This window comes from Eptatretus burgeri, chromosome 7 (genome assembly GCF_056783735.1).
Source record: "Eptatretus burgeri isolate ZD-2024b chromosome 7, Ebu_testis_v1, whole genome shotgun sequence".
Taxonomy (NCBI): domain Eukaryota; kingdom Metazoa; phylum Chordata; class Myxini; order Myxiniformes; family Myxinidae; genus Eptatretus; species Eptatretus burgeri.
Window position 1 is genome coordinate 35043669 of NC_140967.1, and position 71464 is coordinate 35115132.

At 38.9% G+C, this 71464-nt stretch overlaps 2 protein-coding genes, 1 long non-coding RNA gene and 12 other non-coding genes across 15 annotated transcripts; 13 read left to right on the forward strand and 2 right to left on the reverse strand.

Annotated features, from left to right (window-relative positions):
* Positions 1-1988: 1988 nt before the first annotated feature.
* Positions 1989-4594, forward strand: LOC147023015 (uncharacterized). The gene is made up of 3 exons (XM_085888032.1): positions 1989-2187; positions 2285-2479; positions 2577-4594. Exons 1-3 carry the CDS (start codon positions 2095-2097, stop codon positions 2991-2993), a joined length of 705 nt encoding a protein of 234 aa, XP_085744158.1. The 5' UTR covers positions 1989-2094; the 3' UTR covers positions 2994-4594.
* LOC147023016 (uncharacterized) lies at positions 4550-6138 on the reverse strand. The gene is made up of 2 exons (XR_015059994.1): positions 5655-6138; positions 4550-5484 (listed from the first exon to the last, which is right to left on the reverse strand). It is a non-coding gene; the product is annotated as an uncharacterized LOC147023016 (long non-coding RNA).
* A 7069-nt stretch (positions 6139-13207) lies between these two features.
* Positions 13208-15754, reverse strand: LOC147023017 (uncharacterized). The gene is made up of 3 exons (XM_085890316.1): positions 14986-15754; positions 14694-14888; positions 13208-14596 (listed from the first exon to the last, which is right to left on the reverse strand). The coding sequence occupies exons 1-3, from the start codon at positions 15076-15078 to the stop codon at positions 13208-13210; spliced, it is 1677 nt and encodes a 558-aa protein (XP_085746442.1). The 5' UTR covers positions 15079-15754.
* A 6394-nt stretch (positions 15755-22148) lies between these two features.
* TRNAP-UGG (transfer RNA proline (anticodon UGG)) lies at positions 22149-22220 on the forward strand. The gene has a single exon. It is a non-coding gene; the product is annotated as a tRNA-Pro (tRNA).
* Positions 22221-23838: 1618 nt separating this feature from the next.
* TRNAP-CGG (transfer RNA proline (anticodon CGG)) lies at positions 23839-23910 on the forward strand. Its single transcript has one exon. It is a non-coding gene; the product is annotated as a tRNA-Pro (tRNA).
* A 2456-nt stretch (positions 23911-26366) lies between these two features.
* TRNAP-CGG (transfer RNA proline (anticodon CGG)) lies at positions 26367-26438 on the forward strand. Its single transcript has one exon. It is a non-coding gene; the product is annotated as a tRNA-Pro (tRNA).
* A 1667-nt stretch (positions 26439-28105) lies between these two features.
* Positions 28106-28177, forward strand: TRNAP-CGG (transfer RNA proline (anticodon CGG)). Its single transcript has one exon. It is a non-coding gene; the product is annotated as a tRNA-Pro (tRNA).
* A 10844-nt stretch (positions 28178-39021) lies between these two features.
* Positions 39022-39093, forward strand: TRNAP-UGG (transfer RNA proline (anticodon UGG)). Its single transcript has one exon. It is a non-coding gene; the product is annotated as a tRNA-Pro (tRNA).
* A 1617-nt stretch (positions 39094-40710) lies between these two features.
* On the forward strand, positions 40711-40782 carry TRNAP-CGG (transfer RNA proline (anticodon CGG)). Its single transcript has one exon. It is a non-coding gene; the product is annotated as a tRNA-Pro (tRNA).
* Positions 40783-50642: 9860 nt separating this feature from the next.
* On the forward strand, positions 50643-50714 carry TRNAP-UGG (transfer RNA proline (anticodon UGG)). Its single transcript has one exon. It is a non-coding gene; the product is annotated as a tRNA-Pro (tRNA).
* A 780-nt stretch (positions 50715-51494) lies between these two features.
* TRNAP-UGG (transfer RNA proline (anticodon UGG)) lies at positions 51495-51566 on the forward strand. The gene has a single exon. It is a non-coding gene; the product is annotated as a tRNA-Pro (tRNA).
* A 2466-nt stretch (positions 51567-54032) lies between these two features.
* Positions 54033-54104, forward strand: TRNAP-CGG (transfer RNA proline (anticodon CGG)). Its single transcript has one exon. It is a non-coding gene; the product is annotated as a tRNA-Pro (tRNA).
* Positions 54105-61035: 6931 nt separating this feature from the next.
* TRNAP-CGG (transfer RNA proline (anticodon CGG)) lies at positions 61036-61107 on the forward strand. The gene has a single exon. It is a non-coding gene; the product is annotated as a tRNA-Pro (tRNA).
* Positions 61108-67493: 6386 nt separating this feature from the next.
* TRNAP-UGG (transfer RNA proline (anticodon UGG)) lies at positions 67494-67565 on the forward strand. The gene has a single exon. It is a non-coding gene; the product is annotated as a tRNA-Pro (tRNA).
* Positions 67566-70034: 2469 nt separating this feature from the next.
* TRNAP-UGG (transfer RNA proline (anticodon UGG)) lies at positions 70035-70106 on the forward strand. The gene has a single exon. It is a non-coding gene; the product is annotated as a tRNA-Pro (tRNA).
* The last annotated feature ends 1358 nt before the right edge of the window (positions 70107-71464 follow it).

Here is a 71464-nt window from a genome sequence, read left to right on the forward strand (position 1 = left end):
TTTGCAACTTTCCCTTTTACTTTTAACTTTTACATACTCAATTCATTCGTCATAACTATATTCCTTGAGACAGAAATTGATTTTACGTGGGTATATCCACCTGAAGTTCCAAAATCAGCCGCAATTATAATTTTTTTTGTTTTTTGTTGTTGTTTTTTTTTTGTTTTTTTGTTTTGTAAGAAAACAAAAACCAAATGTTTTTTGTTGGAAATCACTTATAACATGTAGAAATACAAAAAAATCGAAATTTTGTTGAAAACAAAGTTGCAAAATTTTTTTTTTCTCTAACAATTTTTTTTTGGGTGGGGGGGGGGGTTGGAAATCACTTAAAACATGTAGAAATGCAAAAAAAGAAATTCTAATTTTTTTCAAAATGCCCACGATAGCGGCCATATTGGATTTTGGACCAAGTCCAAAATCTAATGGCATGGTCCTTGGACCATACCTAATCCCCCCACCAAGTTTCGTCGAAATCTGTTAAGGAGTTTTTCCGTAATACTGTTCACAAACAAACAAACAAACAAACAGAAAGGGGTGAAAACAGTAACCTGCGATCTTTGATGGCGGAGGTTAATGAATGTAAATTTACACAAGAAAAAATTATCAGCTATATTCAAGTAAGTTTGTAGATTATTTATTTCAAAACTTTTTTGTTCCATTTGCATTCCAGTCTGTTCCAGTTATAGCATTTACCTCAGAATAGTCTTCCTTTTTCGTTGAGTTTGAAATGATAATGGTGTAATCCAAATCAAAGCTACTATCAATTGATTACATACTTGTATTTATTTAGTAAAAAAATAAAACTTTTGAAACCCCAACCCCAATATTTGGATTATTTTATTTCCTTCTTAGGGAGACAATTGAGTTTTACCCTTGTTAATTTCTTTGATTGCTTGGAATTTATGGGATTCCTTTTGAACATCTTTGATACTTTTTATAGCACCCACAATGTTTCTCATGGCAGAAGCAGTTGAACCTATTTGGTCTTTATGTTTAAGAATAGTTGAACCTATACCCATTGGAGTATCAATTATTCCATCTCCTTTATTTCTAAATTGATGTCCTACATCCCATTGTCTCTTAGGTTTATAATATCCTCTACCAAGATATATACCTTCACCCTTATAGTATAGTGAAAGGAACATCCCATCCCCATCTTTATTAATTATTTTATATTTTCCCAAGTAAGTTACCTCACAATAACCATTGGATTTATTTATTGGAAAACTTCATGTAGATGAATTCTGATAGATATAATTTCTCCATTGAATGAAATGTGATTATCTCCATGTGATTATCTTGATCAGTTATCCTAAAATTTACGTTGTATGTGGTTTTTCCTGACACAGGAAGAGATACAAGATTTTTTGGTTCCATATTGAATTTATAACCAATTGGAGTTGACTTTGCACTGAATGAAAATATTGTATTTGCTCTTATTCCATTGGTATAAGCTCCATCAATCAAATCACAGTGAATTAATACTGAATATCTATCTGAGGATATTTGAATGACATCACTGTAAAACATTCGATTAGTTTAAATCTTTTAATGAGGAGAAACCCAATAGTAGGGTAAGAATACTGATTCTGGCTCACTTTTCCCCATGTAAATGAATGGGGGATTTTCAGCGATTTATATTTTTTTCCCTAAAAATAAATCCCCTTTTTATCCCAAGGTATATTTATTTGTCTCCCCTTTTAACTTGGAGGTTGAACCTCATTGAATTGAACACCTGGGGGTTGAACAGCTCACTCATTGAACCTATAAAGATTTGTTCATTCTCAAATTCCTTCAATAGTTTAATTTTCTTTGCACAATAATCCCCATCTAAAATATTGACAAACAAAACATTTGAATCTTTATATTTTTTAAGATACCCCATTTGTGCCATTACGAAATGATAAACTTCTCTTAATGCTCTTGTTTGACCACCTCCTGAGCCACAGGTTATTTTTGTTAAGCCCCGCCCACTTTTCTTTAAGCCCCGCCCACTTTTGTTAAGCCCCGCCCACTTCCCACAAGGTATTCAATAAGCCCCGCCCACTTTTCTTTAAGCCCCGCCCACTTTTGCTAAGCTAACTTTTGCTAACAATGGTGTTCTGTGTGCTTGTCTCGAACTGTCTGTCTTCTATGGAACTAAACCTTCAAGTTGATGAACTGGATTCAAACCTCTTATCTATTGAGGTAAGATTTTTTATTTTCCTATTTTCAAACTTTGATTGAAGCATACTCATTTAATAATTAAATAACTTAATTAATACATTATTATTTTCTCTCACAGGAAATTGTGTCTGAAATACGAAATGAAAATACTGCTTTTGCTACAACTTTGGGGGAAATTGTTGGCTTGGTTGAAGACCTTATGAGCGACCAAGACCTTGAGTGGGATGACTTTGGTGTTCCTTGGAACTCTCTGTCTTGTATGGAACTAAACCTTCAAGTTGATGAACTGGATTCAAACCTCTTATCTATTGAGGTAAGATTTTTTATTTTCCTATTTTCAAACTTTGATTGAAGCATACTCATTTAATAATTAAATAACTTAATTAATACATTATTATTTTCTCTCACAGGAAATTGTGTCTGAAATACGAAATGAAAATACTGCTTTTGCTACAACTTGGGGCGAAATTGTTGGCTTGGTTGAAGACCTTATGAGCGACCAAGACCCACAGAACGAGTTCGTCCTTGATGACCCAACCAAAGAGTTATACCTTGGAGACCAGCAAAATCCTGAAAAAGAGTTTTACAGCAATAGTACTCATTGTGAGTTATCAAGACAATACCCACTGAACAAGTTATACCTTGATGAGCCAGAATACAAGTTTTACCTTGGAGACTCACAAATTTTGAAAAAATCAGTAAATGAGTTCTGCCTTGATGGTTTAAATAACTACCTTGGAGACTCAGGAAAAGGGTTCTGCCAAGATGGTTCTAAATATGGGGCCTACCTTGGAGACTCACAAATTTTAAAAAAAATCAGTAAATGAGTTCTGCCTTGATGGTTTAAATAACTACCTTGGAGACTCAGGAAAAGGGTTCTGCCAAGATGGTTCTAAATATGGGGCCTACCTTGGAGACTCACAAATTTTGAAAAAATCAGTAAATGAGTTCTGCCTTGATGGTTTAAATAACTACCTTGGAGACTCAGGAAAAGGGTTCTGCCAAGATGGTTCTAAATATGGGGCCTACCTTGGAGACTCACAAATTTTGAAAAAATCAGTAAATGAGTTCTGCCTTGATGGTTTAAATAACTACCTTGGAGACTCAGGAAAAGGGTTCTGCCAAGATGGTTCTAAATATGGGGCCTACCTTGGAGACTCACAAATTTTGAAAAAATCAGTAAATGAGTTCTGCCTTGATGGTTTAAATAACTACCTTGGAGACTCAGGAAAAGGGTTCTGCCAAGATGGTTCTAAATATGGGGCCTACCTTGGAGACTCACAAATTTTGAAAAAATCAGTAAATGAGTTCTGCCTTGATGGTTTAAATAACTACCTTGGAGACTCAGGAAAAGGGTTCTGCCAAGATGGTTCTAAATATGGGGCCTACCTTGGAGACTCACAAATTTTGAAAAAATCAGTAAATGAGTTATCCTTAAGAGACTTTGTAAGTTGGTTTTACTTTGAATACTTGAAATGTGGGTTCTGGATTGATAACTCACAATGTGATACATATCTTGGAAACTCAACGGGAATGTGGTTATACCTTGAAGACTTGGAAAGTTGGGTTTATGTTGGACACTTGAAACTTTTTTGGGGGCTTTTATTTATTTATTTATTTATTTATTATTATTATTATTTTATTTATTTATATTTTGGAGACTTTTGGAGTTGCTATCACTCTTTGGGATCTAAACCTATCGATGTAGTTCTTTGTCGGATGGTGCTTGATGGGAGCAAGATCAAGAAAGTTCTGGGAAGAAAGTGCAGGCTTACTCCCCCTTTTTACGTCATCAAACCTGAAAGCCTTAAAAGACAGAATTGGAAGAAGAGAAAAAAAAACGTAAAATATATATATATATATATATATATATATATATATATATATATATATATATATATATATATATATATATATATATGTGGAAATCTCATTTTGAAAAAGACTGTGTTGGGTGAGGATTGAGTTGGGGTTGAGATTTTGAATGTGAGGGTTGGGGTTGAGATTTTGAATGTGAGGGTTGGGACACACACACATACACACCAACAAACAAAGTTAAGCCTTGACTATTCAGTTGAGGATTCTGTGTTTGGGGTTCACAGATCTAAGAACGTCCCCCTTGACACACATTATATACTGTTATACACCTCGGACTTGGCCCTCGAGTGTCCACAACGGTGTATAGTAGGAGGGAGTGAAGCGCCAACCTATTGCTCCCATTGCACACACACACACAAACAAAAGTTAAGCCTTGACTATTCAGTTGAGGATTCTGTGTTTGGGGTTCACAGATCTAAGAACGTCCCCCTTGACACACATTATATACTGTTATACACCTCGGACTTGTCCCTCTAGTGTCCACAAAGGTGTATTATCTGCTTAGTTTTGTCTTTTGTAATTCCTGTGAATAAAATGAACCTAAAATCTCTTCCCCTTCCAAATCATATATTTTATAAGTCCAAGGAACTGTATCTATTACATCAACAATTTTAAAAAGTTCTTTCGTCCATCGTTCAGTAAAACCCTTTTCAAAAAGAAATATTCTAATTGAACACCTAGTCAATGAACAGCTAAAAATCAAGTCAATGAAAAGAAAGAAAGAATCACAATTGAACATCCACTCAATGAACTGTTAATATTCTAATTGAACACCTACTCAATGAACTGTTAATATTCTAATTGAACACCTACTCAATGAACTGTTAATATTCTAATTGAACACCTACTCAATGAACTGTTAATATTCTAATCAATGAAAAGAAAGAAAGAATCCTAATTGAACACCTACTCAATGAACTGTTAATATTCTAATTGAACACCTACCCATCAAGTCAATGAAAAAGAAAGAAAAGAATCAAGATGAACACCTAGTTAATGAACAGAAAGAAAGAATCCATATGAACACCTACCCAATGAAAAAGAAATAATCTAATCAATAAACTGTTAATATTCCAATTGAACACCTAGTTAATGAACTGTTAATATATTCTAATTAAACACCTAGTTAATGTACAGAAAGAATCCATATGAACACCTACTCAATGAAAAAGAAATATTCTAATCAATGTACAGAAAGAAAGAATCCTAATTGAACATCTACTCATCTAATCAATGAAAAGAAAGAAAGAATCACAATTGAACATCTACTCAATAAACTGTTAATATATTCTAATTGAACACCTAATCAATAAACTGTTAATATATTCCAATTGAACACCTAGTTAATGTACAGAAAGAAAGAATCCATATGAACACCTACTCAATGAACAGCTAAAAATCAAGTCAATGAAAAAGAAAGAAAAGAATCAAGATGAACACCTAGTCAATGAAAAGAAAAAAAGAATCAAGATGAACACCTACTAATCAAGTCAATGAAAAGAAAAAAAAAAGAATCAAGATGAACACCTACTAATCAAGTCAATGAAAAAGAAAGAAAAGAATCAAGATGAACACCTAGTTAATGAACAGCTAAAAATCAAGATGAACACCTAGTTAATGAACAGAAAGAAAGAATCCATATGAACACCTAGTTAATGTACAGAAAGAAAAGAATCAAGATGAACACCTAGTTAATGTACAGAAAGAAAGAATCAAGATGAACACCTAGTTAATGAACAGCTAAAAATCAAGTCAATGAAAAAAGAAAGAAAAGAATCAAGATGAACACCTACTAATCAAGTCAATGAAAAAGAAAGAAAAGAATCAAGATGAACACCTAGTTAATGAACAGAAAGAAAGAATCCATATGAACACCTACTCAATGAAAAAGAAAGAAAGAATCCATATGAACACCTAGTTAATGAACTGTTAATATTCTAATTGAACACCTACTCAATGAAAAGAAAGAAAGAATCCTAATTGAACATCTACTCATCTAATCAATGAAAAGAAAGAAAGAATCCTAATTGAACACCAAGTCAATGAAAAAGAAAGAAAGAATCCTAATTGAACACCTACTCAATGAACTGTTAATATTCTAATTGAACACCTACTCATCTAATCAATGAACTGTTAATATATTCTAATTGAACACCTACTCAATGAACTGTTAATATATTCTAATTGAACACCTACTCAATGAACAGAAAGAAAAGAATCAAGATGAACACCTAGTTAATGTACAGAAAGAAATATTCTAATCAATGAACTGTTAATATATTCTAATTGAACACCTACTCATCTAATCAATGAACTGTTCATATATTCTAATTGAACACCTACTCAATGAACTGTTAATATATTCTAATTGAACACCGACTCATCTAATCAATGAACTGTTAATATATTCTAATTGAACACCTACTCATCTACTCGATGAAAAAAAGAAATAATCTAATCAATGAACTGTTAATATATTCTAATTGAACACCTAGTTAATGAACAGAAAGAAAAGAATCAAGATGAACACCTAGTTAATGAACAGCTAAAAATCTAGATGAACACCTACTCAATGAACTGATAATATTCTAATTGAACACCTACTTATCTACTCAATGAAAAAGATATATTCTAATCAATGAACTGTTAATATATTCTAATTGAACACCTACTCAATGAACAGAAAGAAAGAATCACAATTGAACATCTACTTATCTAATCAATGAACTGTTAATATATTCTAATTGAACACCTACTCAATGAACTGTTAATATATTCTAATTGAACACCTACCCATCAAGTCAATGAAAAAGAAAGAAAAGAATCAAGATGAACACCAAGTTAATGTACAGAAAGAAAGAATCCATATGAACACCTAATCAATAAACTGTTAATATATTCTAATTGAACACCTACTCATCTAATCAATGAAAAGAAAGAAAGAATCCTAATTGAACACCTACTTATCTAATCAATGAACTGTTAATATTCTAATTGAACACCTACTCATCAAGTCAATGAAAAAGAAAGAAAAGAATCAAGATGAACACCAAGTTAATGTACAGAAAGAAAAGAATCAAGATGAACACCTACTCAATGAACAGCTAAAAATCAAGATGAACACCTAGTTAATGAACAGCTAAAAATCAAGATGAACACCTAGTTAATGTACAGAAAGAAATATTCTAATCAATGAACTGTTAATATATTCTAATTGAACACCTAGTTAATGAACAGAAAGAAAAGAATCAAGATGAACACCTAGTTAATGTACAGAAAGAAATATTCTAATCAATGAACTGTTAATATATTCTAATTGAACACCTACTCATTTAATCAATGAACTGTTAATATATTCTAATTGAACACCTACTCAATGAAAAAGAAAGAAAAGAATCAAGATGAACACCAAGTCAATGAAAAAGAAAGAAAAGAATCAAGATGAACACCTACTTATCTAATCAATGAAAAGAAAGAAAGAATCCTAATTGAACACCTAATCAATGAACTGTTAATATATTCCAATTGAACACCCACTCAATGAACAGAAAGAAAAGAATCAAGATGAACACCTACTAATCAAGTCAATGAAAAAGAAAGAAAAGAATCAAGATGAACACCTACTCAATGAACAGTTAATATATTCTAATTGAACACCTACTCAATGAACTGTTAATATTCTAATTGAACACCTACTCAATGAACTGTTAATATTCTAATTGAACACCTACTCAATGAAAAGAAAGAAAGAATCCCAATTGAACACCTAGTTAATGAACTGTTAATATATTCTAATTGAACACCTACTCATCTAATCAATGAAAAGAAAGAAAGAATCCTAATTGAACATCTACTCATCTAATCAATAAAAAAGAAAGAAAAGAATCAAGATGAACACCTAGTTAATGAACAGCTAAAAATCAAGATGAACACCTACTCAATGAACAGTTAAAAATCAAGTCAATGAAAAAGAAAGAAAAGAATCAAGATGAACACCTACTCAATAAACAGAAAGAAAGAATCCTAATTGAACACCTAGTTAATGAACAGCTAAAAATCAAGATGAACACCTAATCAATGAACTGTTAATATATTCCAATTGAACACCTACTCAATGAACAGCTAAAAATCTAGATGAACACCTACTCAATGAACAGCTAAAAATCAAGTCAATGAAAAAGAAAGAAAAGAATCAAGATGAACACCTAGTTAATGAACAGCTAAAAATCAAGTCAATGAAAAAGAAAGAAAAGAATCAAGATGAACACCTACTCAATGAAAAAGAAAGAAAGAATCCTAATTGAACACCTAGTTAATGAACAGCTAAAAATCAAGATGAACACCTACTCAATGAACAGCTAAAAATCAAGTCAATGAAAAAGAAAGAAAAGAATCAAGATGAACACCTAGTTAATGAACAGCTAAAAATCAAGATGAACACCTACTCAATGAAAAGAAAGAACCCAATGAATACCTTTCTTTTCCCTCATATCTATTTACTTTTTCTTGTTAAAAAAGCTTTTTTTCCTAAATAATTCACGTTTTTATCAAGAAAATATAAGCTAAAAATAAAAAGTGAATTCACCAATTTTTTGGTTTTAATTAAAAAATTGGTGAATTCACTTTTTATTTTTAGCTTATATTTTCTTGATAAAAACGTGAATTATTTAGGAAAAAACACTTTCTTACCAACAAAAAGTAAATAGATATGAGGGAAAAGAAAGGTATTCATTGGGTTCTTTCTTTTCATTGAGTAGGTGTTCATCTTGATTTTTAGCTGTTCATTAACTAGGTGTTCATCTTGATTCTTTTCTTTCTTTTTCATTGACTTGATTTTTAGCTGTTCATTGAGTAGGTGTTCATCTTGATTTTTAGCTGTTCATTAACTAGGTGTTCAATTAGGATTCTTTCTTTCTTTTTCATTGAGTAGGTGTTCATCTTGATTCTTTTCTTTCTTTTTCATTGACTTGATTTTTAGCTGTTCATTAACTAGGTGTTCATCTTGATTCTTTTCTTTCTTTTTCATTGACTTGATTTTTAGCTGTTCATTGAGTAGGTGTTCATCTAGATTTTTAGCTGTTCATTGAGTAGGTGTTCAATTGGAATATATTAACAGTTCATTGATTAGGTGTTCATCTTGATTTTTAGCTGTTCATTAACAAGGTGTTCAATTAGGATTCTTTCTTTCTGTTTATTGAGTAGGTGTTCATCTTGATTCTTTTCTTTCTTTTTCATTGACTTGATTTTTAACTGTTCATTGAGTAGGTGTTCATCTTGATTTTTAGCTGTTCATTAACTAGGTGTTCATCTTGATTCTTTTCTTTCTTTTTTATTGATTAGATGAGTAGATGTTCAATTAGGATTCTTTCTTTCTTTTCATTGATTAGATGAGTAGGTGTTCAATTAGAATATATTAACAGTTCATTAACTAGGTGTTCAATTGGGATTCTTTCTTTCTTTTCATTGAGTAGGTGTTCAATTAGAATATTAACAGTTCATTGAGTAGGTGTTCAATTAGAATATTAACAGTTCATTGAGTAGGTGTTCAATTAGAATATATTAACTGTTCATTGAGTAGGTGTTCATCTTGATTCTTTTCTTTCTTTTTCATTGACTTGATTAGTAGGTGTTCATCTTGATTCTTTTCTTTCTGTTCATTGAGTGGGTGTTCAATTGGAATATATTAACAGTTCATTGATTAGGTGTTCAATTAGGATTCTTTCTTTCTTTTCATTGATTAGATAAGTAGGTGTTCATCTTGATTCTTTTCTTTCTTTTTCATTGACTTGGTGTTCATCTTGATTCTTTTCTTTCTTTTTCATTGAGTAGGTGTTCAATTAGAATATATTAACAGTTCATTGATTAAATGAGTAGGTGTTCAATTAGAATATATTAACAGTTCATTGATTAGAATATTTCTTTCTGTACATTAACTAGGTGTTCATCTTGATTCTTTTCTTTCTGTTCATTAACTAGGTGTTCAATTAGAATATATTAACAGTTCATTGATTAGAATATTTCTTTCTGTACATTAACTAGGTGTTCATCTTGATTTTTAGCTGTTCATTAACTAGGTGTTCATCTTGATTTTTAGCTGTTCATTGAGTAGGTGTTCATCTTGATTCTTTTCTTTCTGTACATTAACTTGGTGTTCATCTTGATTCTTTTCTTTCTTTTTCATTGACTTGATGAGTAGGTGTTCAATTAGAATATTAACAGTTCATTGATTAGATAAGTAGGTGTTCAATTAGGATTCTTTCTTTCTTTTCATTGATTAGATGAGTAGGTGTTCAATTAGAATATATTAACAGTTTATTGATTAGGTGTTCATATGGATTCTTTCTTTCTGTACATTAACTTGGTGTTCATCTTGATTCTTTTCTTTCTTTTTCATTGACTTGATGGGTAGGTGTTCAATTAGAATATATTAACAGTTCATTGAGTAGGTGTTCAATTAGAATATATTAACAGTTCATTGATTAGATAAGTAGATGTTCAATTGTGATTCTTTCTTTCTGTTCATTGAGTAGGTGTTCAATTAGAATATATTAACAGTTCATTGATTAGAATATATATTTTTCATTGAGTAGATAAGTAGGTGTTCAATTAGAATATTATCAGTTCATTGAGTAGGTGTTCATCTAGATTTTTAGCTGTTCATTAACTAGGTGTTCATCTTGATTCTTTTCTTTCTGTTCATTAACTAGGTGTTCAATTAGAATATATTAACAGTTCATTGATTAGATTATTTCTTTTTTCATCGAGTAGATGAGTAGGTGTTCAATTAGAATATATTAACAGTTCATTGATTAGATGAGTAGGTGTTCAATTAGAATATATTAACAGTTCATTGAGTAGGTGTTCAATTAGAATATATTAACAGTTCATTGATTAGATGAGTAGGTGTTCAATTAGAATATATTAACAGTTCATTGATTAGAATATTTCTTTCTGTACATTAACTAGGTGTTCATCTTGATTCTTTTCTTTCTGTTCATTGAGTAGGTGTTCAATTAGAATATATTAACAGTTCATTGAGTAGGTGTTCAATTAGAATATATTAACAGTTCATTGATTAGATGAGTAGGTGTTCAATTAGAATATTAACAGTTCATTGAGTAGGTGTTCAATTAGGATTCTTTCTTTCTTTTTCATTGACTTGGTGTTCAATTAGGATTCTTTCTTTCTTTTCATTGATTAGATGAGTAGATGTTCAATTAGGATTCTTTCTTTCTTTTCATTGATTAGATGAGTAGATGTTCAATTAGGATTCTTTCTTTCTTTTCATTGAGTAGGTGTTCAATTAGAATATTAACAGTTCATTAACTAGGTGTTCATATGGATTCTTTCTTTCTTTTTCATTGAGTAGGTGTTCATATGGATTCTTTCTTTCTGTTCATTAACTAGGTGTTCATCTTGATTCTTTTCTTTCTTTTTCATTGACTTGATTAGTAGGTGTTCATCTTGATTCTTTTCTTTCTTTTTTCATTGACTTGATTTTTAGCTGTTCATTAACTAGGTGTTCATCTTGATTCTTTCTTTCTGTACATTAACTAGGTGTTCATCTTGATTCTTTTCTTTCTGTACATTAACTAGGTGTTCATATGGATTCTTTCTTTCTGTTCATTAACTAGGTGTTCATCTTGATTTTTAGCTGTTCATTAACTAGGTGTTCATCTTGATTATTTTCTTTCTTTTTCATTGACTTGATTAGTCGGTGTTCATCTTGATTCTTTTTTTTTCTTTTCATTGACTTGATTAGTAGGTGTTCATCTTGATTCTTTTTTTCTTTTCATTGACTAGGTGTTCATCTTGATTCTTTTCTTTCTTTTTCATTGACTTGATTTTTAGCTGTTCATTGAGTAGGTGTTCATATGGATTCTTTCTTTCTGTACATTAACTAGGTGTTCAATTGGAATATATTAACAGTTTATTGATTAGGTGTTCAATTAGAATATATTAACAGTTTATTGAGTAGATGTTCAATTGTGATTCTTTCTTTCTTTTCATTGATTAGATGAGTAGATGTTCAATTAGGATTCTTTCTTTCTGTACATTGATTAGAATATTTCTTTTTCATTGAGTTGGTGTTCATATGGATTCTTTCTGTACATTAACTAGGTGTTTAATTAGAATATATTAACAGTTCATTAACTAGGTGTTCAATTGGAATATTAACAGTTTATTGATTAGATTATTTCTTTTTCATTGGGTAGGTGTTCATATGGATTCTTTCTTTCTGTTCATTAACTAGGTGTTCATCTTGATTCTTTTCTTTCTTTTTCATTGACTTGATGGGTAGGTGTTCAATTAGAATATTAACAGTTCATTGAGTAGGTGTTCAATTAGGATTCTTTCTTTCTTTTCATTGATTAGAATATTAACAGTTCATTGAGTAGGTGTTCAATTAGAATATTAACAGTTCATTGAGTAGGTGTTCAATTAGAATATTAACAGTTCATTGAGTAGGTGTTCAATTAGAATATTAACAGTTCATTGAGTGGATGTTCAATTGTGATTCTTTCTTTCTTTTCATTGACTTGATTTTTAGCTGTTCATTGACTAGGTGTTCAATTAGAATATTTCTTTTTGAAAAGGGTTTTACTGAACGATGGACGAAAGAACTTTTTAAAATTGTTGATGTAATAGATACAGTTCCTTGGACTTATAAAATATATGATTTGGAAGGGGAAGAGATTTTAGGTTCATTTTATTCACAGGAATTACAAAAGACAAAACTAAGCAGATAATACACCTTTGTGGACACTAGAGGGACAAGTCCGAGGTGTATAACAGTATATAATGTGTGTCAAGGGGGACGTTCTTAGATCTGTGAACCCCAAACACAGAATCCTCAACTGAATAGTCAAGGCTTAACTTTGTTTGTTGGTGTGTATGTGTGTGTGTCCCAACCCTCACATTCAAAATCTCAACCCCAACCCTCACATTCAAAATCTCAACCCCAACTCAATCCTCACCCAACACAGTCTTTTTCAAAATGAGATTTCCACCTATATATATATATATATATATATATATATATATATATATATATATATATATATATATATATATATATATATATATATATATATATATATATATATATATATATATATTTTACGTTTTTTTTCTCTTCTTCCAATTCTGTCTTTTAAGGCTTTCAGGTTTGATGACGTAAAAGGGGAGTAAGCCTGCACTTTCTTCCCAGAACTTTCTTGATCTTGCTCCCATCAAGCACCATCCGACAAAGAACTACATCGATAGGTTTAGATCCCAAAGAGTGATAGCAACTCCAAAAGTCTCCAAAATATAAATAAATAAAATAATAATAATAATAAATAAATAAATAAATAAATAAAAGCCCCCAAAAAAGTTTCAAGTGTCCAACATAAACCCAACTTTCCAAGTCTTCAAGGTATAACCACATTCCCGTTGAGTTTCCAAGATATGTATCACATTGTGAGTTATCAATCCAGAACCCACATTTCAAGTATTCAAAGTAAAACCAACTTACAAAGTCTCTTAAGGATAACTCATTTACTGATTTTTTCAAAATTTGTGAGTCTCCAAGGTAGGCCCCATATTTAGAACCATCTTGGCAGAACCCTTTTCCTGAGTCTCCAAGGTAGTTATTTAAACCATCAAGGCAGAACTCATTTACTGATTTTTTCAAAATTTGTGAGTCTCCAAGGTAGGCCCCATATTTAGAACCATCTTGGCAGAACCCTTTTCCTGAGTCTCCAAGGTAGTTATTTAAACCATCAAGGCAGAACTCATTTACTGATTTTTTCAAAATTTGTGAGTCTCCAAGGTAGGCCCCATATTTAGAACCATCTTGGCAGAACCCTTTTCCTGAGTCTCCAAGGTAGTTATTTAAACCATCAAGGCAGAACTCATTTACTGATTTTTTCAAAATTTGTGAGTCTCCAAGGTAGGCCCCATATTTAGAACCATCTTGGCAGAACCCTTTTCCTGAGTCTCCAAGGTAGTTATTTAAACCATCAAGGCAGAACTCATTTACTGATTTTTTCAAAATTTGTGAGTCTCCAAGGTAGGCCCCATATTTAGAACCATCTTGGCAGAACCCTTTTCCTGAGTCTCCAAGGTAGTTATTTAAACCATCAAGGCAGAACTCATTTACTGATTTTTTTAAAATTTGTGAGTCTCCAAGGTAGGCCCCATATTTAGAACCATCTTGGCAGAACCCTTTTCCTGAGTCTCCAAGGTAGTTATTTAAACCATCAAGGCAGAACTCATTTACTAATTTTTTCAAAATTTGTGAGTCTCCAAGGTAAAACTTGTATTCTGGCTCATCAAGGTATAACTTGTTCAGTGGGTATTGTCTTGATAACTCACAATGAGTACTATTGCTGTAAAACTCTTTTTCAGGATTTTGCTGGTCTCCAAGGTATAACTCTTTGGTTGGGTCATCAAGGACGAACTCGTTCTGTGGGTCTTGGTCGCTCATAAGGTCTTCAACCAAGAAAACAATTTCGCCCCAAGTTGTAGCAAAAGCAGTATTTTCATTTCGTATTTCAGACACAATTTCCTGTGAGAGAAAATAATAATGTATTAATTAAGTTATTTAATTATTAAATGAGTATGCTTCAATCAAAGTTTGAAAATAGGAAAATAAAAAATCTTACCTCAATAGATAAGAGGTTTGAATCCAGTTCATCAACTTGAAGGTTTAGTTCCATACAAGACAGAGAGTTCCAAGGAACACCAAAGTCATCCCACTCAAGGTCTTGGTCGCTCATAAGGTCTTCAACCAAGCCAACAATTTCCCCCAAAGTTGTAGCAAAAGCAGTATTTTCATTTCGTATTTCAGACACAATTTCCTGTGAGAGAAAATAATAATGTATTAATTAAGTTATTTAATTATTAAATGAGTATGCTTCAATCAAAGTTTGAAAATAGGAAAATAAAAAATCTTACCTCAATAGATAAGAGGTTTGAATCCAGTTCATCAACTTGAAGGTTTAGTTCCATAGAAGACAGACAGTTCGAGACAAGCACACAGAACACCATTGTCAGCAAGAACAAATGTTTAAAATGGAGCCTGGGTTTGAAGCTTTTATAGAGAAAGACTGGTGGGTGTGGTTTCCTTTGGAAATTCCCTGGGCAAGCCTAGGCAAGCCTTCATTGGGAAATTTTTCAAAACCATAACATCCTGTAATTTTCTAGTGATTTCTTTGTGAGTCAGAGATGAACTGGAAATGATGTAAGAGTGGGCGGGGCTTAGCAAAAGTAGGCGAAGCTTAGGAAAAGTGGGCGTGGCTTAGAAAAAAATACCTTATGAAAAGTGGGCGGAGCTTAGCAAAAGTGGGCGGGGCTTAGCAAAAGTGGGCGGGGCTTAAAGAAAAGTGGGCGGGGCTTATTGAATACCTTGTGGAAAGTGGGCGGGGCTTAACAAAAGTGGGCGGGGCTTAAAGAAAAGTGGGCGGGGCTTAACAAAAAATAACCTGTGGCTCAGGAGGTGGTCAAACAAGAGCATTAAGAGAAGTTTATCATTTCGTAATGGCACAAATGGGGTATCTTAAAAAATATAAAGATTCAAATGTTTTGTTTGTCAATATTTTAGATGGGGATTATTGTGCAAAGAAAATTAAACTATTGAAGGAATTTGAGAATGAACAAATCTTTATAGGTTCAATGAGTGAGCTGTTCAACCCCCAGGTGTTCAATTCAATGAGGTTCAACCTCCAAGTTAAAAGGGGAGACAAATAAATATACCTTGGGATAAAAAGGGGATTTATTTTTAGGGAAAAAAATATAAATCGCTGAAAATCCCCCATTCATTTACATGGGGAAAAGTGAGCCAGAATCAGTATTCTTACCCTACTCCCAATAACTCTCTAAATGAATTATCAATTGTGAAATCCACTTTGTAATTATTTTTAAGTCAAATAATTGATTTTGAAGAATGTTTTTGACTATCTATAACAATATTTTTTTGGTTCATCACCTTGTTCTTTCATGAGGTGAACAAATTCAGAAGACATTTTGGAAATCTTATATGCTCCGGGTGAAACTGTTATAGTTTTGTATCCACTTCCTGGGATATAACTAAACTTATCATTTTTCTCTGTGATATTAAACAGGATATTATGAGTTTCCATAGAGAATAAAGATGCTTCATATTCTTTTGTGGGCTCAAATTGTATTCGATATGGAAATTAAGCTGTGTAATCACTTGTGAAATTAAAATGAAGGATTGTGCTTTTCATCTTAATTAATATGGGTTAAAATGTCTTTGTATTTCCATTTATTAATTATTTTCATCTTCATTAACTTGTATAAAATGGCTGATGCTTCAATAAAACAATTGTTTCCATCCTCATTACTTCCTCACAGCAATAACAGTCTATTCAATTGTGATGGGTCATTTGGAAGAAAGCTAACATGTTGCGAAGATATACCTGAACCAAGCTTACTTGAAGCATATATAACATGTTTCTCCTTCTCATTCATCTTACTTTTAAGAGCAACAGAAACTCCATAGTCAAATGAGTCCAGTATATCAATATGCACTTTCTCTCATCCTTATTGTCTGTGTTCAATGGTTCATCAAAATAACTTGAACCTTGGAGACCATCTTTTGTTTGAAGAAACATTAATCTGGGAGTTAAACGCTTGGTCGATCAGAACTCAATAACATCAATTCATCATGAAATATCATTGGCTTTACATTAACTAGAGATAACTGTGATAATTCTTATTTTGGTATGAAACCAGCTATTGTTTTTGAATTTGTTGAATATTCTGAATAGCCTTCACAACATAATCAGGAGGTCGATTTACCTTTCCCAGCTCTTGGAATAATCCTTCATCATCATATTCTAATGATCCTATATCTTCCAGTTCTTACTCATTTGACTAAAATCTTTTAGTAGTTGAAGTTTTTTAGGAGTCGTTTCTATCGTTGTAGAAAAAGGGGCTTCTATCTTTTGTTGAGAACTTTTTAAAAGCGGTTTAAAAATTTTCTCTTTTTTCGTTCATACGCTTCTTCACCCATCAGTTTTGGTCTCCATTTCTTCTTTATGTCTTCCTGTTGCTTTACAACTTTTGAAACTCGCTTCTGATGTTCCTTAAACCTTCTAGCTCTTTCAATTGCTTCCATTTTCTGTCTTTACTTATTGAAAAATATCCTTTAGCATCTCATCTTGTTTGACCACAATATATTTCTATTTTCCAGTTGTGTGTTTCATATGATCCTTAAATTCCCTTTTACTACATAATAGTGAACAATTATTTTTCCAAAAAAATATTTATATCTATTGAATTTAGCTTGAATAAAATAAAAGTATTAGCATTATTTCTTATCGAGTGATGAGGGAGTTGAAAGTATGATTGGCTAAGATAAATGCAATTACAAGAATAATGTCTCCCTCTGGTGTAGTAGCTATCCATAACCATTTGGTTTCTCTCATTTACACAATCATCAAATATAATAAGGTTCTTTTTTGATTTATCCAAATCTTGGGGTGAAGGTATATCATCCATATAATCACAATGATTACCAGATAATGAAGGAGTGGTTTTCTTTTTACATTTTTGAGTATAACAAAATCGTTTTATTACACCTTCAATGTTATAATCATTTATTTTGTTTTGAAGTTTAAATAAACTGATAATTTCTTCCCTTTGAAGACCTGCATTAAAACCTTGTGAGAGCAATTGATACTCAGGTTGAAAACTTGACTTTGTGAAAATTATTAAATTCTTATAATCCAAAAAGGTTTGAGTAAGGAGCATCTTTAAGAGTAAACAAGTTTTTCCACATCCACTTGAACCAACGATGAGACATCTTAATGAATTTGGTATATTTGAGTGGTTGTTAAATTTTATCGTACTTTCCCAGACAGGTAAAACATCATTCATTTATATATTTGGAAAATAAATCATCTAACTTTTTTTACAAGTTTTATTTGAAACTCGATAATTAATCTGAAGTTTGGGTTTCATTTCTAAATAATCCATTATTTTATTTATATAATATCTTGAGTTGATGTTTTCTCGAAAATGACAGTTGTGAATCATATATATCATTAATCTGTGGAACATCAATTTAATTTTATCATTCTCTTCGATTGTTCTGAAAGGTGCATTTTCAACCTCATACTTTATATTCATTTTTCTTATCAATCTTGGAAAGTAATTCATTTTGGGTGGAATTTTTAAATAATTATGATCCTTTAAATATTTTTTTGAGGTGAGCCATGAAAATATAATCAGAGAATAAAACACTGTTGATAAGCTTCAAACTGTGTGTTTAATCCCATCTGTGAGCACATTGGACAACTCACAAATTGATTTCACTCAGCAGAGTCTCCTTCGAGTTCCTCAAAACAGAAAGTTTTGGAATCTTGTATATCACTTGGATCTCGCATGTCATTAATTTATATAGTATGTTTTCTTTTAAAATAATTTCATCCTCCAATATATCATATTTTCAAATCAGCTTATTTATATGCTTCACCATCCTCATCATCGTTACTTATATCATCAGGGTATTCACTATTATCAGCATCTTCATCATCTACAAAACTACTGTTATATTTGTGTGGGGTAGATGAAGGGATTTCATGGGAGAGATAGGATCATATAGAGTTGCTTGGTCTGTGGACGTGTAGGAGATATCTCGATGTAATTAAGTAGGGAGACTGTGAGCTTAACTGTTGCTTGTCACCACACGGGGGGTGGTGCCGTGTTAATTAGGTAGGGATCAAGGATAACTTCCCCAGTATGTAATTGCCCCCTGTGACTTTTCCCGATGTTTTGATAACCAAAACCATGATAACAAACAAGCAAAATGTGCCGAGGCGGGTAGAGGCCCTGCCTTCCTGGGTTTCGTGTGAGCAGGCCATGTCCCAGAGGCAGAGGTTTCATGGGTGTGATGTGAGATGCATGAAGAGGAATAGGGCATGGGAGGAGCAGATCAGACAGGAAAAGAGGCAAGTAGTGAAGGAAAGAGACGCACGCGGTTGGAGAGAGGATGTCAGAGGTCAAGAGAGAGAAGAGGCCACATTAGTTAGAGGACACGGAGGATCTCGCTTTTGCTCTCGGCACGACGGAGGCTGCATGATTCTTGTATTCATGCTGAGGCGACTGGTTCGTGTGGTGAAGCAAGACGCTGACCTTTGGCTCTTGGTTGGGCTATGAGGAATGGACCACGAGCCTCGTGTATGTCAAATAGTGGGTCAGTGAGGATGATCGACACATGAGGCAACTGCTCGGGGTCTCTTAATCTTGGTGTTAATTACCACTCACAAATTGCCTGGCGTACATGTTATTCCCGCTGCGAGAGAACGATTTGATGCCATTTTGGGCACGTCTAAAAGTGCCTCGATTCCACATTCCATAAGCACCATCTGGACCAAGCTAAGTCCAGAGGGATTATTTTTAAATAAAGGAGGGATTATTTTTCTTTATTTTATCTGCCCGCTTGTGTGTATTTAGGCGTGTGTGGAGGCGCCTCAATTATAATTAGATTGAGGTTACCTCACGTTTTTCTTTCATTCCTATAATTTGAATTATTATCATTCTACATATTTGATTATTGTTATTAAATTATTATTTAGTTAATTCAATTCGCTTGTGACCGTGTATTTGTGCCATTCTGGTGCAGCACTTAACTGTTTTCCCACGCGTGCGCGTTAATCTCCGAGAGTCTCGGCTGTAGTCCTCCAAGGGAGAAGTTTAGCAATCCATCCAGGTAGGGGTTAAACCCCCTGGACAAGACACTACTTTTATAACGAACATTTGAATATAAGCTGTCAGTATCATAGCTGTCTTCTGGAACAAATTCCTCACCAGAAAATTCATTAAAATCTTCAGACATGTAATGGCTCATTTATGAAGGAAAAAACTTGTATTATATATTCTTTATTAACACTTGTATCCTTATGGTAGAGTATTAATTCCATTCTCCAATATATATATATATATATATATATATATATATATATATATATATATATATATATATATATATATATATATATATATATATATATATATATATATATATATATATATATCTCCGCATCAAATGCTCCCAATGCTTTCTTATTTATTTGTTCTGAATATATCTGATGCTTATAACTTCTAATACTATTCATCTTACATCTTCTTTCTTTGAAACTAAGCAATCATAATAATGTTTGAAATTTATCATGTCTTTGCTTACAATCTGCTTTATCCCTTTCAACTTTTTATCACTTTTAGAACCACAATACATGTAAGCATAAGACTTTGCTCTAAATTCTACAAATTCACTCATTATCTGCCCCTTCCCCCCCAACTCATCTTTAAATTTTCCAATAATGTTTTTGTTTTTTGTAGAAAATAGTCGATTATCTTTTTCATTGTTGCTTGTGTCATAAATATTTGTGTCTTTCATCGTATCCTCATAAACATCTGTCTTGATATCCAATATAAAACTGTCTGTATCCATGTAAAGTAGATTAACTCTTTCATCATAGTTCTTCTTTAAGCTGTTGTAGCAATAGTCATACATCAATAACTTCGACAATTCAAGAATGGTCAATGTTCCTACATATGTTCCTCCATAAGACAAGTCAATGTTCCTACAGAAATATGTTTATCCATCATGATGCTTTCCTTCTCCATATGAATGGTACAAAAGTTCTCAGAGAATGTCTACTCATTTCAGTAATGGACATTGCGGGCGGATGGACAGACAGTTTGACAGACACCAATGTGATTTTCGAGGTTTTTTTGTTCAAAACTCAAGAATGCCGAAATGGAGGTTGCTGAAATTTGGAACATATTACCTTGATGTACAAAGGATTTTTTTCTGAAATTTGGAACATATTACCTTGATGTACAAAGGATTTTTTCTGAAATTTGGAACATATTACTTTGATGTACAAAGGATTTTTTCTGAAATTTGCAGCCAGTTTACTCCAGTAGAAGCCAAGAAAAGAAATTTTCAGTCCCCATGTTAAAGTTGCAAACAGAAAAACCATCCCATATAAAGGGAGGGGTGCTTTACGCCTCCCTTGATTTGCGTCCCTCCCCCTCCCACCAAGACCACCGGCAAAGATAAAAACTCCACCCTGAAACATTAATTGGGATAATGCTGATCCGATGTATAAACAGCCCACAACTGCAGGAGGAGTAGTGCGACAAACAAACAAACACACAAACACTGGTCCGTGAGTTATAGTGAGGATAAGGGAAGAAAGGGGGAAGTGATTGTGAATTTAACGTTCCATCTTTATTTACTTTTAACATTGTTCTTAACTAATGGGAACAGGAGCAACGCAGGCATGATAGGCTGAATGGCCTTCTCATGCGCCAAAATTCCCTGTGTATACGTGTGCTATGTTATTAAGAACAGGAAGATATGGGGAGGGGAGGACAGAGAGTTGGGGGTGAAGTTGGTGGTGGTTAGGGAACTGAAGTCACATTTTTGGGTCTTTTGGGTCTTTGTAGTTTTTGGGGTCTTTTGGTTCTTTGGGGTATTTTAGGTCTTTGGGGTCTTCAGGGTACTTTTGGGTCCTTTGGGTCTTCAGGGTCTTTTGAATCTTTTAGGTCTTCAGAGTCTTTGGGCGTCTTTTGGGTCTCCAGGGTCTTTGGGGTCTTCTGGGTTTGCGACTGTGTTCCAGATGACCAGGATTCAATTCCTTCTCTGGGCATATCATTTTTCCCACACATGTATATAATCTTCATTTCCAACAAATCCCGAATGTGCCTTTTACGATTATTTTATGAATCAACAGGAACATTTTAGAATCAAAATTAGAGTTTGTAACGTGAGCAATTGCTGATTAAACGGTTGTAATGTAAATACAGTTTAAAATGCAAGTAAGATTGTCATATCATGTCCACTCGAACGAATAAGGCAGAACAGGTGTCAATAAATTTTCAAGGAAAGGATACATCCATACAGAGTGAAATGAAGCCCATCAACTCATTCTGCACCTTCTTCCAATGTGGAAACGAGGAGTCCAACATGTCGGATGATCATGTCGTGGAGGAATCAAAAATCTAAACAGAGAGGCCAGGACAACCTCGGAGGACAGCTTCACCATTTCTGTAAAAACATAATACTTAAATTTGGTTACCTGTCTGGCTCGTTGGTCTAGTGGTATGATTCTCGCTTTGGGTGTGAGAGGTCCTGGGTTCAAATCCTGGACGAGCCCTTAATTGTTATTTTATGAATCAACCCGAACATTTTGGAATCCAATTTTGAGCTCACAATGCAAGTAAGTCAAAAAAACGTTTCAATGCAAACAAAGTTTGTCGTGCAATCAAATTTGTGTTGTCATATCTTCGATCATAAATAATGCAGAACAGGTGTCAATCAATTTCCAAAGAAAGGTCACATTTGTCCAGAGTGAAATGAAGGCCTTATACTTCTTCCCCACCTTCGACCAACAGAGAAACGAGGAGTCCGACATGTGATGTGATCTTCTCGTGGAGGAATCACACATCTAAACAGAAAGCCCAGGACAACCTTGGAGGACAGCTCCACCAAGAGAACTGATGAAGGTACACAGGCACACAACTTCAATGCAGAAGAATGGTTTGGACAGAAGATTTATGAAGTCCTTGACATGCTGTATCAAACCCTTGATTAACGATTTGAGCAAACATGAATGTGATCTCCTCCAGGATCTGGAAAACCGTCTTCTCGAAGCGGTAAATGGGGTGTGTTTTGAGGTTGGATGGTCTCAAACATCAATTTACAATGAAAGATACGATTGCTTGAGGTGGAACAGTCCAAAACATCAAATGTATTGTTATCAATGTGATTGGTTTCGATCAAATTGAGTGCTTGGAACCTCTTCGAGGAGAAAAACCAGAATGAAATGTTCGTTGTCCATGTGTGTTCTTTCCCCTCAATGAGCAACCAAATTCGTAGAAATTTATAAATTTCTGTAAAAAAACAAAACTTAAAGTGGGTTGTTTGTCTGGCTCGTTGGTCTCGTGGTGTGATGTGTATTTTGACTGTGAGATGTTTTGGGTTCAAATCCCTGATGAGCCTTTCATTGTTATTTTATGGATCAACACTTAGATTTTGTCATCCAATTTGGACCTCACAACGCAATCAATTAATAAATAACATTAATAATGCAAACAAAGTTTGTCGTGCAATCAAACTTGTGAATTCATGTCTTCTCCAACAAATAAGGCAGAACAGGTGTCAATAAATTTTCAGGAAAGTGTACATCCGTACAGAGTGAAATGAAGGCCATCGACTCATTCTGCACCTTCTTGCAACATTGAAACGAGGAGTCCTCCATGTCGTATGATCATGTCGTGGAGGAATCGGATGTCTAAACAGAGAGGCCAGGACAACCTTGGAGGACAGCTCCACCAAGGAGAACTGATGAAGGCACACAGGAAGACAACTTCGATGCAGAAGAATGGTTTGGACAGAAGATCGACGAAGTCCTAAACATGCTGAATCAAACCCTTGATGGACGATTTGAGCAAACATGAATGCGATCTCCTCCAGGATCTGGAAAACCGTCTTCTCGAAGCGGTGAATGGGGTGTGTTTTGAGGTTGGATGGTCTCAAACATCAATTTGCTAAAATAGATCCGATTGCTTGACGTGGAACGGTCCAAAACCTCAAATGTATTGTTATCAATGTGATCGGTTTCGATCAAATTGGGTGCATGGAACCTCTTCGAGGAGAAAAACCGGAATGAAATGTTTGTTGTCCACCAGTGTTCCTTCCCCTCAAATGGCAACGAAATTCGTTGAAATTTATAAATTTCTGTAAAAACAATATTTAAATGGGGTCATCTGTCTGGCTCGTTGGTCTAGTGGTATGATTCTCGCTTCGGGTGTGAGAGGTCCTGGGTTCAAATCCCGGACGAGCCTTTGATATTTTATCAATCAACTCTAACATTTTGGAATCCAATTTGGAGTTCACAATGCAAGCAAGTCATAAAAAACGTTTCAATGCAAACAAAGTTTGTAGTGCAATCAAATTTGTGTTGTCATGTCTTCCATCAAAAATAATGCAGAACAGATGTCAATAATTTTCAAGCAAAGGACACATTTGTCCAGAGTGAAATGAAAGCCGTCAACTTCTTCCGCACATTCCACCAACATCGAAACTTGGAGTGGGACATGTTATATTACTTGTCAGAGAGGAATCCGATATACAAACAGAGGCCAGGACAACCATGGAGGACAGCTCCACCATGGAGAACTGATGAAAACACACAGGCAAACAACTTATCTGCAGAAGAATGGTTTGGACAGAAGATCGACAAAATCCTTGACATGCTGAATTAAACCCTTGATGGACGATTTGAGCAAAAATGAATGCGATCTCCTCCAGGAACTGAAAAACCATCTTCTGGAAGCTGTGAATGGGGTGTATTTTGAGGTCGGATGGTCTCAAACATCAATTTACTCTAATAGATACGATTGCTTGAGGTGGAACGGTCCAAAACCTCAAATGTATTGTTATCAATGTGATCGGTTTCGATCAAATTGGGTGCCTGGAACCTCTTCGAGGAGAAAAACCGGAATTAAATGTTCGTTGTCCACCTGTGTTCCGTCCCCTCAAATGGCAACCAAATTCGTCGAAATTTATAAATTTCTGTAAAAAACATAATATTTAAATTGGATCACCTGTCTGGCTCGTTGGTCAAGTGGTATGATTCTCCTTTTGGGTGTGAGAGGTCCTGGGTTCAAATCCCGGATGAGCCTTTGATGTTTTATGAATCAACTCTAACATTTTGGAATCCAATTTGGAGTTCACAATGCAAGCAAGTCAGAAAAAACGTTTCAATGCAAACAAAGTTTGTCGTGCAATCAAATTTGTGTTGTCATATCTTCGATCATAAATAATGCAGAACAGGTGTCAATCAATTTCCAAAGAAAGGTCACATTTGTCCAGAGTGAAATGAAGGCCTTATACTTCTTCCCCACCTTCGACCAACAGAGAAACGAGGAGTCCGACATGTGATGTGATCTTCTCGTGGAGGAATCAGACATCTAAACAGAAAGCCCAGGACAACCTTGGAGGACAGCTCCACCAAGAGAACTGATGAAGGCACACAGGCACACAACTTCGATGCAGAAGAGTGGTTTGGACAGAAGATCGACGAAGTCCTTGACATGCTGTATCAAACCCTTGATTAACGATTTGAGCAAACATGAATGTGATCTCCTCCAGGATCTGGAAAACCGTCTTCTCGAAGCGGTGAATGGGGTGTGTTTTGAGGTTGGATGGTCTCAAACATCAATTTACAATGAAAGATACGATTGCTTGAGGTGGAACAGTCCAAAACATCAAATGTAGTGTTATCAATGTGATTGGTTTCGATCAAATTGAGTGCTTGGAACCTCTTCGAGGAGAAAAACCAGAATGAAATGTTCGTTGTCCATGTGTGTTCTTTCCCCTCAATGAGCAACCAAATTCGTAGAAATTTATAAATTTCTGTAAAAAACAAAACTTAAAGTGGGTTGTTTGTCTGGCTCGTTGGTCTCGTGGTGTGATGCTTCTTTTGACTGTGAGATGTTTTGGGTTCAAATCCCTGATGAGCCTTTCATTGTTATTTTAAGGATCAACACTTAGATTTTGTCATCCAATTTGGAGCTCACAACACAATCAATTAATAAATAACATTAATAATGCAAACAAAGTTTGTCGTGCAATCAAACTTGTGAATTCATGTCTTCTCCAACAAATAAGGCAGAACAGGTGTCAATAAATTTTCAGGAAAGTATACATCCGGACAGAGTGAAATGAAGGCCATCTACTCATTCTGCACCTTCTTGCAACATTGAAACGAGGAGTCCTCCATGTCGTATGATCATGTCGTGGAGGAATCAGATGTCTAAACAGAGAGGCCAGGACAACCTTGGAGGACAGCTCCAGCAAGGAGAACTGATGAAGGCACACAGGAAGACAACTTCGATGCAGAAGAATGGTTTGGACAGAAGATCGACGAAGTCCTTGACATGCTGTATCAAACCCTTGATGGACGATTTGAGCAAACATGAATGCGATCTCCTCAAGGAACTGGAAACCGTCTTCTCGAAGCTGTACATGGGGGTGTATTTTGAGGTTGGATGGTCTCAAACATCAATTTGCTAAAATAGATCCGATTGCTTGACGTGGAACGGTCCAAAACCTCAAATGTATTGTTATCAATGTGATCGGTTTCGATCAAATTGGGTGCATGGAACCTCTTCGAGGAGAAAAACCGGAATGAAATGTTCGTTGTCTTCCTGTGTTCCTTCCCCTCAAATGGCAACCAAATTCGTCGAAATTTATAAATTTCTGTAAAAACATAATACTTAAATGGGTTCATCTGTCTGGCTCGTTGGTCTAGTGGTATGATTCTCGCTTCGGGTGTGAGAGGTCCTGGGTTCAAATCCCAGGTGAGCCCTGAATTGTTATTTTATGAATCAACTCTAACATTTTGGAATCCAATTTTGAGCTCACAATGCAAGTCAGTCAAAAAAACGTTTCAATGCAAACAAAGTTTGTCGTGCAATCAAATTTGTGTTGTCATATCTTTGATCATAAATCATGCAGAACAGGTGTCAATCAATTTCCAAAGAAAGGTCACATTTGTCCAGAGTGAAATGAAGGCCTAAAACTTCTTCCCCACCTTCGACCAACAGAGAAACGAGGAGTCCGACATGTGATGTGATCTTCTCGTGGAGGAATCAGACATCTAAACAGAAAGCCCAGGACAACCTTGGAGGACAGCTCCACCAAGAGAACTGATGAAGGCACACAGGCACACAACTTCGATGCAGAAGAATGGTTTGGACAGAAGATTGATGAAGTCCTTGACATGCTGTATCAAACCCTTGATTAACGATTTGAGCAAATATGAATGTGATATCCTCCAGGATCTGGAAAACCGTCTTCTCGAAGCGGTGAATGGGGTGTGTTTTGAGGTTGGATGGTCTCAAACATCAATTTACAATGAAAGATACGATTGCTTGAGGTGGAACAGTCCAAAACATCAAATGTATTGTTAACAATGTGATTGGTTTCGATCAAATTGGGTGCTTGGAACCTCTTCGAGGAGAAAAACCAGAATGAAATGTTCGTTGTCCATGTGTGTTCTTTCCCCTCAATGAGCAACCAAATTCGTCGAAATTTATAAATTTCTGTAAAAAACAAAACTTAAAGTGGGTTTTTTGTCTGGCTCGTTGGTCTCGTGGCGTGATGCTTATTTTGACTGTGAGATGTTTTGGGTTCAAATCCCTGATGAGCCTTTCATTGTTTTTTTGTGGATCAACACTTAGATTTTGTCATCCAATTTGGAGCTCATAACGCAATCAATTATTAAATAACATTAATAATGCAAACAAAGTTTGTCGTGCAATCAAACTTGTGAATTCATGTCTTCTCCAACAAATAAGGCAGAACAGGTGTCAATAAATTTTAAGGAAAGTATACATCCGTACAGAGTGAAATGAAGGCCATCGACTCATTCTGCACCTTCTTGCAACATTGAAACGAGGAGTCCTCCATGTCGTATGATCATGTCGTGGAGGAATCAGATGTCTAAACAGAGAGGCCAGGACAACCTTGGAGGACAGCTCCACCAAGGAGAACTGATGAAGGCACACAGGAAGACAACTTCGATGCAGAAGAATGGTTTGGACAGAAGATCGACGAAGTCCTTGACATGCTGAATCAAACCCTTGATGGACGATTTGAGCAAACATGAATGCGATCTCCTCAAGGAACTGGAAACCGTCTTCTCGAAGCTGTACATGGGGGTGTATTTTGAGGTTGGATGGTCTCCAGTGTGTACTAGGTGCGGTACCCAATCACGTGACACAGCACAGTCGCAAACATCAATTTACTAAAATATATCCGATTGCTTGACGTGGAACGGTCCATAACCTCAAATGTATTGTTATCAATGTGATCGGTTTCGATCAAATTGGGTGCATGGAACCTCTTCGAGGAGAAAAACCGGAATGAAATGTTTGTTGTCCACCTGTGTTCCTTCCCCTCAAATGGCAACGAAATTCGTTGAAATTTATAAATTTCTGTAAAAACATAATATTTAAATTGGTTCATCAGTCTGGCTCGTTGGTCCAGTGGTATGATTCTCGCTTCGGGTGTGAGAGGTCCTGGGTTCAAATCCCGGACGAGCCTTTGATATTTTATGAATCAACTCTAACATTTTGGAATCCAATTTGGAGTTCATAATGCAAGCAAGTCATAAAAAACGTTTCAATGCAAACAAAGTTTGTGGTGTAATCAAATTTGTGTTGTCATTTCTTCCATCATAAATAATGCAGAACAGGTGTCAATAATTTTCAAGGAAAGGACATATTTGTCCAGAGTGAAATGAAGGCCGTCGACTTCTTACGCACCTTCCACCAACACAGAAATTTGGAGTCGGACATGTTATATGACTTGTCAGAGAGGAATCGGATATCCGAACAAAAGCCAGGACAACCTTGCAGGAGAGCTCCACAAATGAGAACTGATGAAGGCACACTGGCAGACAACGTCTCTGCAGAAGAGTCGTTGGACATAAGATCGATGAAGTCTTTGACATGTTGTCTCCAAACCTTGACAGACGATTTGGGCAAAAATTCATGAGGTCTCCTCCAGGATCTGAAACCACCTAATGGAAGCTGTGAATGGGGTGTATTTTGAGGTCGGATGGTTGAAAACATGAAATTATTGTTCCAGATACGATTGCTTGAGGTGGAGCGGACTCATAAATCGATTGTATTGTTTTCAAGATGATCAGTTTCGATAAAAGTAGGTGCTCGGAACCTCTTTAAGGAGAAAAACGGAAAGAAATGTCCTTTGTCCATCTCTGTTCCTTCCCCTCAAATGGCAAACAAATGACTCTAAATTTATAAATTTCTGTAAAAAACAAAACTTAAAGTGGGTTGTTTGTTTGGCTCGTTGGTCTCGTGGTGTGATTCTTGTTTTGACTGTGATGTGTTTTGGGTTCAAATTCCTGATGAGCCTTTTATTGTTATTTTATGGATCAACACTTAGATTTTGTCATCCAATTTGGAGCTCACAACACAATCAATTAATAAATAACATCAAAAATGCAAACAAAGTTTGTCGTGCAATCAAACTTGTGAAGTCATGTCTTCTCCAACAAATAAGTCAGAACAGGTGTGAATAAATTTTCAAAAAAGTATCCATCCGTACAGAGTGAAATGAAGGCCATCTACTCATTCTGCACCTTCTCCCAACATAGAAACGAGGAGTCCTCCATGTCGTTTGATGATGTTGTGGAGGAATCGGATATCTCAACAGAGAGGCCAGGACAACCTTGGAGGACAGCTCCACCAAGGAGAAATGATGAAGGCACACAGGAAGACAACTTCGATGCAGAAGAATGGTTTGGACAGATGATCGACGAAGTCCTTGACATGCTGTATCAAACCCTTGATGAACGATTTGAGCAAAAATGAATGCGATCTCCTCCAGGACCAGGATCTGGAAAACCGTCTTCTCGAAGCTGTGAATGGGGTGTGTTTTGAGGTTGGATGGTCTTTAACATCAATTTACAATGATAGATACGATTGCTTGACGTGGAACGGTCCAAAACCTGAAATGTATTGTTATCAATGTGATCGGTTACGATCAAATTGGGTGCATGGAACCTCTTCGAGGAGAAAAACCGGAATGAAATGTTTATTGTCCACGTGTGTTCCTTCCCCTCAAATCGCAACCAAATTCGTCGTAATTTATAAATTTCTGTTAAAATATAATGCTTAAACTGTATCATTTGTCTGGCTCTATGGTCTAGTGGTATGATTCTTGCTTCGGGTGTGAGAGGTCCTGGGTTCAAATCCTGGATGAGCCTTTGATGTTTTATGAATCAACCTTAATATTTTAGAATTCAACTTGGAGTTCACAATGCAAGCAAGTCATCAAAAACGTTTCAATGCAAACAAAGTTTGTCGTACAATAAAATTTGTGTTGTCATGTCTTCCATCATAAATGATGCAGAACAGGTGTCAATCAATTTCCAAGGTAAGGACTCATTTGGCCAGAGTGTAATGAAGACCGTCTCCTTCTTCCGCACTTTCCACCAACAGATAAACGAGGAGTGCGACATGTTATGCAATCTTGTCAGAGAGGAATCGGATATCCAAACAGAGAGGCCAGGACAACCTTGGAGGAGAGCTCCACCATGGAGAACAGATGAAGGCACACAGGCAGACAACTTTTCTGCAGAAGAGTGGTTTGGACAGAAGATCGATGAAGTCCTTGACATGCTGAATGAAACCCTTGAGAGACGATTTGAGCCAAAATGGATGCGATCGCCTCCAGGATCAAGAAAACCATCTTCTCGAAGCTGTGAATGGGGTGTATTTTGAGGTTGGATGGTCTCAAACATCAATGTACTATTTTCGATACAATTGCTTGAGGTGGAATGGTCTAAAACTAAAAATGTATTGTTATCAATGTGATCGGTTTCGATCAAATTGGGTGCATGGAACCTCTTCGAGGAGAACAAGCTCAAATGAGCGAAGATCCTCGTCCTCTTTATTATGTCGTCATAAGAACGAATATGACGTCATTGTGATGTATCAGGTTTGCGATAAATTATCTGTGCTATTGCCCGGCTTGATTCACGCAAACAAAATTCAAACAGCTTGCCTAGTTTCTAAGATCTTGGTGTCGGCGGTTTCCATTAGCGGTGATATTATGACGTCAACTTTTTTTCTGGGAAGAATTTCCAAAATCGGAGATGGTTACTGTCTGCGCAAGGTATTTTTACATATATACACCAAGTTTCAGGAAGTTTTGATGAAAACTGTAGGTTGTGAAACAAAAAAATCCACAAGAAGAAGATGAAGAACAACAACGTGAGTAAGACTTCGAGATCCTCCACCAGGATCTAAAAACCAGAATGAAATGTTTGTTGTCCCCGTATGGTCCTTCCCCTCAATTTGCAACCAAATTCGTCGAAATTTATAAATTTCTGAAAAACATAACACTTAAATTGGGTCATCTGTCTGGCTCGTTGGTCTAGAGGTATGATTCTCGCTTCAGGTGTGAGAGGTCCCGTGTTCAAATTCCGGACGAGCCTTTGATATTTTATGAATCAACCCGAACATTTTCGAATCCAATTTTGAGCTCACAATGCAAGCAAGTCATAAAAACGTTTCAATGCAAACAAAGTTTGTCGTGCAATCAAATTTGTGGGGTCATGTCTTCCATCATAAATAATGTGGAACAGGTGTCAATCAATTTCCAAGGAAAGGACACATTTGTCCAGAGTAAAATGAAGGCCGTCGACTTCTTTCGCACCTTTCACCAACAGAGAAACGAGGAGTCCGACATGTTATTTGATCTTGTCGTCGAGCAATCGGACATCCAATCAGAGAGGCCAGCACAACCTTGGAGGACAGCTCCACCATGGAGAACAGATGAAGGCACACAGGAAGACAACTTCTCTACAGAAGAATGGTTTGGACAGAAGATCAACGAAGTCCTTGACATGCTGTATCAAACCCTTGACAGACGATTTGAGCAAAAATGTAAGTGATCTCCTCCAGGATCGAGAAAACCGTCCTCTCGGCGCTGTGAATTTTGAGGTATTTTGAGGTTGGATGGTCTCACACATCAATGTACTATTTTCGATACAATTGCTTGAGGTGGAATGGTGTAAAACTAAAAATGTATTGTTGTCAATGTGATCGGTTTCGATCAAATTGGGTGCATGGAACCTCTTTGAGGAGAGCAAGCTCAAATGAGCGAAGATCCAAGTCCTCTTAATTATGTCGTCATAAGAACGAATATGACGTCATTGTGATGTATCAGGTTTGCGATAAATTATCTGTGCTATTGCCGGTTTGATTCAAGCAAACAAAATTCAAACAGCTTGCCAAGTTTCGGAGATAATGGTATAGGCGATTTCCATTAGCGGTGATATTATGACGTCAACTTTTTTCTAGGATGAATTTCCAAAATCGGAGATGGTTACTGCCTGCGCGTGGGCTTTCTGCATATACATGGCAAGTTTCACGAAGATCCGATGAAAACTCTGGGTTGTGAAACAAAAAATGTCAAAAAATAGGAATGACGTCATAACAATTTATATGACGTCATACTGATGTATCATATGTGTGGAAATTCATCTCTGCTAATGCCCTGTTCGATTCCCGCAAAAATAATTCAAAAAGCTTGCCCAGTTTCGGAGATAATTTTTTCAGCGATTTCCATTGGCAGAGATATTTTGACAAAATAACTTTTTTCTCGGAGGAATTTCCAAAATCGGAGATGGTTACTGCCTGCGCGTGGGCTTTCTGCATATTCATGGCAAGTTTCACGAAGATCCAATGAAAACTCTGGGTTGTGAAACAAAAAATGTCAAAAAATAGGAATGACGTCATAAAAATTGATATGACGTCATAGTGATGCATCATATGTGCGGTAATTCATCTCTGCTAATGCCCTGTTAGATTTCCGCAAACAGAATTCAAAAAGCTTGCCTCGTTTCGGAGATAATTTTTTTCGGCGATTTTCATTGGCGGAGATATTTTGACGTCATATCTTTTTTTCAAGGAGGAATTTTCAAAATCAGCGATGGTTACTGTCTGCGCAGCGTATTTTTACATATATACGCCAAGTTTCAGGAAGTTTCGATGAAAACTGTAGGCTGTGAAACAAAAAAGTCCACAAGAAGAAGATGAAGAACAACAACGTGAGAAGACTTCGAGATCCTCCACCAGGATCTAAAAACCAGAATGAAATGTTCGTTGTCCATGTGTGTTCCTTCCCCTCAATTACCAACTAAAGTCGTAGAACTTTATAAATTCCTGTAAAAAAACAAAACATAAATTGGACTGTTTGTCTGGCTTGTTGCTCTCGGGGTATGATTCTCGCTTTGGGTGTGCGAGGTCCTGGGTTCAAATCCCTGACGAGCCCTTAATTGTTATTTTATGAATCAAGCCTTACATTTTCGAATCCAATTTGGATCTCACAATGCAAGCAAGTCAAAAAAAACGTTTAAAATGCAAACAAAGTTTGTCGTGCAATGAAATTCCTGAAGTCATGTCTTCTCTTTCAAATAATGCAGAACAGATGTCATTTTTCAATGAAATGACACATCTGTCCAGATCGAAATGAAGGCCATCTGTTATATCCACACCTTCCACCAACATAGAAACGAATTAGGAATCCGACATGTTGTATGACTTGGCAGAGAGGAATCGGATATCCAAACAGAGGCCAGGACAACCTTGCAGGAGAGCTCCATAAATGAGAACTGATGAAGGCACACATGCACACAACGTCTCTGCAGAAGAGTCGTTTCACAGAAGATCGATGGAGTCTTTGACATGTTGTCTCAAAACCTTGACAGACGATTTGGGCAGGAATGCATGAGGTCTCCTCCAGAATATGAAACCACCTTCTGGAAGCTGTGAATGGGGTGTATTTTGAGGTCGGATGGTTGAAAACATCAAATTATTGTTCCAGATACGATTGCTTGAGGTGGAGCCGACTCAAAAATCGATCGTATTGTTTTCAAGATGATCGGTTTCGATAAAAGTAGGTGCTCGGAACCTCTTTAAGGAGAAAAACGGAAAGAAATTTCCTTCGTCCATCTGTGTTCCCTCCCCTCGAATGGCAACCAAATTACTCTAAATTTATAAATTTCTGTAAAAAACAAAACTGAAAGTGGGTTGTTTGTCTGGCTCGTTGGTCTCGTGGTGTGATTCTTGCTTTGAGTATGAGTTGTCTTGGTTTCAAATCCCTGTTGAGCCTTTAATTGTTATTTTATCGATCAACACTGAGATTTTCTCATCCAATATGGAGTTCACAATGCAAGCAATTAACAAATAACATTCATCATGCAAACAAAGTTTGTCGTGCAATCAAACTTGTGAAGTCATGTCTTCTTCAACAAATATGGCAGAACAGGTGTCAATAAATTTTCAAGAAAGTGTACATCCGTACAGAGTGAAATGAAGGCCATCTACTCATTCTGCACCTTCTCCCAACATACAAACGAGGAGTCCTCCATGTCGAATGATAATGTTGTGTTGGAATCGGATATCTCAACAGAGAGGCCAGGACAACCTTGGAGGACAGCTCCACCAAGGAGAAATGATGAAGGCACACAGGCAGACAACTTCGATGCAGAAGAATGGTTTGGACAGAAGATCGACGAAGTCCTTGACATGCTGTATCAAACCCTTGATGGACGATTTGAGCCAAAAGGAAGGCGATCTCCTCCAGGACCAGGATCTGGAAAACCGTCTTCTCGAAGCTGTGAATGGGGTGTATTTTGAGGTTGGATGGTCTCAAACATCAATTTACAATGATAGATAGGATTGCTTGACGTGGAACGGTCCAAAACCTAAAATGTCTTGTTATCAATGTGATCGGTTACGATCAAATTGGGTGCATGGAACCTCTTCGAGGAGAAAAAACCGGAATGAAATGTTTATTGTCCACGTGTGTTCCTTCCCCTCAAATCGCAACCAAATTTGTCGTAATTTATAAATTTCTGTTAAAATATAACACTTAAAGTGCATCATTTGTCTGGCTCGTTGGTCTCGTGGTATGATTCTTGCTTCGGGTGTGAGAGGTCTTGGGTTTAAATCCTGGACGAGCCCTTCATTGTGATTTTTTGAATCAACCCGAACATTTTGGAATCCAATTTTGAGCTCACAATGCAAGCAAGTCATAAAAACGTTTCACTGCAAAGAAAGTTTGGAGTGAAATCAAATTTGTGAAGTTATGTCTTCAATCACAAATAATTCACAACAGGTGTCAATAAATTTCCAAGGAAAGGACACATCGATCCAGAGTGAAATGAAGGCCGTCGACTTCTTCCCCACCTTCCACCAACAGATAAATGAGGAGTCTGACATGTTATTTGATCTTTTCGGAGAGGAATCGGACATCCAAACAGAGAGGCCATGACAACTTGGAGGATAGCTCCACCATGGAGAAATGATGAAAACACACAGGCAGACAACTTCGATGCAGAAGAGTGGTTTGGACAGAAGATCGTTGAAGTCCTTGACATGCTGAATGAAACCCTTGAGAGACGATTTGAGCCAAAATGGATGCGATCGCCTCCAGGATAAAGAAAACCATCTTCTCGAAGCTGTGAATGGGGTGTATTTTGAGGTTGGATGGTCTCAAACATCAATGTACTATTTTCGATACAATTGCTTGAGGTGGAATGGTCTGAAACTAAAAATGTATTGTTATCAATGTGATCGGTTTCGATCAAATTGGGTGCATGGAACCTCTTCGAGGAGAACAAGCTCAAATGAGCGAAGATCCTAGTCCTCTTAATTTTGTCGTCATAAGAACGAATATGACGTCATTGTGATGTATCAGGTTTGCGATAAATTATCTGTGCTATTGCCCGGCTTGATTCAAGCAAACAAAATTCAAACAGCTTGCCTAGTTTCTAAGTTCTTGGTGTCGGCGGTTTCCATTAGCGGTGATATTATGACGTCAACTTTTTTTCTGGGAAGAATTTCCAAAATCGGAGATGGTTACTGTCTGTGCAAGGTATTTTTACATATATACAACAAGTTTCAGGAAGTTTTGATGAAAACTGTAGGTTGCGAAACAAAAAAAGTCCACAAGAAGAAGATGAAGAACAACAACGTGAGTAAGACTTCGAGATCCTCCACCAGGTCTAAAAAACAGAATGAAATGTTTGTTGTCCCCGTGTGGTCCTTCCCCTCAATTTGCAACCAAATTCGTCGAAATTTATAAATTTCTGAAAAACATAACACTTAAACTATCATCTGTCTGGCTCGTTGGTCTCGTGGTATGATTCTCGCTTCAGGTATGAGAGGTCCTGTGTTCAAATTCCGGACGAGCCTTTGATATTTTATGAAACAACCCTTACATTTTCGAATCCAATTTTGAGCTCACAATGCAAGCAAGTCATAAAAACGTTTCAATGCAAACAAAGTTTGTCGTGCAATCAAATTTGTGGGGTCATGTCTTCCATCATAAATAATGTAGAACAGGTGTCAATCAATTTCCAAGGAAAGGACACATTTGTCCAGAGTGAAATGAAGGCCGTCGACTTCTTTCGCACCTTTCACCAACAGAGAAACGAGGAGTCCGACATGTTATTTGATCTTGTCGTCGAGCATTCGGACATCCAATCAGAGAGGCCAGGACAACCTTGGAGGACAGCTCCACCATGGAGAACAGATGAAGGCACACAGGAAGACAACTTCTCTACAGAAGAATGGTTTGGACAGAAGATCAACGAAGTCCTTGACATGCTGTATCAAACCCTTGACAGACGATTTGAGCAAAAATGTAAGTGATCTCCTCCAGGATCGAGAAAACCGTCCTCTCGGCGCTGTGAATTTTGAGGTATTTTGAGGTTGGATGGTCTCACACATCAATGTACTATTTTCGATACAATTGCTTGAGGTGGAAAGGTGTAAAACTAAAAATGTAGTGTTGTCAATGTGATCGGTTTCGATCAAATTGGGTGCATGGAACCTCTTTGAGGAGAGCAAGGTCAAATGAGCGAAGATCCAAGTCCTCTTAATTATGTCGTCATAAGAACGAATATGACGTCATTGTGATGTATCAGGTTTGCGATAAATTATCTGTGCTATTGCCCGGTTTGATTCAAGCAAACAAAATTCAAACAGCTTGCCAAGTTTCGGAGATAATGGTATAGGCGATTTCCATTAGCGGTGATATTATGACGTCAACTTTTTTTCTAGGATGAATTTCCAAAATCGGAGATGGTTACTGCCTGCGCGTGGGCTTTCTGCATATTCATGGCAAGTTTCACGAAGATCAGATGAAAACTCTGGGTTGTGAAACAAAAAATGTCAAAAAATAGGAATGACGTCATAAAAATTGATATGACGTCATAGTGATGCATCATATGTGCGGTAATTCATCTCTGCTAATGCGCTGTTAGATTTCCGCAAACAGAATTCAAAAAGCTTGCCTCGTTTCGGAGATAATTTTTTTCGGCGATTTTCATTTGCGGAGATATTTTGACGTCATAACTTTTTTCAAGGAGGAATTTTCTAAATCAGAGATGGTTACTGTCTGCGCAGCGTATTTTTACATATATACGCCAAGTTTCAGGAAGTTTCGATGAAAACTGTAGGCTGTGAAACAAAAAAGTCCACAAGAAGAAGATGAAGAACAACAACGTGAGAAGACTTCGAGATCCTCCACCAGGATCTAAAAACCAGAATGAAATGTTCGTTGTCCATGTGTGTTCCTTCCCCTCAATTACCAACTAAAGTCGTAGAACTTTATAAATTTCTGTTAAAAACAAAACATAAATTCGACTGTTTGTCTGGCTTGTTGCTCTCGGGGTATGATTCTCGCTTTGGGTGCGCGAGGTCCTGGGTTCAAATCCCGGACGAGCCCTTAATTGTTATTTTATGAATCAAGCCTTACATTTTCGAATCCAATTTGGATCTCACAATGCAAGCAAGTCAAAGAAACGTTTAAAATGCAAACAAAGTTTGTCGTGCAATGAAATTCCTGAAGTCATGTCTTCTCTTTCAAATAATGCAGAACAGATGTCATTTTTCAATGAAATGACACATCTGTCCAGATCGAAATGAAGGCCATCTGTTATATCCACACCTTCCACCAACATAGAAACGAATTAGGAATCCGACATGTTGTATGACTTGGCAGAGAGGAATCGGATATCCAAACAGAGGCCAGGACAACCTTGCAGGAGAGCTCCATAAATGAGAACTGATGAAGGCACACATGCACACAACGTCTCTGCAGAAGAGTCGTTTGACAGAAGATCGATGAAGTCTTTGACATGTTGTCTCAAAACCTTGACAGACGAATTGGGCAAAAATTAATGAGGTCTCCTCCAGAATCTGAAACCACCTTCTGGAAGCTGTGAATGGGGTGTATTTTGAGGTCGGATGGTTGAAAACATCAAATTATTGTTCCAGATATGATTGCTTGAGGTGGAGCGGACTCAAAAATCGATCGTATTGTTTTCAAGATGATCGGTTTCGATAAAAGTAGGTGCTCGGAACCTCTTTAAGGAGAAAAACGGAAAGAAATATCCTTCGTCCATCTGTGTTCCCTCCCCTCAAATGGCAACCAAATTACTCTAAATTTATAAATTTCTGTAAAAAACAAAACTGAAAGTGGGTTGTTTGTCTGGCTCGTTGGTCTCGTGGTGTGATTCTTGCTTTGAGTATGAGTTGTCTTGGTTTCAAATCCCTGTTGAGCCTTTAATTGTCATTTTATGGATCAACACTGAGATTTTGTCATCCAATATGGAGTTCACAACGCAAGCAATTAACAAATAACATTCATCATGCAAACAAAGTTTGTCGTGCAATCAAACTTGTGAAGTCATGTCTTCTCCAACAAATAAGGCAGAACAGATGTCAATAAATTTTCAAGAAAGTATACATCCGTACAGAGTGAAATGAAGGCCATCTACTCATTCTGCACCTTCTCGCAACATACAAACGAGGAGTCCTCCATGTCGAATGATAATGTTGTGGAGGAATCGGATATCTCAACAGAGAGGCCAGGACAACCTTGGAGGACAGCTCCACCAAGGAGAAATGATGAAGGCACACAGGCAGACAACTTCGATGCAGAAGAATGGTTTGGACAGAAGATCGACGAAGTCCTTGACATGCTGTATCAAACCCTTGATGGACGATTTGAGCCAAAATGAATGCGATCTCCTCCAGGACCAGGATCTGGAAAACCGTCTTCTCGAAGCTGTGAATGGGGTGTATTTTGAGGTCGGATGGTCTCAAACATCAATTTACTACAATAGATCCGATTGCTTGAGGTGGAACGGTCCAAAACCTCAAATGTATTGTTATCAATGTGATCGGTTACGATCAAATTGGGTGCATGGAACCTCTTCGAGGGGAAAAACCAGAATGAAATGTTTGTTGTCCACCTGTGTTCCTTCCCCTCAAATGGCAACCAAATTCGTCGAAATTTATAAATTTCTGAAAAACATAATATTTAAATTGTATTAACTGTCTGGCTCGTTGGTCGAGTGGTATGATTCTCGCTTTGGGTGTGAGAGGTCCTGGGTTCAAATCCCGGACGAGCCCTTAATTGTTATTTTATGAATCAACCCGAACATTTTCGAATCCAATTTGGAGTTCACAATGCAAGCAAGTCATAAAAAAACGTTTCAATGCAAACAAAGTTTGTCGTGCAATCAAATTTGTGTTGTCATATCTTCCATCATAAATAATGCAGAACAGGTGTCAATCAATTTCCAAGGAAAGGATACATTTGTCCAGAGTGAAATGAAGACCGTCTACTTCTTCTGCACCTTCCACCAACAGATAAACGAGGTGTCCGACATTTGATGCAATCTTGTCGGAGAGGAATCGGATATCCAAACAGAGGCCAGGACAACCTTGGAGGACAGCTCCACCATGGAGAACCGATGAAGGCACACAGGCAGACAACTTCGATGCAGAAGAGTGGTTTGGACAGAAGATCGATGAAGTCCTTGACATGCTGAATTAAACCCTTGAGAGACGATTTGGGCAAAAATGCATGTGATCTCCTCCAGGATCGAGAAAACCACCTTCTGGAAGCTGTGAATGGGGTGTATTTTGAGGTCGGATTGTTGAAAACATCAAATTATTGTTCCAGATACGATTGGTTGAGGTGGAGCGGTCTAAAACATCAAATGTATTGTTATCAAGATGATCGGTTTTGATAAAAGTCGGTGTTCGGAACCTCATCGAGGAGAAAAAGGGAAACAAATGTCCTTCGTCCATCTCTGTTCCTTCCCCTCAAACGGAAACCAAATTTCTCTAAATTTATAAATTTCTGTTAAAAACAAACCTTAAAGTGGGTTGTTTTTCTGGCTCTTTGGTCGAGTGGTGAGATTCTTGCTTCGAGTGTGAGATGTCCTTTGTTTAATTCTCTGATGAGCCTTCAATTGTTATATTATGGATCAACACAGATTTGTCATCCAATTTGGAACTCACAACGCAATCAAATCATCAATAACATGAATAATGCAAACAAAGTTTGTCGTGCAATCAAATTTGTGACGTCATTTCTTCTCACAAATAAGGCAGAACAGATGTCAATAAATTTTCAAGAAAAGAATACATCCGTACAGAGTGAATTTAAGACCATCTACTCATTCTGCACCTTCTACCAACAAAGAAACGAGGAGTCCTCCATGTCGTATGATCATGTCGTGGAGGAATCGGATATCGAAACAGAGAGGCCAGGACAACCCAGGAGGACAGCTCCACCAAGAGAACTGATGAAAGCACACAGGTAGACAACTTCGATGCAGAAGAGTGGTTTGGACAGAAGATCAATGAAGTCCTTGATATGCTGTATCAAACCCTTGGTCAACGATTTGAGCCAAAATTAATGCGATCTCCTCGAGGAGCAGGATCTGGAAAACCGTCTTCTCGATGCAGTGAATTGGGTGTGTTTTGATGTTGGATGGTCTCAAGCATTAATTTAGTTCAATAGATCCGATTGCTTGAGGTGGAACGGTCCAAAACCTCAAATGTGTTATCAATGTGATCGGTTTCGATCAAATTGGGTGCCTGGAACCTCTTCGAGGAGAAAAACCACAATGAAATGTTCGTTGTCCATGTGTGTTCCTTCCCCTCAAATGGCAAACAAATTTGTCGAAATTTATAAATTTCTGTAAAAACATAATACTTAAATTGGGTCATCTGTCTGGCTCGTTGGTCTAGTGGTATGATTCTCGCTTCGGGTGCGAGAGGTCCCGGGTTCAAATCCCGGACGAGCCCTTAATTGTTATTTTTTGAATCAACCCGAACATTTTGGAATCCAATTTGGAGCTCAGAATGCAAGCAAGTCATAAAAAAACGTTTCAATGCAAACAAAGTTTGTCGTACAATCAAATTTGTGTTGTCATTTCTTCCATCATAAATAATGCAGAACAGGTGTCAATAATTTTCAAGGAAAGGACACATTTGTCCAGAGTGAAATGAAGGCCGTCGACTTCTTACGCACCTTCCACCAACACAGAAACCTGGAGTCGGACATGTTATATGACTTGTCAGAGAGGAATCGGATATCCAAACAAAAGCCAGGACAACCTTGCAGGAGAGCTCCACAAATGAGAACTGATGAAGGCACACAGGCAGACAACGTCTCTGCAGAAGAGTCGTTGGACAGAAGATCGATGAGGTCTTTGACATGTTGTCTCAAAACCTTGACAGACGATTTGGGCAAAAATTCATGAGGTCTCCTCCAGGATCTGAAACCACCTTCTGGAAGCTGTGAATGGGGTGTATTTTGAGGTCGGATGGTTGAAAACATGAAATTATTGTTCCAGATACGATTGCTTGAGGTGGAGCGGACTCAAAAATCGATTGTATTGTTTTCAAGATGATCAGTTTCGATAAAAGTAGGTGCTCGGAACCTCTTTAAGGAGAAAAACGGAAAGAAATATCCTTCGTCCATCTCTGTTCCTTCCCCTCAAATGGCAACCAAATGACTCTAAATTTATAAATTTCTGTAAAAAACAAAACTTAAAGTGGGTTGTTTGTTTGGCTCGTTGGTCTCGTGGTGTGATTCTTGTTTTGACTGTGATGTGTTTTGGGTTCAAATTCCTGATGAGCCTTTTATTGTTATTTTATGGATCAACACTTCGATTCTGTCATCCAATTTGGAGCTCACAACACAATTAATTAATAAATAACATTAATAATGCAAACAAAGTTTGTCGTGCAATCAAACTTGTGAAGTCATGTCTTCTCCAACAAATAAGTTGCAACAGGTGTCAATAAATTTTCAAGAAAGTATACATCCGTACAGAGTGAAATGAAGGCCATCTACTCATTCTGCACCTTCTCCCAACATAGAAACGAGGAGTCCTCCATGTCGTATGATAATGTTGTGGAGGAATTGGATATCTCAACAGAGAGGCCAGGACAACCTTGGAGGACAGCTCCACCAAGGAGAAATGATGAAGGCACACAGGAAGACAACTTCGATGCAGAAGAGTGGGTTGGACAGAAGATCGACGAAGTCCTTGACATGCTGTATCAAACCCTTGATGGACGATTTGAGCAAAAATGAATGCGATCTCCTCCAGGACCAGGATCTGGAAAACCGTCTTCTGGAAGCTGTGAATGGGGTGTGTTTTGAGGTTGGATGGTCTCAAACATCAATTTACAATGATAGATAGGATTGCTTGACGTGGAACGGTCCAAAACCTTAAATGTATTGTTATCAATGTGATCGGTTGCTATCAAATTGGGTGCATGGAACCTCTTTGAGGAGAAAAACCGGAATGAAATGTTTATTGTCCACGTGTGTTCCTTCCCCTCAAATCGCAACCAAATTCGTCGTAATTTATAAATTTCTGTTAAAATATAATCGGTCAGGTCAGGTATGGGAGCATGTGCCAGAACAGCACGTCGCTGCGTCCACTTTCCGCCGGTACTCCAGGGGCCTCCAGGGGTCTGGCCATCCCCCAGGCAGATGCCAGGCCCATCCCCATCTCCTTGAGATGATGGTCAACCTGTTGCAACCATGAGGCAAGTGGTCGACCCACTGGCTTCCTCCACTCATGAGACTCCCTCGCTGAGAGAATCTGGTGAGCAGGATCAGAGTCAGGAAAACGAGCTACATGTCCATACAGCCGCAACTGACGCTCACGGACTATGCAGGTAACAAATCTCATCTGAGTCTCTCTCAGCAACCGCTCGTTGGACACAAAATCCGACCAGCGATAGCCAAGGATTCTCCGAAGAGACCTGGTAACAAAGGAATTAAGTCTCCATCTCAGATCCTTGGTCAGAGTCCAAGTCTCGCACCCATAGAGCAAGACTGGAAGTACCAAGGACCTCAAGACTCGGACTTTCGTCCTCCCGCACAGGTACCGGCAGCGCCACACCCCATGATCCAGTGAATCCATGACTCCCCAGGCCCGACCCAGACGTCTATTGACCTCTGACTCGCAGCCAACAAAGACATGAATATCACTGCCAAGGTAAGTGAATCTCTCCACGACCTCAACATCCTCACCACAAACAGACACAGACAGGACAGCAGCATCTAAGATGTCACCGAAAGTCTGGATCTTAGTTTTGACCCAAGAAACCCGTAATCCCAACGGCTCCGACTCCTCATTCAGCACCTCTAGGGCCCCCAAGAGGATGTCTAAAGTCTCCGCAAAGATGACTGCATCATCTGCAAAGTCAAGGTCCGAGATCTTGACATTCCCAAATGACGCACCGCAGCTTGATCTCTCCGACATCCTCCCTAAAATCCAGTCCATACAAGTGCTGAAAAGTGTGGGGGCCAGTACACATCCCTGACAAACTCCAGTAACAACTGGAAATAAGTCAGAGATGGTACCACCACACTTCACAGCACTCTCAGTACCAGAGTAGAGTTCAGACATCAGTTCGATCAGTTTTAGTGGCACCCCACGAAGACCAAGAATCCTCCAGAGGACATCCCGATTCACTGAATCGAACGCTTTACAGAGATCAACATAGGCTGCAAGCAGCCCCTGCCGAAACTCTCTTCTGCGTTCGGTGAGGACACGAAGTGCAAGGATACGGTCAATCGTTGACCTCTTTGGTGTAAAGCCTGACTGCTCTGGACGCTGGTTCTCAAGCAGATGGTGGCGAACCCTATCGAGAATTATCCGAGCAAAGACCTTGCCCGGCACTGAGAGCAGCGTCACCCCTCGGTAGTTGTTGCAGTCTTGGCGATCACCCTTCCCTTTCCAGAGAGGGACAACAAGGCCCTTCTTCCAGTCAGTTGGGATGATGCCTGTGTTCCAGGCAGAGCACAAAACTGCATGCAACGACACGAGTGCAGCATTTCCACCAGCCTTGAGAAGTTCGGCATGGATGCCACAGATCCCTGGAGCTTTGCCCCGTTTCAACTGGTTCACCGCAGCCCGTGTTTCCACAAGCGTAGGTGGACCACAGTTGATTCGAGGGTCAGCAACAGGGATTGTAACACCCTTGACGTCCAACTCGACAGTTGGGGGATCAGCCTGGTACAACCGCTCAAAGTAACCGGCTCAGCGGGCCTTCACTTCAGACTCCTCTGTCAAGAGCCTACCACCCTCTGCTCGAACTGTAGTGCTCCGAGGGATGGGCTTGGATGAACGTAATGCGCGAATTCCCCTGTCCACAGGTGATGCTCTACCCCCTCACAGATTCCTCGCACATAGGCCTCCTTGTCCACCCTCAGTGCACGTACAGTTTTACGCCTCAGCTCCCTGAACAGCTCAGCTCTGCCATTCAGCCTGGCCCTGCGACTCTGGTCAATGGTATCCAGCGTCCCTTGAGAGACAAATTTCTTCTTTGCCCTGCGGTGAGCTCCAAGGCATCCACCGGCAACATCAAGGACGGTGGTCTTGAAGGCGCTCCACAACTCTTCAGGACCCCCCAAAGCACCCAGACCCCCCAAGTGTCCACTCAGCCTGTTCGCAAACTCCTCAGCTTCTGTCTCATCCCTGAGCTTGTCAACATCCAGCCTCGGCTGGGATGGTACCATTCTCCAGGATTTAAGGTGCAGCTTTAGAGTTGCTACAACAAGCCTGTGGTCAGTATTGAGGATCTGAGCACTCCGGTAGACCCTGCAGTTCTGGATCATCCTCCAACGACCGTCAATGAGGACATGGTCAATCTCCTTTGCCACACCGCCAGGGTTGGAATACCAAGTCCAGCGATGAGCTTGTGGGCGCTGAAACCATGAAACAGCCACCCTAAGTCCATGACTTCTTGCAAAGTCAAGGAACTTAGTGATATTCTGGTTCATAGTTCCTGACCCATGGGGACCAACACACACCTCATAACCATCCCTATCAGTTCCAGTCGATGCATTGAAATCCCCCAAGACTAGAAGTGTATCTCGTCTGGGGCACTGATCAACCACAGACTCGAGTGTGGTGTAGAATGCATCCTTCACGGTGAGATCACTCGCCTCAGTCGGAGCATAAATAGAGACCAGGGAAATGACACCTAAGGAGTGACGAATCCTTAATCTCATAATACGCTTGTTGACGGGTGTTACCTCAATTATCATTGGGGTCAGCTTATTGGACACAGCTACAGCAACTCCTTGGGCATGGTAACCATCAGAGCGACCAGACCAATAGTAGGTGTAGCCACCCACCATTATCTCGCCGCAATCCGGTCTCCGAACCTCAGAGAGAGCTGCAATCCCGATGTCCAAACGCTTGAGCTCAGATGATAACAGAGACAGGTGATCATCCTCTCTTAGGGATAGGACATTCCAGGCACCCACCCGAAGGGACCGCCTCAGGTTAACCCAAGGAGACCGCCGTTTGGTGGACGACACCTCAGCACCACTCCGACACACTCTCCCGCAATCTGACCCAGGGATGTTACCCCGTGGTTTCCCTCCTATAAAAGATTGGGGGTCCCGAAGGCTTTGCCCCAATCCCGTTATCCGGTGAGCTGCCCTGCGAAGGGAAGCTGCACAGGAGGTACTCCCACGGAGTGGGTTTTCAGATTTTTTTGCGTTTTTGCGTTTTGCGGAATGAAGCGTTTTACGGTGGCCGGAGTGCAAATCCTGCCACCAACCTCCTAATAAGAAGTGACCCAACTGCAGGAGGACGTCCGCAGACACAGTTGGGCACTAGATATGGATGACCGTTGGCTCACAAGGAGCTCCTCCACCCTTTGACAGGTTTTGTTTTTAATCCTGCTGGGTGTCCATATCCAAACACCCTCCTTACCAGAAAACCTGGTGGGGGAGACGGTTTCGTCGCCGACAACCCGACCATGGAACAGGTTAGTACAGGTTTACATGGTACCTGTAGCAGGTCACAGATCGAACCTGACCTGACAAGAATAAAATATAATACTTAAACTGTATCCTTTGTCTGGCTCGTTGGTCTCGTGGTATGATTCTTGCTTCAGGTGTGAGAGTTCCTGGGTTCAAATCCCGGACGAGCCTTTGATGTTTTATGAATCAACCCTAATATTTGAGAATTCAACTTGGAGTTCACAATGCAAGCAAGTCATCAAAAACGTTTCAATGCAAACAAAGTTTGTCGTACAATAAAATTTGTGTTGTCATGTCTTCCATCATAAATGATGCAGAACAGGTGTCAATCAATTTCCAAGGTAAGGACTCATTTGGCCAGAGTGTAATGAAGACCGTCTCCTTCTTCCGCACTTTCCACCAACAGATAAACGAGGAGTCCGACATGTTATGCAATCTTGTCAGAGAGGAATCGGATATCCAAACAGAGAGGCCAGGACAACCTTGGAGGAGAGCTCCACCATGGAGAACAGATGAAGGCACACAGGCAGACAACTTCTCTGCAGAAGAGTGGTTTGGACAGAAGATCGATGAAGTCCTTGACATGCTGAATGAAACCCTTGAGAGACGATTTGAGCCAAAATGGATGCGATCGCCTCCAGGATCAAGAAAACCATCTTCTCGAAGCTGTGAATGGGGTGTATTTTGAGGTTGGATGGTCTCAAACATCAATGTACTATTTTCGATACAATTGCTTGAGGTGGAATGGTCTAAAACTAAAAATGTATTGTTATCAATGTGATCGGTTTCGATCAAATTGGGTGCATGGAACCTCTTCGAGGAGAACAAGCTCAAATGAGCGAAGATCCTAGTCCTCTTAATTATGTCGTCATAAGAACGAATATGACGTCATTGTGATGTATCAGGTTTGCGATAAATTATCTGTGCTATTGCCCGGCTTGATTCACGCAAACAAAATTCAAACAGCTTGCCTAGTTTCTAAGATCTTGGTGTCGGCGGTTTCCATTAGCGGTGATATTATGACGTCAACTTTTTTTCTGGGAAGAATTTCCAAAATCGGAGATGGTTACTGTCTGCGCAAGGTATTTTTACATATATACACCAAGTTTCAGGAAGTTTTGATGAAAACTGTAGGTTGTGAAACAAAAAAATCCACAAGAAGAAGATGAAGAACAACAACGTGAGTAAGACTTCGAGATCCTCCACCAGGATCTAAAAACCAGAATGAAATGTTTGTTGTCCCCGTGTGTTCCTTCCCCTCAATTTGCAACCAAATTCGTCGAAATTTATAAATTTCTGAAAAACATAACACTTAAATTGGGTCATCTGTCTGGCTCGTTGGTCTCGTGGTATGATTCTCGCTTCAGGTGTGAGAGGTCCCGTGTTCAAATTCCGGACGAGCCTTTGATATTTTATGAATCAACCCTTACATTTTCGAATCCAATTTTGAGCTCACAATGCAAGCAAGTCATAAAAACGTTTCAATGCAAACAAAGTTTGTCGTGCAATCAAATTTGTGGGGTCATGTCTTCCATCATAAATAATGTAGAACAGGTGTCAATCAATTTCCAAGGAAAGGACACATTTGTCCAGAGTAAAATGAAGGCCGTCGACTTCTTTCGCACCTTTCACCAACAGAGAAACGAGGAGTCCGACATGTTATTTGATCTTGTCGTCGAGCAATCGGACATCCAATCAGAGAGGCCAGGACAACCTTGGAGGACAGCTCCACCATGGAGAACAGATGAAGGCACACAGGAAGACAACTTCTCTACAGAAGAATGGTTTGGACAGAAGATCAACGAAGTCCTTGACATGCTGTATCAAACCCTTGACAGACGATTTGAGCAAAAATGTAAGTGATCTCCTCCAGGATCGAGAAAACCGTCCTCTCGGCGCTGTGAATTTTGAGGTATTTTGAGGTTGGATGGTCTCACACATCAATGTACTATTTTCGATACAATTGCTTGAGGTGGAATGGTGTAAAACTAAAAATGTATTGTTGTCAATGTGATCGGTTTCGATCAAATTGGGTGCATGGAACCTCTTTGAGGAGAGCAAGCTCAAATGAGCGAAGATCCAAGTCCTCTTAATTATGTCGTCATAAGAACGAATATGACGTCATTGTGATGTATCAGGTTTGCGATAAATTATCTGTGCTATTGCCCGGTTTGATTCAAGCAAACAAAATTCAAACAGCTTGCCAAGTTTCGGAGATAATGGTATAGGCGATTTCCATTAGCGGTGATATTATGACGTCAACTTTTTTTCTCGGAGGAATTTCCAAAATCGGAGATGGTTACTGCCTGCGCGTGGGCTTTCTGCATATACATGGCAAGTTTCACGAAGATCCAATGAAAACTCTGGGTAGTGAAACAAAAAATGTCAAAAAATAGGAATGACGTCACAAAAATTGATATGACGTCATATTGATGTATCATATGTGCGGAAATTCATCCCTGCTAATGCCCTGTTCGATTCCCACAAAAATAATTCAAAAAGCTTGCCAAGTTTCGGAGATAATTTTTTCAGCGATTTCCATTGGCAGAGATATTTTGACAAAATAACTTTTTTCTTGGAGGAATTTCCAAAATCGGAGATGGTTACTGCCTGCGCGTGGGATTTCTGCATATACATGGCAAGTTTCACGAAGATCCAATGAAAACTCTGGGTTGTGAAACAAAAAATGTCAAAAAATAGGAATGACGTCATAAAAATTGATATGACGTCATAGTGATGCATCATATGTGCGGTAATTCATCTCTGCTAATGCCCTGTTAGATTTCCGCAAACAGAATTCAAAAAGCTTGCCTAGTTTCGGAGATAATTTTTTCGGCGATTTTCATTAGCAGAGATATTTTGACGTCATAACTTTTTTTCAAGGAGGAATTTTCAAAATCAGAGATGGTTACTGTCTGCGCAGCTTATTTTTACATATATACGCCAAGTTTCAGGAAGTTTCGATGAAAACTGTAGGCTGTGAAACAAAAAAGTCCACAAGAAGAAGATGAAGAACAACAACGTGAGTTAGACTTCGAGATCCTCCACCAGGATCTAAAAACCAGAATGAAATGTTCGTTGTCCATGTGTGTTCCTTCCCCTCAATTACCAACTAAAGTCGTAGAACTTTATAAATTCCTGTAAAAAACAAAACATAAATTGGACTGTTTGTCTGGCTTGTTGCTCTCGGGTTATGATTCTCGCTTTGGGTGCGCGAGGTCCTGGGTTCAAATCCCTGACGAGCCCTTAATTGTTATTTTATGAATCAAGCCTTACATTTTCGAATCCAATTTGGATCTCACAATGCAAGCAAGTCAAAAAAACGTTTAAAATGCAAACAAAGTTTGTCGTGCAATGAAATTCCTGAAGTCATGTCTTCTCTTTCAAATAATGCAGAACAGATGTCATTTTTCAATGAAATGACACATCTGTCCAGATCGAAATGAAGGCCATCTGTTATATCCACACCTTCCACCAACATAGAAACGAATTAGGAATCCGACATGTTGTATGACTTGGCAGAGAGGAATCGGATATCCAAACAGAGGCCAGGACAACCTTGCAGGAGAGCTCCATAAATGAGAACTGATGAAGGCACACATGCACACAACGTCTCTGCAGAAGAGTCGTTGGACAGAAGATCGATGAAGTCTTTGACATGTTGTCTCAAAACCTTGACAGACGATTTGGGCAGAAATGCATAAGGTCTCCTCCAGAATCTGAAACCACCTTCTGGAAGCTGTGAATGGGGTGTATTTTGAGGTCGGATGGTTGAAAACATCAAATTATTGTTCCAGATACGATTGCTTGAGGTGGAGCCGACTCAAAAATCGATCGTATTGTTTTCAAGATGATCGGTTTCGATAAAAGTAGGTGCTCGGAACCTCTTTAAGGAGAAAAACGGAAAGAAATATCCTTCATCCATCTGTGTTCCCTCCCCTCAAATGGCAACCAAATGACTAAATTTATAAATTTCTGTAAAAAACAAAACTGAAAGTGGGTTGTTTGTCTGGCTCGTTGGTCTCGTGGTGTGATTCTTGCTTTGAGTATGAGTTGTCTTGGTTTCAAATCCCTGTTGAGCCTTTAATTGTCATTTTATGGATCAACACTGAGATTTTGTCATCCAATATGGAGTTCACAACGCAAGCAATTAACAAATAACATTCATCATGCAAACAAAGTTTGTCGTGCAATCAAACTTGTGAAGTCATGTCTTCTCCAACAAATAAGGCAGAACAGATGTCAATAAATTTTCAAGAAAGTATACATCCGTACAGAGTGAAATGAAGGCCATCTACTCATTCTGCACCTTCTCGCAACATACAAACGAGGAGTCCTCCATGTCGAATGATAATGTTGTGGAGGAATCGGATATCTCAACAGAGAGGCCAGGACAACCTTGGAGGACAGCTCCACCAAGGAGAAATGATGAAGGCACACTGGCAGACAACTTCGATGCAGAAGAGTGGTTTGGACAGAAGATCGACGAAGTCCTTGACATGCTGTATCAAACCCTTGATGGACGATTTGAGCCAAAAGGAATGCGATCTCCTCCAGGACCAGGATCTGGAAAACCGTCTTCTCGAAGCTGTGAATGGGGTGTATTTTGAGGTCGGATGGTCTCAAACATCAATTTACTACAATAGATCCGATTGCTTGAGGTGGAACGGTCCAAAACCTCAAATGTATTGTTATCAATGTGATCGGTTACGATCAAATTGGGTGCATGGAACCTCTTCGAGGGGAAAAACCAGAATGAAATGTTTGTTGTCCCCGTGTGTTCCTTCCCCTCAAATGGCAACCAAATTCGTCGAAATTTATAAATATCTGCAAAAACATAATATTTAAATTGTATTAACTGTCTGGCTTGTTGGTCGAGTGGTATGATTCTCGCTTTGGGTGTGAGAGGTCCTGGGTTCAAATCCCGGACGAGCCCTTAATTGTTATTTCATGAATCAACCCGAAAATTTTCGAATCCAATTTGGAGTTCACAATGCAAGCAAGTCATAAAAAAACGTTTCAATGCAAACAAAGTTTATCGTGCAATCAAATTTGTGTTGTCATATCTTCCATCATAAGTAATGCAGAACAGGTGTCAATCAAATTCCAAGGAAAGAATACATTTGTCCAGAGTGAAATGAAGACCGTCTACTTCTTCTGCACCTTCCACCAACAGAGAAACGAGGTGTCCGACATTTGATGCAATCTTGTCGGAGAGGAATCGGATATCCAAACAGAGGCCAGGACAACCTTGGAGGACAGCTCCACCATGGAGAACCGATGAAGACACACAGGCAGACAACTTCGATGCAGAAGAATGGTTTGGATAGAAGATCGACGAAGTCCTTGACATGCTGAATCAAACCCTTGATGGACGATTTGAGCAAAAATGAATGCGATCTCTTCCAGGACCAGGATCTGGAAAACCTTCTTCTCGAAGCTGTGAATGGGGTGTATTTTGAGGTCGGATGGTCTCAAACATCAATTTACTACAATAGATCCGATTGCTTGAGGTGGAACGGTCCAAAACCTCAAATGTATTGTTATCAATGTGATCGGTTACGATCAAATTGGGTGCATGGAACCTCTTCGAGGAGAAAAACCAGAATGAAATGTTCGTTGTCCATGTGTGTTCCTTCCCCTCAAATGGCAACCAAATTCGTCGAAATTTATAAATTTCTGTAAAAACATAATATTTAAATTGCATTAACTGTCTGGCTCGTTGGTCTAGTGGTATGATTCTCGCTTTGGGTGTGAGAGGTCCTGGGTTCAAATCCCGGATGAGCCCTTCATTGTTATTTTATGAATCAACCCGAACATTTTCGAATCCAATTTGGAGTTCACAATACAAGCAAGTCATAAAAAAACGTTTCAATGCAAACAAAGTTTGTCGTGCAATCAAATATGTGTTGTCATGTCTTCCATCAAAGATAATGCAGAACAGGTGTCAATAATTTTCAAGCAAAGGACACATTTGTCCAGAGTGAAATGAAGGCCGTCAACTTCTTCCGCACCTTCCACCAACATCGAAACTTGGAGTGGGACATGTTATATTACTTGTCAGAGAGAAATCGGATATACAAACAGAGGCCAGGACAACCATGGAGGACAGCTCCACCATGGAGAACTGATGAAAACACACAGGCAGACAACTTCTCTGCAGAAGAATGGTTTGGACAGAAGATCGACAAAGTCCTTGACATGCTGAATTAAACCCTTGATGGACGATTTGAGCAAAAATGAATGCGATCTCCTCCAGGAACTGAAAAACCGTCTTCTGGAAGCTGTGAATTGGGTGTATTTTGAGGTTGGATGGTCTCAAACATCAATTTACTCTAATAGATACGATTGCTTGAGGTGGAACGGTCCAAAACCTCAAATGTATTGTTATCAATGTGATTGGTTTCGATCAAATTGGGTGCATGGAACCTCTTCGAGGAGAAAAACCGGAATTAAATGTTCGTTGTCCACCTGTGTTCCTTCCCCTCAAATGGCAACCAAATTCGTCGAAATTTATAAATTTCTGGAAAAACATAATAATTAAACTGGACCATCTGCCTGGCTCGTTAGTCTTGTGGTATGATTCTCGCTTTGGGTGTGAGAGGTCTCGGTTCAAATCCCGGACGAGCCCTTAATTGTTGTTTTATGAATCAACCCTTACATTTTGGAATCCAATTTTGAGTTCACAATGCAAGCAAGTCAAAAAAACGTTTCAATGCAAATAAAGTTTGTCGTGCAATCAAATTTGTGTTGTCATGTCTTCCATCATAAATAATGCAGAACAGGTGTCAATCAATTTCCAAAGAAAGGACACATTTGTCCAGAGTGAAATGAAGGCCGTATACTTCTTTCCCACCTTCCACCAACAGAGAAACGAGTCGTCCGACATGTGATGTGATCTTCTCGTGGAGGAATCAGATGTCTAAACAGAGAGGCCAGGACAACCTTGGAGGACAGATCCACCATGGAGAAGAGAGGAAGGCACACAGGCAGACAACTTCGATGCAGAAGAGTGGTTTGGACAGAAGATCGATGAAGTCCTTGACATGCTGTATCAAAACCTTGACAGACGATTTGAGCAAAAATTCATGAGGTCTCCTCCAGGATCTGGAAAACCACCTTCTGGAAGCTGTGAATGGGGTGTATTTTGAGGTCGGATGGTTGAAAACATGAAATTATTGTTCCAGATACGATTGCTTGAGGTGGAGCGGACTCAAAAATCGATTATGTTGTTTTTGAAGATGATCGTTTTCGATAAAAGTCGATGCTCGGAACCTCTTTAAGGAGAAAACGGAAAGAAATGTCCTTCGTCCATCTCTGTTCCTTCCCCTCAAATCGCAACCAAATTCGTCAAAATTTATAAATTTCTGTAAAAGACAAAACTTAAAGTGCGTTGTTTGCCTGGCTCATTGGTATTGTGGTGTGATTCTTCTTTTGACTGTGAGATGTTTTGGGTTCAAATCCCTGATGAGCCTTTAATTGTTATTTAATGGATCAACACAGATCTTGTCATCCAATTTGGAACTCACAACGCAATCAATTAATAAATAACATCAATAATGCAAACAAAGTTTGTCGTGCAATCAAACTTGTGATGATATGTCTTCTCTCATAAAGAAGGTAGAACAGGTGTCAATAAATTTTCAAGAAAGTCTACATCCGTACAGAGTGAAATGAAGGCCATCTCCTCATTCTGCACCTTCTCCCAACATAGAAACGAGGAGTCCTCCATGTCGTATGATAATGTTGTGGAGGAATCGCATATCTCAACAGAGAGGCCAGGACAACCTTGGAGGACAGCTCCACCATGGAGAACTGATGAAAACACACAGGCAGACAACTTCGATGCAGAAGAATGGTTTGGACAGAAGATCGACAAAGTCCTTGACATGCTGTATCAAAACCTTCATGGACGATTTGAGCAAAAATGAATGCGATCTCCTCCAGGACCAGGATCTGGAAAACCGTCTTCTCGAAGCTGTGAATGGGGTGTGTTTTGAGGTCGGATGGTCTCAAACATCAATTTACTATAATAGATCCGATTGCTTGAGGTGGAACGGTCCAAAACCTCAAATGTATTGTTATCAATGTGATCGGTTTCGATCAAATTGGGTGCATGGAACCTCTTCGAGGAGAAAAACCGGAATGAAATGTTCGTTGTCTTCCTGTGTTCCTTCCCCTCAAATGGCAACCAAATTCGTCGAAATTTATAAATTTCTGTAAAAACATAATACTTAAATTGGTTCATCTGTCTGGCTCGTTGGTCTAGTGGTATGATTCTTGCTTCGGGTGTGAGAGGTCCCGGGTTCAAATCCCGGACGAGCCCTTAATTGTTATTTTATGAATCAACCCTTACATTTTGGAATCCAATTTGGAGCTCACAATGCAAGCAAGTCATAAAAACGTTTCAATGCAAACAAAGTTTGTCGTGCGATCAAATTTGTGTTGTCATGTCTTCCATCATAAATAATGCAGAACAGGTGTCAATCAATTTCCAAAGAAAGTACACATTTGTCCAGAGTGAAATGAAGGCCGTCGACTTCTTTCCCACCTTCCACCAACAGAGAAACGAGGAGTCCGACATGTGATGCGATCTTGTCGGAGAGGAATCGGATATCCAAACAGAGGCCAGGACAGTCTCAAGTGGTGCAGCTTCATGAAGGAGAACTGATGAAAGCACACAAGCACACAATGTCTCTGCAGAAGTGTACTTTGGACAGAAGATCGATGAAGTCCTTGACATGCTGCATCAAACCCTTGATAGACCATTTGAGCCAAAATGGATGCGATCTCCTCCAGGATCGAGAAAACCATCTTCTCGAAGCTGTGAATGGGGTGTATTTTGAGGTTGGATGGTCTCAAACATGAATGTACCATTAAAGATACTATTGCTTGAGGTGGAACGATCTAAAACATCGAATGCATTGTGATCAATGTGATCAGTTTCGATCAAATTGGGTGCCTGGAACCTCTTCGAGGAGAAAAACCGGAATGAAATGTTCGTTGTCCCCGTGTGTTCTTTCCCCTCAAATTGCAACCAAATTCGTCGAAATTTATAAATTTCTGTAAAAAAAAGAAAACTTAAATTGGACTGTCCGTCCGGCTCGTTGGTTTTGGGGTATGATTGCTTGGTTTGTTGTGAGAAGTCCTGGGTTCAAATCCCAGATGAGCCCTTCATTGTGATTTTTTGAATCAACGCGAACATTTTCGAATCCAATTTGGAGTTCACAATGCAAGCAATTCATAAAAAAAACGTTTCAATGCAAACAAAGTTTGTCGTGCAATCAAATTTGTGTTGTCATATCTTCCATCATAAATAATGCAGAACAGGTGTCAATCAATTTCCAAGGAAAGACCCATTTGTCCAAAGTGAAATGAAGGCCGTCTACTTCTTACGCACCTTCCACCAACACAGAAACTTGGAGTCGGACATGTTATATGACTTGTCAGAGAGGAATCGGATATCCAAACAAAGGCCAGGACAACCTTGCAGGAGAGCTCCACAAATGAGAACTGATGAAGGCACACAGGCAGACAACGTCTCTGCAGAAGAGTCGTTGGACAGAAGATCGATGAAGTCTTTGACATGTTGTCTCAAAACCTTGACAGACGATTTGGGCAAAAATTCATGAGGTCTCCTCCAGGATCTGAAACCACCTTCTGGAAGCTCTGAATGGAGTGTATTTTGAGGTCGGATGGTTGAAAACATGAAATTATTGTTCCAGATACGATTGCTTGAGGTGGAGTGGACTCAAAAATCGATTGTATTGTTTTCAAGATGATCAGTTTCGATAAAAGTAGGTGCTCGGAACCTCTTTAAGGAGAAAAATGGAAAGAAATGTCCTTCGTCCATCTCTGTTCCTTCCCCTCAAATGGCAACCAAATGACTCTAAATTTATAAATTTCTGTAAAAAACAAAACTTAAAGTGGGTTGTTTGTTTGGCTCGTTGGTCTCGTGGTGTGATTCTTGTTTTGACTGTGATGTGTTTTGGGTTCAAATTCCTGATGAGCCTTTTATTGTTATTTTATGGATCAACACTTAGATTCTGTCATCCAATTTGGAGCTCACAACACAATCAATTAATAAATAACATCAATAATGCAAACAAAGTTTGTCGTGCAATCAAACTTGTGAAGTCATGTCTTCTCCAACAAATAAGTCAGAACAGGTGTCAATAAATTTTCAAGAAAGTATACATCCGTACAGAGTGAAATGAAGACCATCTACTCATTCTGCACCTTCTCCCAACATACAAACGAGGAGTCCTCCATGTCATATGATAATGTTGTGGAGGAATCGGATATCTCAACAGAGAGGCCAGGACAACCTTGGAGGACAGCTCCACCAAGGAGAAATGATGAAGGCACACAGGCAGACAACTTCGATGCAGAAGAATGGTTTGGACAGAAGATCGACGAAGTCCTTGACATGCTGTATCAAACCCTTGATGGACGATTTGAGCAAAAATGAATGCGATCTCCTCCAGGACCAGGATCTGGAAAACAGTCTTCTCGAAGCTGTGAATGGGGTGTGTTTTGAGGTTGGATGGTCTCAAACATCAATTTACAATGATAGATACGATTGCTTGACGTGGAACGGTCCAAAACCTCAAATGTATTGTTATCAATGTGATCGGTTTCGATCAAATTGGGTGCATGGAACCTCTTCGAGGAGAAAAACCAGAATGAAATGTTTGTTGTCCACGTATGTTCCTTCCACTCAAATGGCAACGAAATTCATTGAAATTTATAAATTTCTGTGAAAATATAATATTTAAACTGTATCATTTGTCTGGCTCGTAGGTCTAGTTGTATGATTCTTGCTTCGGGTGTGAGAGGTCCCGGGTTCAAATCCCGGATGAGCCTTTGATGTTTTATGAATCAACCCTAATATTTTAGAATTCAACTTGGAGTTCACAATGCAAGCAAGTCATCAAAAACGTTTCAATGCAAACAAAGTTTGTCGTACAATAAAATTTGTGTTGTCATGTCTTCCATCATAAATGATGCAGAACAGGTGTCAATCAATTTCCAAGGTAAGGACTCATTTGGCCAGAGTGTAATGAAGACCGTCTCCTTCTTCCGCACTTTCCACCAACAGATAAACGAGGAGTCCGACATGTTATGCAATCTTGTCAGAGAGGAATCGGATATCCAAACAGAGAGGCCAGGACAACCTTGGAGGAGAGCTCCACCATGGAGAACAGATGAAGGCACACAGGCAGACAACTTCTCTGCAGAAGAGTGGTTTGGACAGAAGATCGATGAAGTCCTTGACATGCTGAATGAAACCCTTGAGAGAAGATTTGAGCCAAAATGGATGCGATCGCCTCCAGGATCAAGAAAACCATCTTCTCGAAGCTGTGAATGGGGTGTATTTTGAGGTTGGATGGTCTCAAACATCAATGTACTATTTTCGATACAATTGCTTGAGGTGGAATGGTCTAAAACTAAAAATGTATTGTTATCAATGTGATCGGTTTCGATCAAATTGGGTGCATGGAACCTTTTCGAGGAGAACAAGCTCAAATGAGCGAAGATTCTAGTCCTCTTAATTATGTCGTCATAAGAACGAATATGACGTCATTGTGATGTATCAGGTTTGCGATAAATTATCTGTGCTATTGCCCGGCTTGATTCACGCAAACAAAATTCAAACAGCTTGCCTAGTTTCTAAGATATTGGTGTCGGCGGTTTCCATTAGCGGTGATATTATGACGTCAACTTTTTTTCTGGGAAGAATTTCCAAAATCGGAGATGGTTACTGTCTGCGCAAGGTATTTTTACATATATACACCAAGTTTCAGGAAGTTTTGATGAAAACTGTAGGTTGTGAAACAAAAAAAGTCCACAAGAAGAAGATGAAGAACAACAACGTGAGTAAGACTTCGAGATCCTCCACCAGGATCTAAAAACCAGAATGAAATGTTTGTTGTCCCCGTGTGGTCCTTCCCCTCAATTTGCAACCAAATTCGTCGAAATTTATAAATTTCTGAAAAACATAACACTTAAACTATCATCTGTCTGGCTCGTTGGTCTCGTGGTATGATTCTCGCTTCAGGTGTGAGAGGTCCTGTGTTCAAATTCCGGACGAGCCTTTGATATTTTATGAATCAACCCGAACATTTTCGAATCCAATTTTGAGCTCACAATGCAAGCAAGTCATAAAAACGTTTCAATGCAAACAAAGTTTGTCGTGCAATCAAATTTGTGGGGTCATGTCTTCCATCATAAATAATGTAGAACAGGTGTCAATCAATTTCCAAGGAAAGGACACATTTGTCCAGAGTAAAATGAAGGCCGTCGACTTCTTTCGCACCTTTCACCAACAGAGAAACGAGGAGTCCGACATGTTATTTGATCTTGTCGTCGAGCAATCGGACATCCAATCAGAGAGGCCAGGACAACCTTGGAGGACAGCTCCACCATGGAGAACAGATGAAGGCACACAGGAAGACAACTTCTCTACAGAAGAATGGTTTGGACAGAAGATCAACGAAGTCCTTGACATGCTGTATCAAACCCTTGACAGACGATTTGAGCAAAAATGTAAGTGATCTCCTCCAGGATCGAGAAAACCGTCCTCTCAGCGCTGTGAATTTTGAGGTATTTTGAGGTTGGATGGTCTCACACATCAATGTACTATTTTCGATACAATTGCTTGAGGTGGAATGGTGTAAAACTAAAAATGTATTGTTGTCAATGTGATCGGTTTCGATCAAATTGGGTGCATGGAACCTCTTTGAGGAGAGCAAGCTCAAATGAGCGAAGATCCAAGTCCTCTTAATTATGTCGTCATAAGAACGAATATGACGTCATTGTGATGTATCAGGTTTGCGATAAATTATCTGTGCTATTGCCCGGTTTGATTCAAGCAAACAAAATTCAAACAGCTTGCCAAGTTTCGGAGATAATGGTATAGGCGATTTCCATTAGCGGTGATATTATGACGTCAACTTTTTTTCTAGGATGAATTTCCAAAATCGGAGATGGTTACTGCCTGCGCGTGGGCTTTCTGCATATACATGGCAAGTTTCACGAAGATCCAATGAAAACTCTGGGTTGTGAAACAAAAAATGTCAAAAAATAGGAATGACGTCATAAAAATTGCTATGACGTCATAGTGATGCATCATATGTGTGGTAATTCATCTCTGCTAATGCCCTGTTAGATTTCCGCAAACAGAATTCAAAAAGCTTGCCTCGTTTCGGAGATAATTTTTTTCGGCGATTTTCATTAGCGGAGATATTTTGACGTCATAACTTTTTTTCAAGGAGGAATTTTCAAAATCAGAGATGGTTACTGTCTGCGCAGCGTATTTTTACATATATACGCCAAGTTTCAGGAAGTTTCGATGAAAACTGTAGGCTGTGAAACAAAAAAGTCCACAAGAAGAAGATGAAGAACAACAACGTGAGTAAGACTTCGAGATCCTCCACCAGGATCTAAAAACCAGAATGAAATGTTCGTTGTCCATGTGTGTTCCTTCCCCTCAATTACCAACTAAAGTCGTAGAACTTTATAAATTTCTGTAAAAAACAAAACATAAATTGGACTGTTTGTCTGGCTTGTTGCTCTCGGGGTATGATTCTCGCTTTGGGTGCGCGAGGTCCTGGGTTCAAATCCCTGACGAGCCCTTAATTGTTATTTTATGAATCAAGCCTTACATTTTCGAATCCAATTTGGAGTTCACAATGCAAGCAAGTCAAAAAAACGTTTCAATGCAAACAAAGTTTGTCGTGCAATCAAATTTGTGTTGTCATATCTTCCATCATAAATAATGCAGAACAGGTGTCAATCAATTTCCAAGGAAAGGATATATTTGTCCAGAGTGAAATGAAGACCGTCTACTTCTTCTGCACCTTCCACCAACAGATAAATGAGGTGTCCGACATTTGATGCAATCTTGTCGGAGAGGAATCGGATATCCAAACAGAGGCCAGGACAACCTTGGAGGACAGCTCCACCATGGAGAACCGATGAAGGCACACAGGCAGACAACTTCGATGTCGAAGAGTGGTTTGGATAGAAGATCGACGAAGTCCTTGACATGCTGAATTAAACCCTTGAGAGACGATTTGGGCAAAAATGCATGTGATCTCCTCCAGGATCGAGAAAACCACCTTCTGGAAGCTGTGAATGGGGTGTATTTTGAGGTCGGATTGTTGAAAACATCAAATTATTGTTCCAGATACGATTGGTTGAGGTGGAGCGGTCTAAAACATCAAATGTATTGTTATCAAGATGATCGGTTTTGATAAAAGTCGGTGTTCGGAACCTCATCGAGGAGAAAAAGGGAAACAAATGTCCTTCGTCCATCTCTGTTCCTTCTCCTCAAAGGGAAACCAAATTTCTCCAAATTTATAAATTTCTGTTTGAAACAAACCTTAAAGTGGGTTGTTTTTCTGGCTCTTTGGTCGAGTGGTGAGATTCTTGCTTCGAGTGTGAGATGTCCTTTGTTTAATTCTCTGATGAGCCTTCAATTGTTATTTTATGGATCAACACAGATTTGTCATCCAATTTGGAACTCACAACGCAATCAAATCATCAATAACATGAATAATGCAAACAAAGTTTGTCGTGCAATCAAATTTGTGACGTCATTTCTTCTCTCACAAATAAGGCAGAACAGATGTCAATAAATTTTCAAGAAAAGAATACATCCGTACAGAGTGAATTTAAGACCATCTACTCATTCTGCACCTTCTACCAACAAAGAAACGAGGAGTCCTCCATGTCGTATGATCATGTCGTGGAGGAATCGGATATCGAAACAGAGAGGCCAGGACAACCCAGGAGGACAGCTCCACCAAGAGAACTCATGAAGGCACACAGGCAGACAACTTCGATGCAGAAGAGTGGTTTGGACAGAAGATCAATGAAGTCCTTGATATGCTGTATCAAACCCTTGGTCAACGATTTGAGCCAAAATTAATGCGATCTCCTCGAGGAGCAGGATCTGGAAAACCGTCTTCTCGATGCAGTGAATTGGGTGTGTTTTGAGGTTGGATGGTCTCAAGCATCAATTTACTTCAATAGATCCGATTGCTTGAGGTGGAACGGTCCAAAACCTCAAATGTGTTGTTATCAATGTGATCGGTTTCGATCAAATTGGGTGCCTGGAACTTCTTCGAGGAGAAAAACCACAATGAAATGTTCGTTGTCCATGTGTGTTCCTTCCCCTCAAATGGCAAACAAATTTGTCGAAATTTATAAATTTCTGTAAAAACATAATACTGAAATGGGGTCATCTGTCTGGCTCGTTGGTCTAGTGGTATGATTCTCGCTTCGGGTGCGAGAGGTCCCGGGTTCAAATCCCGGACGAGCCCTTAATTGTTATTTTTTGAATCAACCCGAACATTTTGGAATCCAATTTGGAGCTCAGAATGCAAACAAGTCATAAAAAACGTTTCAATGCAAACAAACTTTGTAGTGCAATCAAATTTGTGTTGTCATTTCTTCCATCATAAATAATGCAGAACAGGTGTCAATAATTTTCAAGGAAAGGACACATTTGTCCAGAGTGAAATGAAGGCCGTCTACTTCTTACGCACATTCCACCAACACAGAAATTTGGAGTCGGACATGTTATATGACTTGTCAGAGAGGAATCGGATATCCAAACAAAAGCCAGGACAACCTTGCAGGAGAGCTCCACAAATGAGAACTGATGAAGGCACACAGGCAGACAACGTCTCTGCAGAAGAGTCGTTGGACAGAAGGTCGATGAAGTCTTTGACATGTTGTCTCAAAACTTTGACAGACGATTTGGGCAAAAATTCATGAGGTCTCCTCCAGGATCTGAAACCACCTTCTGGAAGCTGTGAATGGGGTGTATTTTGAGGTCGGATGGTTGAAAACATGAAATTATTGTTCCAGATACGATTGCTTGAGGTGGAGCGGACTCAAAAATCGATTGTATTGTTTTCAAGATGATCAGTTTCGATAAAAGTAGGTGCTCAGAACCTCTTTAAGGAGAAAAACGGAAAGAAATATCCTTCGTCCATCTCTGTTCCTTCCCCTCAAATGGCAACCAAATGACTCTAAATTTATAAATTTCTGTAAAAAACAAAACTTAAAGTTGGTTGTTTGTTTGGCTCGTTGGTCTCGTGGTGTGATTCTTGTTTTGACTGTGATGTGTTTTGGGTTCAAATCCCTGATGAGCCTTTTATTGTTATTTTATGGATCAACACTTAGATTCTGTCATCCAATTTGGAGCTCACAACGCAATCAATTAATAAATAACATTAATAATGCAAACAAAGTTTGTCGTGCAATCAAACTTTTGAAGTCATGTCTTCTCCAACAAATAAGTCAGAACAGGTGTCAATAAATTTTCAAGAAAGTATACATCCGTACAGAGTGAAATGAAGGCCATCTACTCATTCTGCACCTTCTCCCAACATAGAAACGAGGAGTCCTCCATGTCGTATGATAATGTTGTGGAGGAATCGGATATCTCAACAGAGAGGCCAGGACAACCTTGGAGGACAGCTCCACCAAGGAGAAATGATGAAGGCACACAGGAAGACAACTTCGATGCAGAAGAATGGTTTGGACAGATGATCGACGAAGTCCTTGACATGCTGTATCAAACCCTTGATGGACGATTTGAGCAAAAATGAATGCGATCTCCTCCAGGACCAGGATCTGGAAAACCGTCTTCTCGAAGCTGTGAATGGGGTGTGTTTTGAGGTCGGATGGTCTCAAACATCAATTTACAATGATAGATACGATTGCTTGACGTGGAACGGTCCAAAACCTGAAATGTATTGTTATCAATGTGATCGGTTACGATCAAATTGGGTGCATGGAACCTCTTCAAGGAGAAAAACCGGAATGAAATGTTTATTGTCCACGTGTGTTCCTTCCCCTCAAATCGCAACCAAATTCGTTGTAATTTATAAATTTCTGTTAAAATATAACACTTAAAGTGCATCATCTGTCTGGCTCGTAGGTCTAGTGGTATGATTCTTGCTTCGGGTGTGAGAGGTCCTGGGTTCAAATCCTGGACGAGCTTTTGATGTTTTATGAATCAACCCTAATATTTTAGAATTCAACTTGGAGTTCACAATGCAAGCAAGTCATCAAAAACGTTTCAATGCAAACAAAGTTTGTCGTACAATAAAATTTGTGTTGTCATGTCTTCCATCATAAATGATGCAGAACAGGTGTCAATCAATTTCCAAGGTAAGGACTCATTTGGCCAGAGTGTAATGAAGACCGTCTCCTTCTTCCGCACTTTCCACCAACAGATAAACGAGGAGTCCGACATGTTATGCAATCTTGTCAGAGAGGAATCGGATATCCAAACAGAGAGGCCAGGACAACCTTGGAGGAGAGCTCCACCATGGAGAACAGATGAAGGCACACAGGCAGACAACTTCTCTGCAGAAGAGTGGTTTGGACAGAACATCGATGAAGTCCTTGACATGCTGAATGAAACCCTTGAGAGACGATTTGAGCCAAAATGGATGCGATCGCCTCCAGGATCAAGAAAACCATCTTCTCGAAGCTGTGAATGGGGTGTATTTTGAGGTTGGATGGTCTCAAACATCAATGTACTATTTTCGATACAATTGCTTGAGGTGGAATGGTCTAAAACTAAAAATGTATTGTTATCAATGTGATCGGTTTCGATCAAATTGGGTGCATGGAACCTCTTCGAGGAGAACAAGCTCAAATGAGCGAAGATCCTAGTCCTCTTAATTATGTCGTCATAAGAACGAATATGACGTCATCGTGATGTATCAGGTTTGCGATAAATTATCTGTGCTATTGCCCGGCTTGATTCACGCAAACAAAATTCAAACAGCTTGCCTAATTTCTAAGATCTTGGTGTCGGTGGTTTCCATTAGCGGTGATATTATGACGTCAACTTTTTTTCTGGGAAGAATTTCCAAAATCGGAGAGGGTTACTGTCTGCGCAAGGTATTTTTACATATATACACCAAGTTTCAGGAACTTTTGATGAAAACTGTAGGTTGTGAAACAAAAAAAGTCCACAAGAAGAAGATGAAGAACAACAACGTGAGTAAGACTTCGAGATCCTCCACCAGGATCTAAAAACCAGAATGAAATGTTTGTTGTCCCCGTGTGGTCCTTCCCCTCAATTTGCAACCAAATTCGTCGAAATTTATAAATTTCTGAAAAACATAACACTTAAACTATCATCTGTCTGGCTCGTTGGTCTAGTGGTATGATTCTCGCTTCAGGTGTGAGAGGTCCCGTGTTCAAATTCCGGACGAGCCTTTGATATTTTATGAATCAACCCTTACATTTTCGAATCCAATTTTGAGCTCACAATGCAAGCAAGTCATAAAAACGTTTCAATGCAAACAAAGTTTGTCGTGCAATCAAATTTGTGGGGTCATGTCTTCCATCATAAATAATGTAGAACAGGTGTCAATCAATTTCCAAGGAAAGGACACATTAGTCCAGAGTAAAATGAAGGCCGTCGACTTCTTTCGCACCTTTCACCAACAGAGAAACGAGGAGTCTGGCATGTTATTTGATCTTGTCGTCGAGCAATTGGACATCCAATCAGAGAGGCCAGGACAACCTTGGAGGACAGCTCCACCATGGAGAACAGATGAAGGCACACAGGAAGACAACTTCTCTACAGAAGAATGGTTTGGACAGAAGATCAACGAAGTCCTTGACATGCTGTATCAAACCCTTGACAGACGATTTGAGCAAAAATGTAAGTGATCTCCTCCAGGATCGAGAAAACCGTCCTCTCGGCGCTGTGAATTTTGAGGTATTTTGAGGTTGGATGGTCTCACACATCAATGTACTATTTTTGATACAATTGCTTGAGGTGGAATGGTGTAAAACTAAAAATGTATTGTTGTCAATGTGATCGGTTTCGATCAAATTGGGTGCATGGAACCTCTTTGAGGAGAGCAAGCTCAAATGAGCGAAGATCCAAGTCCTCTTAATTATGTCGTCATAAGAACGAATATGACGTCATTGTGATGTATCAGGTTTGCGATAAATTATCTGTGCTATTGCCCGGTTTGATTCAAGCAAACAAAATTCAAACAGCTTGCCAAGTTTCGGAGATAATGGTATAGGCGATTTCCATTAGCGGTGATATTATGACGTCAACTTTTTTTCTAGGATGAATTTCCAAAATCGGAGATGGTTACTGCCTGCGCGTGGGCTTTCTGCATATACATGGCAAGTTTCACGAAGATCCGATGAAAACTCTGGGTTGTGAAACAAAAAATGTCAAAAAATAGGAATGACGTCATAACAATTTATATGACGTCATACTGATGTATCATATGTGCGGAAATTCATCTCTGCTAATGCCCTGTTCGATTCCCGCAAAAATAATTCAAAAAGCTTGCCCAGTTTCGGAGATAATTTTTTCAGCGATTTCCATTGGCAGAGATATTTTGACATAATAACTTTTTTCTCGGAGGAATTTCCAAAATCGGAGATGGTTACTGCCTGCGCGTGGGCTTTCTGCATATACATGGCAAGTTTCACGAAGATCCGATGAAAACTCTGGGTTGTGAAACAAAAAATGTCAAAAAATAGGAATGACGTCATAAAAATTGCTATGACGTCATAGTGATGCATCATATGTGCGGTAATTCATCTCTGCTAATGCCCTGTTAGATTTCCGCAAACAGAATTCAAAAAGCTTGCCTCGTTTCGGAGATAATTTTTTTCGGCGATTTTCATTGGCGGAGATATTTTGACGTCATATCTTTTTTTCAAGGAGGAATTTTCAAAATCAGAGATGGTTACTGTCTGCGCAGCGTATTTTTACATATATACGCCAAGTTTCAGGAAGTTTCGATGAAAACTGTAGGCTGTGAAACAAAAAAGTCCACAAGAAGAAGATGAAGAACAACAACGTGAGTAAGACTTCGAGATCCTCCACCAGGATCTAAAAACCAGAATGAAATGTTCGTTGTCCATGTGTGTTCCTTCCCCTCAATTACCAACTAAAGTCGTAGAACTTTATAAATTTCTGTTAAAAACAAAACATAAATTGGACTGTTTGTCTGGCTTGTTGCTCTCGGGGTATGATTCTCGCTTTGGGTGTGCGAGGTCCTGGGTTCAAATCCCTGACGAGCCCTTAATTGTTATTTTATGAATCAAGCCTTACATTTTCGAATCCAATTTGGATCTCACAATGCAAGCAAGTCAAAAAAACGTTTAAAATGCAAACAAAGTTTGTCGTGCAATGAAATTCCTGAAGTCATGTCTTCTCTTTCAAATAATGCAGAACAGATGTCATTTTTCAATGAAATGACACATCTGTCCAGATCGAAATGAAGGCCATCTGTTATATCCACACCTTCCACCAACATAGAAACGAATTAGGAATCCGACATGTTGTATGACTTGGCAGAGAGGAATCGGATATCCAAACAGAGGCCAGGACAACCTTGCAGGAGAGCTCCATAAATGAGAACTGATGAAGGCACACATGCACACAACGTCTCTGCAGAAGAGTCGTTTGACAGAAAATCGATGAAGTCTTTGACATGTTGTCTCAAAACCTTGACAGACGATTTGGGCAGAAATGCATGAGGTCTCCTCCAGAATCTGAAACCACCTTCTGGAAGCTGTGAATGGGGTGTATTTTGAGGTCGGATGGTTGAAAACATCAAATTATTGTTCCAGATACGATTGCTTGAGGTGGAGCCGACTCAAAAATCGATCGTATTGTTTTCAAGATGATCGGTTTCGATAAAAGTAGGTGCTCGGAACCTCTTTAAGGAGAAAAACGGAAAGAAATATCCTTCGTCCATCTGTGTTCCCTCCCCTCAAATGGCAACCAAATTACTCTAAATTTATAAATTTCTGTAAAAAACAAAACTGAAAGTGGGTTGTTTGTCTGGCTCGTTGGTCTCGTGGTGTGATTCTTGCTTTGAGTATGAGTTGTCTTGGTTTCAAATCCCTGTTGAGCCTTTAATTGTCATTTTATGGATCAACACTGAGATTTTGTCATCCAATATGGAGTTCACAACGCAAGCAATTAACAAATAACATTCATCATGCAAACAAAGTTTGTCGTGCAATCAAACTTGTGAAGTCATGTCTTCTCCAACAAATAAGGCAGAACAGATGTCAATAAATTTTCAAGAAAGGATACATCCGTACAGAGTGAAATGAAGGCCATCTACTCATTCTGCACCTTCTCGCAACATACAAACGAGGAGTCCTCCATGTCGAATGATAATGTTGTGGAGGAATCGGATATCTCAACAGAGAGGCCAGGACAACCTTGGAGGACAGCTCCACCAAGGAGAAATGATGAAGGCACACAGGCAGACAACTTCGATGCAGAAGAGTGGGTTGGACAGAAGATCGACGAAGTCCTTGACATGCTGTATCAAACCCTTGATGGACGATTTGAGCCAAAAGGAAGGCGATCTCCTCCAGGACCAGGATCTGGAAAACCGTCTTCTCGAAGCTGTGAATGGGGTGTATTTTGAGGTCGGATGGTCTCAAACATCAATTTACTACAATAGATCCGATTGCTTGAGGTGGAACGGTCCAAAACCTCAAATGTATTGTTATCAATGTGATCGGTTACGATCAAATTGGGTGCATGGAACCTCTTCGAGGGGAAAAACCAGAATGAAATGTTTGTTGTCCCCGTGTGTTCCTTCCCCTCAAATGGCAATCAAATTCGTCGAAATTTATAAATATCTGTAAAAACATAATATTTAAATTGTACCAACTGTCTGGCTCGTTGGTCTCGTGGTATGATTCTCGCTTTGGGTGTGAGAGGTCCTGGGTTCAAATCCCGGACGAGCCCTTAATTGTTATTTCATGAATCAACCCGAACATTTTCGAATCCAATTTGGAGTTCACAATGCAAGCAAGTCATAAAAAAACGTATCAATGCAAACAAAGTTTATCGTGCAATCAAATTTGTGTTGTCATATCTTCGATCATAAATAATGCAGAACAGGTGTCAATCAATTTCCAAGGAAAGGTCACATTTGTCCAGAGTGAAATGAAGACCGTCTACTTCTTCTGCACCTTCCACCAACAGATAAACGAGGTGTCCGACATTTGATGCAATCTTGTCGGAGAGGACTCGGATATCCAAACAGAGGCCAGGACAACCTTGGAGGACAGCTCCACCATGGAGAACCGATGAAGGCACACAGGCAGACAACTTCGATGCAGAAGAGTGGTTTGGACAGAAGATCGATGAAGTCCTTGACATGCTGAATTAAACCCTTGAGAGACGATTTGGGCAAAAATGCATGTGATCTCCTCCAGGATCGAGAAAACCACCTTCTGGAAGCTGTGAATGGGGTGTATTTTGAGGTCGGATTGTTGAAAACATCAAATTATTGTTCCAGATACGATTGCTTGAGGTGGAGCGGTCTAAAACATCATATGTATTGTTATCAAGATGATCGGTTTTGATAAAAGTCGGTGTTCGGAACCTCATCGAGGAGAAAAAGGGAAACAAATGTCCTTCATCCATCTCTGTTCCTTCCCCTCAAACGGAAACCGAATGACTCTAAATTTATAAATTTCTGTTAAACACAAAACTTAAAGTGGGTTGTTTTCCTGGCTCGTTGGTCGAGTGGTGTGATTCTTGCTTCGAGTGTGAGATGTCCTTTGTTTAATTCCCTGATGAGCCTTCAATTGTTATTTTATGGATCAACACTCAGATTTTGTCATCCAATTTGGAACTCACAACGCAATCAAATCATAAATAACATTAATAATGCAAACAAAGTTTGTCGTGCAATCAAATTTGTGACGTCATTTCTTCTCTGACAAATAAGGCAGAACAGATGTCAATAAATTTTCAAGAAAAGAATACATCCGTACAGAGTGAATTTAAGACCATCTACTCATTCTGCACCTTCTCGCAACATAGAAACGTGGAGTCCTCCATGTCGGATGATCATGTCGTGGAGGAATCGGATGTCGAAACAGAGAGGCCAGGACAACCTTGGAGGACAGCTCCACCATGGAGAACTGATGAAAACACACAGGCACACAACTTCGATGCAGAAGAATAGTTTGGACAGAAGATCGACAAAGTCCTTGACATGCTGTATTAAACCCTTCATGGACGATTTGAGCAAAAATGAATGCGATCTCCTCCAGGACCAGGATCTGGAAAACCGTCTTCTCGAAGCTGTGAATGGGGTGTGTTTTGAGGTCGGATGGTCTCAAACATCAATTTACTATAATAGATCCGATTGCTTCAGGTGGAACGGTCCAAAACCTCAAATGTATTTTTATCAATGTGATCGGTTTCGATCAAATTGGGTGCATGGAACCTCTTCGAGGAGAAAAACCGGAATGAAATGTTCGTTGTCCACGTATGTTCCTTCCACTCAAATGGCAACGAAATTCGTTGAAATTTATAAATTTCTGTAAAAACATTACACTTAAACTGGACCATCTGTCTGGCTCGTTGCTCTCGTGGTTTGATTCTCCCTTTGGGTGCGAGAGGTCCCGGGTTCAAATCCAGGACGAGCCTTTGATGTTTTATGAATCAACCCTTGCATTTTCGAATCCAATTTGTAGTTCACAATGCAAGCAATTCATAAAAAAAACGTTTCAATGCAAACAAAGTTTGTCGTGCAATCAAATTTGTGTTGTCATTTCTTCCATCATAAATAATGCAGAACAGGTGTCAATCAGTTTCCAAGGAAAGGTCACATTTGTCCAGAGTGAAATGAAGGCCGTCAACTTCTTCTGCACCTTCCACCAACAGAGAAACGAGGAGTTCGACATTTGATGCAATCTTGTCGGAGAGGAATCGGATATCCAAACAGAGGCCAGGACAACCTTGGAGGACAGCTTCACCAAGATTACTGATGAAGGCACACAGGCAGACAACTTCGATGTGGAAGAATGGTTTGGACAGAAGATCGATGAAGTCCTTGACATGCTGAATTAAACCCTTGAGAAACGATTTGAGCCAAAATGAATGCGATCTCCTCCAGGATCTGGAAAACCGTCTTCTCGAAGCTGTGAATGGGGTGTATTTTGAGGTCGGATGGTCTCAAACATCAATTTGCGATAATAGATCCGATTGCTTGAGGTGGAACGGTCCAAAACCTCAAATGTATTGTTATCAATGTGATCGGTTTCGATCAAAGTGGGTGCCTGGAACCTCTTCGGGGAGAAAAACCAGAATGAAATGTTCGTTGTCCATGTGTGTTCCTTCCCCTCAAAAGGCAACCAATTTCGTCGAAATTTATAAATTTCTGTAAAAAACATAATATTTAAATTGGATCACCTGTCTGGCTCGTTGGTCTCGTGGTATGATTCTCGCTTTGGGTGTGAGAGGTCCTGGGTTCAAATCCCGGATGAGCCCTTAATTGTTATTTTATGAATCAACCCGAACATTTTGGAATCCAATTTTGAGCTCACAATGCAAGCAAGTCATAAAAACGTTTCAATGCAAACAAAGTTTGTCGTGCAATCAAATTTGTGGGGTCATGTCTTCCATCATAAATAATGTAGAACAGGTGTCAATCAATTTCCAAGGAAAGGACACATTTGTCCAGAGTAAAATGAAGGCCGTCGACTTCTTTCGCACCTTTCACCAACAGAGAAACGAGGAGTCCGACATGTTATTTGATCTTGTCGTCGAGCAATCGGACATCCAATCAGAGAGGCCAGGACAACCTTGGAGGACAGCTCCACCATGGAGAACAGATGAAGGCACACAGGAAGACAACTTCTCTACAGAAGAATGGTTTGGACAGAAGATCAACGAAGTCCTTGACATGCTGTATCAAACCCTTGACAGACGATTTGAGCAAAAATGTAAGTGATCTCCTCCAGGATCGAGAAAACCGTCCTCTCGGCGCTGTGAATTTTGAGGTATTTTGAGGTTGGATGGTCTCAAACATCAATGTACTATTTTCGATACAATTGCTTGAGGTGGAATGGTCTAAAATTAAAAATGTATTGTTATCAACGTGATCGGTTTGGATCAAATTGGGTGCATGGAACCTCTTCGAGGAGAACAAGCTCAAATGAGCGAAGAACCTAGTCCTCTTAATTATGTCGTCATAAGAACGAATATGACGTCATTGTGATGTATCAGGTTTGCGATAAATTATCTGTGCTATTGCCCGGTTTGATTCAAGCAAACAAAATTCAAACAGCTTGCCAAGTTTCGGAGATAATGGTGTAGGCGATTTCCATTAGCGGTGATATTATGACGTCAACTTTTTTTCTAGGAGGAATTTCCAAAATCGGAGATGGTTACTGCATGCGCGTGGGCTTTGTGCATATACATGGCAAGTTTCACGAAGATCCGATGAAAACTCTGGGTTGTGAAACAAAAAATGTCAAAAAATAGGAATGACGTCATAACAATTTATATGACGTCATACTGATGTATCATATGTGTGGTAATTCATCTCTGCTAATGCAGTGTTAGATTTCCGGAAACATAATTCAAAAAGCTTGCCTCGTTTCGGAGATAATTTTTTTCGGCGATTTTCATTAGCGGAGATATTTTGACGTCATAACTTTTTTTCAAGGAGGAATTTTCAAAATCAGAGATGGTTACTGGTGCATATTCATGGCAAGTTTCACGATCCAATGATGAAACAAAAAATGTCAAAAAATAGGAATGACGTCATAAAAATTGATATGACGTCATAGTGATGCATCATATATCTCTGCTAATGCCCAGTTTCTACTGTCTGCGCAGCGTAC

Excerpts from the sequence above, each read along its gene's own strand:
- LOC147023017 (XM_085890316.1), bottom strand. The coding sequence starts at position 15,078 with ATGGTGTTCTGTGTGCTTGTCTCGAACTGTCTGTCTTCTATGGAACTA. Across the intron at positions 14,889-14,985 it reads CAAACCTCTTATCTATTGAG|GAAATTGTGTCTGAAATACG; the intron begins GTAAGATTTTTT and ends TTTCTCTCACAG. Across the intron at positions 14,597-14,693 it reads CAAACCTCTTATCTATTGAG|GAAATTGTGTCTGAAATACG; the intron begins GTAAGATTTTTT and ends TTTCTCTCACAG.
- LOC147023015 (XM_085888032.1), top strand. The coding sequence starts at position 2,095 with ATGGTGTTCTGTGTGCTTGTCTCGAACTGTCTGTCTTCTATGGAACTA. Across the intron at positions 2,188-2,284 it reads CAAACCTCTTATCTATTGAG|GAAATTGTGTCTGAAATACG; the intron begins GTAAGATTTTTT and ends TTTCTCTCACAG. Across the intron at positions 2,480-2,576 it reads CAAACCTCTTATCTATTGAG|GAAATTGTGTCTGAAATACG; the intron begins GTAAGATTTTTT and ends TTTCTCTCACAG.